This window comes from Oryctolagus cuniculus, chromosome 12 (genome assembly GCF_051225735.1).
Source record: "Oryctolagus cuniculus isolate XC-2025 breed Fujian yellow rabbit chromosome 12, ASM5122573v1, whole genome shotgun sequence".
Lineage (NCBI taxonomy): Eukaryota > Metazoa > Chordata > Mammalia > Lagomorpha > Leporidae > Oryctolagus > Oryctolagus cuniculus.
In genome coordinates, this window is record NC_142878.1 from 94,320,697 (window position 1) to 94,392,785 (window position 72,089).

The 72,089-nt window shown below is 38.0% G+C and overlaps 1 long non-coding RNA gene across 1 annotated transcript; it reads right to left on the reverse strand.

Annotated features, from left to right (window-relative positions):
* Positions 1-12,804: 12,804 nt before the first annotated feature.
* Positions 12,805-54,700, reverse strand: LOC149123170 (uncharacterized). Its single transcript, XR_016218574.1, has 3 exons — positions 54,299-54,700; positions 16,165-16,221; positions 12,805-12,901 (listed from the first exon to the last, which is right to left on the reverse strand). It is a non-coding gene; the product is annotated as an uncharacterized LOC149123170 (long non-coding RNA).
* Positions 54,701-72,089: the final 17,389 nt, after the last annotated feature.

The following is a 72,089-nucleotide window of genomic DNA, read 5'->3' on the forward strand; positions in this document are numbered from 1 at the left end:
TTGCGTCAGAATAAAAAATTTTGGAAGGAAGAAGGCAAAACAAACTGAGACGCAGAGGCAATTTAAGAAATTGCTGCTAAAGAAACAAAACATCGGCTGTGGCACCGAAAACAATGACAGAAAGCCAGAACTGGAGCAAGCCAAAACCTGTGCCCTGATTGGAAACGACCATTCTTCCCATCCCCTGTACTCCATATTCCAGCCTCAAAACCAAAATTCACACCAGAAAACTCATTAAATACCATGATCAAGAAAGAAATGTGAAAAAATCTAAAGAAATCAAAGAGTCCTTAGTGATAATGGGCTTGATTTAGTCACAAGTAAACCAGCTATTTCCAGATTCATCCACCTCTCCCAGCCGACTGGCTGTGAAATTCTGATTTAATTGACCTGAACATCCCAGTCACATTCGATTTGGAGGGCATTAATATCTGTCCCCTCAGCAAAAGGGTTACATTGCATTTTCCAAAACACAAAAACTCACCTTGGTCATGTTGCTTGTAGATATTTAAGCATGAAACACCAGTTTGTTGTGTTTTTTTTTTTTTTTCATAATGGATACTAGGTCTACTCTTGTTCGTATTACATCAGAATACAAACTTTGGGAAGGAAGAAGGCAAAACAAACCCAGACCCGGACAAAATTTAGGAAATTGCCAATCAAGAAACCAGAAGTTGGCTGAGGCACTCAAAACAATGATTTAAAGCCAGTATTGTAGTTAGCCAAAACCTGTGCCCTGATTAAAAAAAGACCATTCCTCCCATGCCCTGAACTCCATATTCCAGCCTCAAAACCAAAAGTCACATCCGAAAATTCATTACAAACCATGATCAAGAAGAAAAATGTGAAAAAAATCCAAAGAAATCAAACAGTTCTTTGTGATATTGGGATTGATTTAGGCACAAGTAAACGGGATGTTTCTGGATTCACGCACCCCTGCCAGCCAAATGACTGTGGAAATCTGATTGAATTAAGCTGAACATCACAGGCCCACTTGATTTGGAGGGAATTAATATCTGTCCACTCATAAAAAGGGTTACATTGCATTTTCCAAAACACAAAAACTCATCTTAGTCGTGTTGCCTGCAGATGTGTAAGCATGAAATGCCAATTTGTTGTGTTGTTTATTTCATAAGGGATACTCGGTCTGAAATCTTCTTTGTATTGTGTCAGAATACAAAATTTGGGAAGGAAGCAGGCAAAACAAACTCAGACCCAGCCAAAATTTAGGAAATTGCCAATCAAGAAACCAGAAGTTGGCTGAGGCACCCAAAACAATGATTTAAAGCCAGTATTGTAGTTAGCCAAAACCTGTGCCCTGATTAAAAAAAGACCATTCCTCCCATGCCCTGAATTCCATATTCCAGCCTCAAAACCAAAAGTCACATCCGAAAATTCATTACAAACCATGATCAAGAAGAAAAATGTGAAAAAAAATCCAAAGAAATCAAAGAGTCCTTAATGATATTGTGCTTGATTTAGCCACAAGTACATGGGATGTTTCTGGATTCATCCACCCCTTCCAGCTGACTGGCTGTGAAATTCTCATGTAATTAACCACAAAATCCCAGTCACACTCGATATGGAAGGAATTAATATCTGTCCACTCATAAAAAGGGTTAAATTGCATTTTCCAAAACACACTCATCTTAGTCGTGTTGCCTGCAGATGTGTAAGCATGAAACGCCAATTTGTTGTGTTGTTTATTTCATAAGGGATACTCGGTCTGAACTCTTCTTTGTATTGTGTCAGAATACAAAATTTGGGAAGGAAGAAGGCAAAACAAACTCAGACCCAGACAAAATTTAGGAAATTGATGACCCAGAAACCAGAAATCAGCCGAGGCACCCAAAACAATGACAGAAAGCCAGAATGGGAGCAAGCCAAAACCTGTGACCTGAATGACAAAGACAATTCCTCCCGTGCCCTGAACTCCATATTACAGCATCATAACCAAAAGTCACATCAGAAAATTCATTACAAACCATGATCAAGAAGAAAAATGTGAAAAATCTAAAGAAATCAGAGTCCTTAGTGATATGGGCTTGATTTAGTTACAAGTCAACGGGATGTTTCTGGATTCACGCACCCCTCCTAGCCAAATTGCTGTGAAATTCTGATGTGATTACCTGAACATCCAAGTCACACTCGATTTGAAAGGAAGTAATATCTGTCCCTTCAGCAAAAGGGTTACATTGCACTTTCCAAAATGCAAAATCTCATCTTGGTGGTGTTGCCTGTACATTTCCCAGGATGAAACACCAATTTGTTGTGTTTTTGTTTCATAATGGATACTCTGTGTAATAAGCATGTATTGAGTCAGAATACAAAATATGGGAAGGAAAAAGGGAAAACAAACTTAGACCCAGACAAAATTTAGGAAATTGCTGATCAAGAAACCAGAAATTGCCTGAGGCACCCAAAACAATGACAGAAAGCCAGAATTGGAGCAAGCCAAAACCTGTGCCCTGTGTGACAAAGACCATTCCTCCCATGCCCTGAACTCCATATTCCAGCCTCAAAACCAAAAGTCACATCAGAAAATTCAATACAACCCATGATCAAGAAGAAAATTGTGAAAAAATCTCAAGAAATCAAACAGCTCTTTGTGATATTGGGCTTGATTTAGGCACAAGTAAACGGGATGTTTCTGGATTCACGCACCCCTCCCAGCCAAATGATTGTGGAAATCTGATTGAATTAAGCTGAACATCCCAGGCCCACTTGATTTGGAGGGAATTAATATCTGTCCCCTCAGCAAAAGGGTTACATTGCATTTTCCAAAACGCAAAATCTAATCTTATTGGTGTTGCCTGTAGATTTCTAAGCATGAAAAACCAATGTGTTTTGTTTTTTGTTTCATAATGGATACTCAGTCTAATCAGCATGTATTGCGTCAGAATACAAAATATGGGAAGGAAGAAGGCAAAACAAACTCAGACCCAGACAAAAATTAGGAAATTGCCAACCAAGAAACCAAAAATCAGCTGAGGCACCCAAAGCAATGAAAGAAATCCAAAATTGGAGCAAGCCAAAACCTGTGACCTGATTGAAAAATGTGAAAAAATCTAAAGAAATCAAAGATTCCTTATTGATATTGGGCTTGATTTAGTCACAAGTCAACCAGCTATTTCCGGATTCATCCACCCCTCCCAGCAGACGGGCTGTGAAATTCTGATTTAATTGACCTGAACATCCCAGTCACATTCGATTTGGAGGGCATTAATATCTGTCCCCTCAGCAAAAGGGTTACATTGCATTTTCCAAAACGCAAAATCTAATCTTATTGGTGTTGCCTGTAGATTTCTAAGCATGAAAAACCAATGTGCTTTGTTTTTTGTTTCATAATGGATACTCAGTCTAATCAGCATGTATTGCGTCAGAATACAAAATATGGGAAGGAAGAAGGCAAAACAAACTCAGACCCAGACAAAAATTAGGAAATTGCCAACCAAGAAACCAAAAATCAGCTGAGGCACCCAAAACAATGAAAGAAATCCAAAATTGGAGCAAGCCAAAACCTGTGACCTGATTGAAAAATGTGAAAAAATCTAAAGAAATCAAAGATTCCTTATTGATATTGGGCTTGATTTAGTCACAAGTCAACCAGCTATTTCCGGATTCATCCACCCCTCCCAGCAGACGGGCTGTGAAATTCTGATTTAATTGACCTGAACATCCCAGTCACATTCGATTTGGAGGGCATTAATATCTGTCCCCTCAGCAAAAGGGGGACATTTTCCAAAACACAAAAACTCACCTTGGTCGTGTTGCTTGTAGATATTTAAGCATGAAACACCAGTTTGTTGGTTTTTTTTTTTTTTCATAAGGGTTACTCGGTCTAATCTGTTTGTATTGCGTCAGAATACAAACCTTGGGAAGGAAGAAGGCAAAACAAACCCAGACCCAGACAAAATTTAGGAAATTGCCAATCAAGAAACCAGAAGTTGGCTGAGGCACCCAAAACAATGATAGAAATCCAGTATTGTAGTTAACCAAAACCTGTGCCCTGATTAAAAAAAGACCATTCCTCCCATGCCGTGAACTCCATATTCCAGCCTCAAAACCAAAAGTCACATCCGAAAATTCATTACAAACCATGATCAACAAGAAAAATGTGAAAAAAATCCAAAGAAATCAAAGAGTCCTTAATGATGTTGTGCTTGATTTAGCCACAAGTACATGGGATGTTTCTGGATTCATCCACCCCTTCCAGCTGACTGGCTGTGAAATTCTCATGTAATTAACCACAAAATCCCAGTCACACTCGATATGGAAGGAATTAATATCTGTCCACTCATAAAAAGGGTTAAATTGCATTTTCCAAAACACACTCATCTTAGTCGTGTTGCCTGCAGATGTGTAAGCATGAAACGCCAATTTGTTGTGTTGTTTATTTCATAAGGGATACTCGGTCTGAACTCTTCTTTGTATTGTGTCAGAATACAAAATTTGGGAAGGAAGAAGGCAAAACAAACTCAGACCCAGACAAAATTTAGGAAATTGATGACCCAGAAACCAGAAATCAGCCGAGGCACCCAAAACAATGACAGAAAGCCAGAATGGGAGCAAGCCAAAACCTGTGACCTGAATGACAAAGACAATTCCTCCCGTGCCCTGAACTCCATATTACAGCATCATAACCAAAAGTCACATCAGAAAATTCATTACAAACCATGATCAAGAAGAAAATGTGAAAAAATGCAAAGAAATCATAGAGTCCATAGTGATATTGGGCTTGATTTACTCACAAGTAAATGGGATGTTTCATGATTCAACAACCCCTCCCAGCTGACTGGCTGTGAAATTCTGATTAATTAAACTAAACATCCCAGTCACAATCCATTTTGAGGGAATTAAAATCTGTCCCTTCAGCAAAAGGGTTGCATTTCTTTTTTCAAAACACAAAAAATCCTCTTGGTCGTGTTGCCTGTAGATTTCTAAGCATGAAATGCCAATTTGTTGTGTTTTTTACTTACTAATGGATACTCTGTCTGAACTCTTCTTTGTATTGAACCAGAATAAAAAATTTGGGAAGGAAGAAGGGAAAATACACTCAGTCGGAGAAGCAATTTAAGTAACTGCCGCTCAAGAAACAAAAAATCAGCTGAGGCACCCAGAACTATGACGGAAAGCAGAATTGAGCAAGCCAAAACCCGTGCCCTGATTAAAAAAGACCATTCCTCCCATGCTCTGCACTCCATAACGCAGACTCAAAACCAAAAGTTGCATCAGAAAACTCATTAAATACCATGATCAATAAGAAATATGTGAAAAAATCTAAAGAAATCAAAGATTCCTTATTGATATTGGGCTTGATTTAGTCACAAGTAAATCAGCTGTTTCCGGTTCATCCACCCCTCCCAGCCGACTGGATGTGGAATTCCAATTTAATAAGCCTGAACTTCCCAGTAACACTCGATTTGGAGGGAATTAATATCTGTCCCCTCAGCAAAAGTTTACATTGCATTTTCCAAAACACAAAAACTCATCTTGGTCATGTTTCCTCTAGATTTCTAAGCATGAAATACCAGTTTGTTGTTTGTTTCATTTCATAAGGGTTACTCAGTTTAATCTGTTTGTATTGCATCAGAATACAAATTTGGGAAGGAAGAAGGCAAAACAAACCCAGACCCAGACAAAATTTAGAAAATTGCCGGTCCAGAAACCAGAAATTGGCTGAGGCACCCAAAACAATGATAGAAAGCCAGTATTGTAGTTAGCCAAAATCTGTGCCCTGATTTAAAAAGATCATTACTACCGTGCCCTGAATTCCATATTCCAGCCTCAAAACCAAAAGTCACATCAGAAAATTCATTACAAACCATGATCAAGAAGAAAAATGTGAAAAAAGAAATCAAAAGTCCTTAGTGATAATGTGCTTGATTTAGTCAAAAGTAAGCAGCTCTTTTGGAATCATCCACCATCCCAGCTGATGGCTGTGGAATTCTCATGGAATCAACCTGAACATCTCAGTCACACTCGATTTGGACGGCATTAATATCTGTCCCTTCAGCAAAAGGGTTACCTTGCATTTTCCAAAACAGAAAAGCTCACCTTGGTCGTGTTGCCTGTAGATTTCTGAGCATGAAACACCAGTTTGTTGTGTTTTTTTTTTTTATTTCATAAGGGATACTTGGTCTAATCCGTTTGTATTGCATCAGAATACAAACTTTGTGATGCAAGAAAGCAAAACAAACCCTGACCCAGACAAAATTTAGGAAATTGCTGATCCAGAAACCAGAAATTGGCTGAGGCACCCAAAATAATGAAAGAAAGCCAGAATTGGAGTAAGCCAAAACCTGTGACCTGAATGAAAAAGACCATTTCTCCCATGCCCTGAACTCCATATTCCAGTCTCAAAACCAAAGCTCACATCAGAAAATACATTGCAAACCATGATCAAGAAGAAAAATGTGAAAAAACCCAGAGAAAACAAAGAGTCCTTAGTGATATTTGACTTGATGTAGTCACAAGGAAACCAGCTGTTTCCAGATTCATCCACATCTCCTAGCCGAGTGGCTGTGAAATTCTGACGTAATTAACCACAAATCCCAGTCACACTTGATTTGGAGGGTATTAATATCTATACGCTCAGCAAAAGGGTTACATTGCATTTTCCAAAACACAAAAACTCATCTTACTCAGGTTGCCTTTAGATTTCTAAGCATGTATCACCAATTTGTTGTGTTTTATGTTTCATAACAGATACTCTGTCTAATCAGCTTGTATTGCGTCAGAATAAAAAATTTGGGAATGAAGAAGGTAAAACAAACTCAGACCCAGACAAAATTTAGGAAACTTCCGATCAAGAAACCAGAAATCAGCTGAGGCACCCAAACAATGACAGAAAGCCAGAATTGTAGCAAGGCAAAACCTGTTCCCTGATTGAAAAAGACCATTCCTCCCGTGCCTTGAACTCCATATTCCAGCCTCAAAACCAAAAGTCACATCAGAAAATTCATTACAAACCATGATCAAGAAGAAAAATGTGAAAAAATAAACAAAGAAATCAGAGTCCTTAGTGATATTGGGCTTGATTTAGTCACAAGTAAACCAGATGTTTTCGGATTCATCCACCCCTCCCAGCCGACTGGTTGTGAAATTCTGATTGAATTTACCTGAACATCCCAGTCACACTCTATTTGGAGGGAATTAATATCTGTCCCCTCAACAAAAGCGTTGTATTTCATTTTCCAATACACAAAAACTCATCTTGGTGGTGTTGCCCTAGATTTCTAAGCAAGAAACTCCATTATGTTGAGTTTTTTATTTCATAATGGATACTGAATCTGAACTCTTGTTCGTATTGCGTCAGAATACAAACTTTGGGAAGGAAGAAGGCAAAACAAACTGAGACCCAGACAAAATTTAGGAAATTGCTGATCCCGAAACCAGAATTCGGCTGAGGCACCCAAAGTAAGGACAGAAACCAGAATTGCAGCAAGCCAAAACCTGTGCCCTTACTGAAAAAGACCATTCCTTCCGTGCCCTGAACTCCATATTCCAGCATCAAAACCAAAAACACATCAGAAAATTAATTACAAACCATGATCAATTAGAAAAATATGAAAAAAATCCAAAGAAATCAATGAGTCCTTAGTCATATTGGACTTGATTTAGTCACAAGTAAATGGGATGTTTCCAGATTCATCCACCCTTCCCAGCCGACTGGCTGTGAAATCTGATGTCATTAACCTAAACATCCCAGTCACACTCGATTTGGAGGGAATTAATATCTGTCCCCTCAGCAAAAGGGTTGCATTTAATTTTCCAAAACACAAAAACTCATCTTGGTCACTTTGCCTGTAGATTTCTAAGTATGAAATGCCAATTTGTTGTGTTTTTTATTTTATAAAGGATACTCTGTTTAATCAGCTTGTATTGTGTCAGAATACAAAATTTGGGAAGGAAGAAGACAAAACAATCTCAGACCCAGAAACAATTTAGGAAACTTCTGATCAAGAAACCAGAAATCAGCTGAGGCTCCCAAAACAAGGACAGAAAGCAGAATTTTAGCAATGCAAAACCTGTGCCCTGATTGACAAAGACCATTCCTCCCGAGCCCTGAACTCCATATTCCAGCCTCAAAACCAAAATTCACATCAGAAAACTCATTAAATACCATGATCAAGAAAAAAATGTGAAAAAACCCAGAGAAAACAAAGAGTCCTTAGTGATATTGGACTTGATTTAGTCACAAATAAACCAGCTGTTTCCAGATTAATGCACCCCTTCAGGGGGCTTGCTGTGCAATTCTAATGTAATTAACCTGAACATCCCAGTCACACTCGATTTGGAAGGAATTAATATCTGTCCTCTCAGCAAAAGGGTTACATTGCATTTTCCAAAACACAAAAACTCATCTTGGTCCTGTTGCCTGTAGATTTCTAAGCATGAAAAACCATTATGTTGAGGTTGTTTTTCATAATGGATAGTACCTGCGAACTCTTGTTCCTATTGTGTTAGAATACAAACTTTTGGAAGGAAGAAGGTAATACAAACTCCGACCCAGACAAAATTTAGGAAACTGCCCCTCAAGAAAGCAGAAATAGGCTGAGGCACCCAAAACAGTGACAGAAAGCCAGAATTGGAGGAAGCCTAAACCTGTGCCCTGATTGACAAAGACAATTCCTCCCGAGCCCTGAACTCCATATTCCAGCATCAAAACCAAAGCTCACATCAGCAAATTCATTACAAACCATGATCAAGAAGAAAAATGTGAAAAAATCTAAAGAAATCAATGAGTCCTTAGTCATATTGGACTTGATTTAGTCACAAGTAAATGGGATGTTTCAGGATTCATCCACAACTCACAGGCGACTGGCTGTGAAATTCTGATATAATTAACCATACAATCCCAGTCACACTCGATTTGGAGGGAATTAATATCTGTCCCCTCAGCAAAAGGGTTACATTGCATTTTCCAAAACACAAAAACTCATCTTGGTCGTGTTGTCTGTAGATTTCTAAGCATGAAACGCCAATTTGTTGTGTTTTTTTTTTTTTTATTTCACAATGGATACTCTGTCTAAACTCTTGTTTGTATTGCATCAGAATACAATGTTATGGAAGGAAGAAGGCAAAACAAACTCAGACCCAGAAAAAATTCAGGAAATTGCTGATCAAGAAACCAAAACTCGGCTGAGGCACCCAAAACAATGACAGAAAGCAAGAATAGGAACAAGTCAAAATCTGTGGCCTTATTGGAAAAGACCATTCCTCCCGTGCCCTGAACTCCATATTCCAGCCTCAAAACCAAAGCTCATATCAGAAAATTCATTATAAACCATGATAAGGAGGAAAGATGTGAAAAAAACCCAAGGAAATCAAAGAGTCCTGTTAGATTTCCTTGACTCCCTCATTTGCAGGAATGAATCATTATCATTAAAAATGGTAATCACATATATAGGTAAATATAAAGAACTATAAACACTTTTATTTTCTTAGTTTATTCAAGGTATATGACTTTTTGAAGCAAGACTTATCACACTATGTGAGAAATGCATACATTCAATCATTATTTAAATGTAAGTTTATAACAGTACAGTGTAGAGGAATCATATATAGGACTATCAATTGAAAAATCCCAATAATGTATATGAAACAGTGCAGTGATGTTATACAGACAGCAAGTTTTTCTAGCAATTAGAAATGAAATAAGCACATCATTGTTTGTAAATCAAAGGAAATTAATGGAAAAATGCAGTATAATTGTTTGATGGAGATGCAATGCTATAGATAGGACAATTTAAACATAAACCTATTTTCTCATAATTCTGCAGAATGAAAGTTCAAGAACTGCTTGGAGGTTTAGTTTTTCCTGTGATCTTTTGTTTGTGTTTTAGGATGGCCAATTTCTCACCATGTCCTCACATGGCCTTTATTCTCTGTGCTCCCATCCCAGTGTGTCTCTTAAGGATACCAGTTGAACTGGGAAGGGGCATACATATAGGACCTCAATTAAACTTAATTACCCATGAGAGGATCCTAGCCCACATACAGTCAATTGGGATTTAGTGTCCACATATGTATTTTGGGGAGAACATATTTAGTCTATGACATTGAGTTAAGCAGGCAATAGAAAAGCCACTATTCAATACTTAAAATATTTTATTCATTTACTATAGTACTTAAGATATCAGTTAAGATACCTGTGTACTACAATTTTGTACCTAAATTTGATGCCCATGTCTGCATCCTGACACAAGCTTCCTGTAAGAATGGACCCTGGTAGGCAGTGATGATGGCTCAGGAAACCAGATTTCAGCTACCTATGATAAAGACTTGGATTGAGCTCTGAGTTCTTAGCTCCAGTAAGGCTCAGGCTACACCCAGCCATTGCAAACATTTGGAAAGTAAACCAATTGTTGGAGGTTCATTTTATCTGTATTCCAATGAACAAATAAAATAATAGCTTAATGGTCATTAATAATCTTTCATGAATGAAAACTAAAGTAATTAATGAGAAACAGAGGAACAAATCTGATGAAACAAACAAAAAATAAGTCAGCAATTGGCATAAATAAATTCAGCTATATCAACAGTTTGTTTCTAAGTAAACTGACTAAAAATAAAGGCTGCCGTTCTTAAACTTGATCACAAAACAAGAGATCTCAGTGTGCTATCTGAAAGTGCCACATATAAAAAACAAGACAAAAACAGACAAAGTAAAAGACGTAAAAAGATACCTACAAAGAGTTGTGTATACAGCTTAGATTATACATCAGAATGATACAATTAGTGTTAATGTACCTTAAAAAAGTCTCAAAAGATAATAAGCAAAGTGCACAGAACTAAAAAAGGCACTTAAAAGAAATTACAAATAATGTTAGACTATTTATACTCATTTTATAGTAATTGATGAAATGAATTGATAAAAATCAGTCAATTATAAGCATATATTTCAGTATAATAATCTAAATAATATATGTACACCACTCTATAGAACTAAGTTAGAACACCTGCTGATCCATCATCCAAGACTAAAGTCAGGGGGCTGGAAATTTTGCTTAGTTTGTCAATCAATTGCCTGCATCACCAGCCTCCCATATGGGCTCTGGTATATGCTGTGGATGTTCCGCATTGATCCAGCTCCCTGGTAATGGCTTGAAAAGGCAAAACAAGATAGACCAAGGGCTTGAGACACTGATAGCCACATGGAGGAATGGATAAAAAATTCTGGCTCCTGGCTTCAGTTTGGTCCAACCCTGGCCATTAAAGGCATCTGGGAAGTAAATTGGTGGTTGGAATAATTCTCTCTATCCCTCTCTTTCTGAAACTCTTCCAAAAATATATAAATATATAGAAAAAAGAGTAATGTTTCAAGAGATAACATAAAAACAACAATATGTTTTTAAAGAGACTAAAATCATAATGTAGTCTCTGAACACATGGAATTAAGTACAGACTTTTTTAAATTAACAAAAGAGCTTTCAATATTTAAAAATGAGATAACTATTCTCCTAAAGAATCCATGAAGGAAAAAAAAAAGATCAAGAGAAATTAAAAATATATTTGATAAATTGTACCATAACAATGGCATTTTAGATAGTTTGTCATCATCCAAACTTCTCTCCTGTTCCCACCTTTGAGGTAGAATCTAAAGGCAAGTTCAGTTTAGTATGGTCCTAGGAACTTATCCAAGAACATTTGGCACTTTTATGAATATTAAAAAGTCATTACACTCAAAGGATAGTAAGTTACCAGACATCCTACATTTAATTTCTGTATCAGTTTTTAAATAAATAGCCACTGATATTTTGTGTTCTAAAGGTAGATTGTGAATTTAAGATAGCATGGGTAACAAAAGACAGTGTTAAGAGTAACTATGAAATTAAAACCTTGTGTATATCAAAAGACTCACAAAAAGAGAAAAAAGGAAATCAACATAATAAAAAAGATTTATATTGCTTGGAAAGTATTATTGGCAATATATGATATGAAAGAAAATCCTACAAATAAAAAGTAATAAAACCATATTCCAAAATGGAGAAAGAAATAGACATTCTTACAAAGAAGATTTACAAATGGCTAATTACCACACAAGATTGCCAACATTGCTTATCATTAGGCGAATGTTAGTAGTAATAATAAGCCATTACAAAATGATAATTATTTTGTGATTGAACTTCTATGAGGTTACTAGAGGAGACAAATTCATAGATATATAGAGAATTGACTTCCATGGTCTGTGGTGGAGGGGCATAGGGATTTAGTTTCTGAGGCACAAAGTTTGACCTGGGGAGATCAAAGAAAGATAGATGGATGGTGTTGATTATTGCAGAAGAATGTGTATGGGCTTACTGACATAGACATTCACACTTTAAAATGTCAAATGATAGGTTATACTTTTATCATACATAATACTTGATTTTAACAAACTAATAACCAAGTCCTCTTCCATAATCTTTTGCAATTATACATACATACATCTATTTTAATGCTAATTTAGATGTAAATTTAGATGTAACCAATGAAATATGATGATATAACATTTAACAGTGCTTGAAAACATGGCAAGCCATTTTATCAGGAGAGGGTAGAAATATACAATTTTGTATTATATCAAATTACAGAAAGAATCATATATATACATGTGTGTATGCAAAATGTACAAGGCATATCTGAAAGTGTATCCTTATTCATTTACTTTTATTTGAAACACACACATGCACAGAGAGAGAGAGAGAGAGGGAAAGAGAGAGAAAGAGCGAGGGAGAGATAAAGAAAGAGAAAGAGAGAAGGAGAGAGAGAGAGAGAAATAGACAAGAAGCATAGAAATCCCATAATCTTCTTTACTCCACAAATGCCTAAACAATGAAGGCTGTGTCAGGCTGAGTATCTTCAGGTGATGACAGAGACTCACCTGCAGTCTTCTAACATCTGTATTAGCAGGAAGCTGGAATTAGGAGCAGATTCATGACATAAACACACACTATCTATATGGAATTCAGGTGATGACAGAGGTATATTTTCTAAAATTTTATTGATTTGTTTTCATTTTGATTCAAATGGAGAGAGAGAAGAGGGAGAGTGGGAATATTTCATTTTCCAATTAATTCCCCCAAAAATCACTTCATCCAAAAATATACCAGGATACTGAAATTTAATTTGGTCACCCATTTGGCAGGGAGGGAGTCAAATATTTTAGCCATCAACTACTGCCTCTCAGGACACATATTCACAGGAAATGGAGAAAAAGGAGAGTAGTGAAACTTGAAATCAAGCAGTCTGATAGGGTATGTGGGTATTCAAAATGGCAACTTAAGTTAGTGACAAGCACTCACCATCTTAGTAACCAGGAAATTATTCATGTTCTATGTCTCCTTTATTTATGTACTTGATTTTGAGTCTGGTTCACTTGCATGTCCTAACTACTGATTGTATTCCCCTACTGACTCCTAAGCCTGTCATCCCATCTGAGGAGAGATAAAAGCTCAGCACTGAGCTAATGCATTCTTCAAGATGTTTGCCAAATTAATAATTCTCAATTTTTAAACTGAAAGCAGTAGTTATTATTTATATTCTATTTTATAAATATCAAGAAAATAGATTTACTGTAATTCAAAAACAATTCTAAGAATACAAGGATATATATATGATTACTTCCATTTTTAGAGAGTATATTCAGATATAAAATAAATATTTCAAAACAAAACAGCAAAAGTACTAGGATTTTAAACCAGATGACTTTAAAAATGAGAAAGTGGGAGGAGTTCAGGAAAAAAACCATTTTGATGTATTGGCCAAGGCTAGCTCATAGTAATACCTTATACATGTAAATGAGGAAATGAATAACGAGGTTTTCATTTTAGATGTGTTCAGCATAAATTCACATTGGATAGCTACAAATAAGTATTCAATGGGGAATAGCAGCTATGTTCTGAAACCTGTGGGAGAGGCTACCATGGGAAGGAAGCAGGAATGTCATATCCAAGAGGGTCAAATCTGTAAACAAGATGTTGTGAATGGGAGAGTGTATGGAATACTTGGATGTGTAATACTGAGAAGAAAGTAGAATTATATTAGCAAGAAACTGGTTTGGAAGCAAAGCAGAAAGAACTTGAACCAGCCTAAATATGGAGTGTCCACATTGTAGGCAGTGGTATAACGCATTATACCACAGTGCTGTCCCCACTATTGTCTTTCTTAGCTTACTTTACTCCCTTTGTGTCTTTCTACCTGCCAAATACATAATTTACTTCATTGCATAAAAAATTCAAGTACAGGGGCCAGCACTGAGGCTCACTTGGTTAATCCTCCACCTGCAGCACTGGCATCCCATATGGGCACTGGGTTCTAATCCCAGTTGCTCCTCTTCCAGTCCAGCTCTCTGCTCTGGCCCAGGAGGGCAGTGGAGGGTTGCCCAAGTGCTTTGGCCCCTGCACCTGCATGGGAGACCAGGAGGAAGTACCTGGCCCCTGGCTTCAGATGAGCGCAGCGTCGGCCGTGGCAGCCACTTGGGGAGTGAACCAAGGGAAGGAAGACCTTTCTCTCTGTCTCTCTCTCACTCTCTAACTCTGTCAAATAAACAATAAAACAAGACAAAACAAATTCAACTACAGAAAACACTTTCAATAGTATAAAGCGATAGTGAAGAAAGGAATGATTTGCCTTAAGATATTTTTTTGGAAAGGCAGCAATGCAACATGAATCTATAGACAGGCTGGGAGAATTGTATGGAGAGCTCTTTAAGGACTTGCCATGGGAGCTGGCATTGGGAAATAACAGGTTTAGCTACCACCCGCAAGGCTGGCATCTCATATGGATGGAGCTTTCAGTCCTAGCAACTCCACTTACAATCCAAGCTTTAGAAAATGTGCCAGGGAAAGCATTGGGAGATGGGCCATTGCATTGGGTGGGAGACCCAGATGAATCTCTTGCCTCCTGGCTTTAATATTGCTAAACTTTGGCCATTGTGACTCTTAGGGGAGTGAACCACCAGATGTAAGATTCTCAGATTCATTCTACCCTTCTTTTATTTTTGTAACTCTGTCCCCTTCAAAATAAAGCAATAAATCCTAAAAAAAACCACCTAACTGCTGCAGATTCTGTTTCCTACACATTCCTATTCCTGCCCATGAATTCCATTCAACCTCCAAGAAACTACTAGGAACCACACTATTCAAGAAATTCACCCACAAAAAAATAATATTCAGTCATTTGTTTTCTTAACACTAGGTAACTTTTTCCTAGTTTTTTTTTTTATTTTTAAAAATATTTATTTATGTGAAAGTGAGAGTTACACAGAGTGAGGAGAGATAGAGAGAGAGAGAGAGAGAGAGAGAGAGAGAGAGAGAGAAAGGTCTTCCATCCATTGGTTCGCTTCCCAATTGGCCACAATGGCTGGAGCTGTGCCAATCCCAAGCCAAGAGCCAGGAGATTCTTCCAGGTCTCCCACGCAGGTGCTGGGGCCCTAGAACTTGGGCCATACTCTACTGATTTCCCAGCACAAAGTAGAGAACTGGATCAGAAGTGGAACAGCCAAGGCTGGTGCCACGACTCAATAGGCTAATCCTCTGCCTGTGGCGCTGGCACTCTGGGTTCTAGTCCCAGTCAGGGTGCCAGATTCTGTTTAGCTCTCTGCTGTGGCTGGAGAGTGCAATGGAGGACAGCCCATGTCCTTGGGCCCTGCACCTGCATGGGAAACCAGGAGAGGCACCTGGCTCCTGGCTTTGGAGCAGCCGTTCTCACTGTCTAACTCTGCCTGTCAAACAAACAAATAAACAAACAAACAAAAAAAGAAGTGGAACAGCCAGGTCTCAAACAGGCACCCATTTGAGATGCCAGCACTTCAGGCCAGGGCATTAACCCACTGTGCCACAGTGCTGGTCCCAATTTTTTACTAGTTCAGTATATATTACTATGTTGGTACTAAACCACTTCTACTATATCATCGATAAGACCAATAAATACAAATTCAGACTTTATATTTTACAATAATTTAGGAAATTCTATGTTCCAATTTGAATAACATGATAAGCATGTTACTGTTATAGCATCACAGAGATTGGAAACAAATTTGATATCAGGTTTGATATTTCTAATGCTTTATAATCATGACAATTTTATGTTGTCAAATATTTATTTCATGATTTTAATAAAATACACTCATAAAGCTGCTATATCACAATATAATGCAAACAAAAATAAACAACTTACTGGTGTGTGTTCATTTTCTTTGGCCTTGGAAACATGTAGTGGGCATTAGGACTGTACCTGGATGAGAAGAAAAATGGAAATGTGAGAGAACCTGTATGATTTGCTCCTATACTCATAACAATATCATGAATACAAAATACCAAATTCATTAGCTGTAGAAAAAAAGTCAGCTTCCCTCAGTAGTAACAGTGCTTTACACATGACAAGGGCCAAGGAAGACCTCCTTCAAAGAGCACCAACAATTATACTGATTGGCAGTGATAAGGCACAAGTAATCCTTATCTTAAAAGAAACATGTACTTGCTACTTAATTTGTTTAAAATGCTACTGCCAAGAAGCAATTGGTTATTTTAAGAATGCTTATGAGTCAAGTTGCAAAATACCACAGAAAGAAACAAATGCTGTCACTAAACTAAAATCTACCCTATAGAAAAATGCTTGGGTGATGTTAACTATTGTTCTATTACTACAAATATACTTCATGGTACTTCATATTGTTAGTTTCACTAGAATATATTTTCATTTTATACACTGCTGTTCTATAGAATATATTATTCTTGCAACCAGGGTATTTTTGTCCACAGCTGTGTAGAAAAATGAATATAATACACATTTATTATACTATATCTTTATAGTAATTATTGCAAAAGACACCTCCCAGTTTCCAAATATTCATGTAGTTCTTCCCTAAAATGCTTCTTGGCATTCAGTGAATATAACACCAGCATGATTTGAAAAGTTATATTATGAAGAAGCCTCAGAACTTCCTGTTGGAGATACAGGACCCAGGCAAAATTTCATAGCAAACCATCAGACTTGGGAATGTTAAATGTTGTGATGCAAGTTAGTCTGCTGCTTGGGAAATACCATATCTAATACCAACATGCCCAGTTGCGTGATTGATATTCTGCATATTCAAGGAAGCATCCTGGTAAGATGTCTATGAGGCAGTAGTTGGTGTGTAAGCACTTGGGTTCCTACAACCCACACATTAATAAAGGATGGAGTACTGTACCTGAACATATATGTTAATTTCTTCTGATTTAACTTTGCATGCAATTAAATTCTCCCCTACTCATCAAGGTTATTAACATTTGATGTTGAACAAATCCACAGATACGTGTAAGCTCTCCTCCATTAGAAAACAATAATAGGGATCAGGGGCAAGATTGCAGAGTAGGGAGGGAGCTTGCTGCTCTATTCTTGGGGAAGATAGTTTTTAAAAAATGGAAAGAGTGCAGATTCAGGCAAGAGTTTTGGATAAAAAAGCAGAGGAAACTCTACACATTGGAGGGACAAAGTGGACCTACATGGAGGGATTCACAACTCAGAACTCCAGCAGCCAAGAGCCTCCACATCAGAGAGGAGAGTGTGGTGAGACCAGACTGCATAAGCCAAATCCATGGGTGAAAAAGCTGCAGGAAGAGCCTAGAGAGAATCTGACTTGGAGCCAATTGGGGGATAATGTACCTGCCAAACTAGAGGAGAAAAAAAAGAGGGGGCATATTTTCTCTGTCCATAGCACCCTGCAACTGCAACATGTAAGAAAGTGATATAGAACAAGTGCCATTTTGACACATATGACAGCTGTGCTACCTTGTGTCAGCATCTTGAAAGCAGCCAAGCAGAGAATCCTGATCTGGTGGGGAGAGCTGCTTGAGACTGTGTGAGGCTTCTGTGCTAGGACTGTGTAAATACTGAGGTTGTGTGGGAGCACTCAGGGTGTCACTGGGACTTTGAGTAGTCACTGTGGGAGGCTCCACACAATCAGCATTCCCTGGTTACCAGGCAAGGGTCATTGCTGGAGAATCCAAACTTATACTGAAAATGGCACAGATCCTTTGTGTGGTCCTTGTGGCAGTGCCAACAAATAATATACCCTCCGGGGCTAGCACCCAGGCACTGGTCTCATTTGAGGAGAGGAGCTCAGATGAATCTACACCAACAGACAAGAAGAAACCTCCCCTCTAATAAAAAAAGAGATTTAAGATGCCAAAATTGGTGTGTCACTTCAGACACACCCTTCACTCTGAAGCAATGAACAGAGCTCCCTGGCTACAATCACCACATGCCTTTAGGTATTTCCTGAAAGCAGACAATCTGATAATGAACACAGACATTGTCCACAGATAAAAGCTCTCACAGCAAAAAACAAACAAAAACAACGAGTATCTCCACAAATATTAAATAACAAATGCACCAAACAAGAATAAGGAAGACAAAATGATGCCCCCCCCAAAGAACACAATACCACAATAATAGACTGTGAAGATGATGAGATTAAAAAATATCCGGATATAGAATTCAAAATATTGATCACAGGATTGCCTAAAAGTAATCAGTAGAAAATACATGAACTAATAAAATCTACACATGACATGAAAGAAATTTTCTCCCATGAAATGGAGAACTTAAGGAGAAATCAAAATGAAATCTTGGAAATGAAGAAGTCAATAGAGCAAATTAGAAAATGCAGTGGAAAGCCTTAACAAAAGAATCTGTGAATCAAAAGAAAGAATATCTGACTTAGAAGACAAAAAAAGGAAAGAGATCAAACATAAGAAGAAATTAGAATTTAAAACACACTGTTGGTAAATTTTAGATACTCTCAAATGACCCAACATAAAAGTTCTAGGAATTTCTGAAGTTTTGGAAAGATGGGATGGATTACAAGGCCTTTTCAGTGAAATAATAACAGAAAACTTCCCTAATTTGGAGAAATAAAGGGACATTTAAGTACTAGGAGCACATAGAACTCCTAAAATATATGACCAGAAACTGTATTCAACATGATAGATTATAATCAAACTTTCCACAGTAAAACATAAAGAAAAGATTCTAAAATCTTCACAAGAAAAACACTAGATTTATTTCAGGGATCTCCAGTTAGACTCAGAGTGGACTTCTCATCAGAAATCCTACAGGCTAGGAGGGTATATCACTATTATAAATGCATATGCACCTAATAACAGGGCACCTGACTATTTAACACAAATGTTAAAGGAACAAAAGGGAGACATAGATTCAAACATAATAGTAATGGGTGACTTCAATACCCCACATTCAGGAATGGACAGATCCACCAGACAGAAATTCAGCAAGGAAACAGCAGAGGTAATCAACACTATAGACCAAATGGATCTAATAGATATCTACAGAAATTTTCATCTTACAGTTCCAGAATACATATTATTCTCAGGAGTGTATGGAACTTTTTCTAGGATTGACCACATACTAGGCCATAAAACAAACATCAGCAAATTATAAAAAAAAAATCAAAATCATACTACACTTATTCTCACATCACAGTGGAATGATGCTGGAAATCAGCAACTTAATCTCTGAAACATAAGCAAACATTGGAGACTGAACAATATGCTCCTGAATAAACAGTGGGTCATAGAAGAAATTAAAATTGAAATTAAACTTTCCTCTTAACACTGCTTTTGCTGTATCCCATAAGTTTTGGTATGTTGTGCTGTTATTCTCATTTACTTCCAGAAAAAAATTTGATTTCTCTTTTAATTTCTTCTATGACCCATTGTTCATTCAGGAGCATGTTGTTCAATCTCCATGTGTTTGTGTATGCTCAAGGGATTTCTGAGTTGCTAATTTCCACTGTGGTCTGAGAAGCTGCATGGTATGATTCTAATTCTTTTGAATTTGCTGAGACTTGCTTTATGACCTAGTATGTGGTCAATCCTAGAGAAGGTTCCATGTACCTCTGAGAAGAATGTAAAATCTTTAGCTGTAGGATTGAAAGTTCTGTAGATATCTGTTAGATCCATTTGGGCCATAGTGTCATTTAAATCTACTGTATCCTTGTTGATCTTCTGTCCTGTTGATCTGTCTATTTCTGAGAGTGGAGTATTGAAGTCCCCCAGTACTATTGTATTGGGGTCTAAGTCTCCCTTTAAGTCCCTTAACAAATCTTGTAGATAAACTGGTGCCCAGTAGTTAGGTGCATATACATTGATAATTGTTATATCTTCCTGTTGAATTGATCCCTTAATCATCATACAGTGTCCCTCTTTGTCTCTCTTAACAGTTTTTGTGGTAAAGTTTATGGTGTCTGATATTAAGATGGCTACGCCCGCTCTTTTTTCACTTCTGTTGGCATGGTATATCTTTTTCCAGCCTTTCACTTTCAGTCTGTATGCATCTTTGTTGGAAAGCTGTGTTTCTTGTAAGCAGCAAATAGATGTGTTTAATTAAAAAATTTCTGGAAACAAATGAAGCAAGAACAAAATATGAAAACTTATGGTGTACAGCAAAAGCAATGTTAAGAGGAAAGTTTGTAACAATTGGTGCCTATATCAAGAAACTGGAAATACACCAAATAAATGAGCTATCAATGTATCTCAAGGATCTAGAAAATGAGCAAACCAAACCCAAAACTAATAGGAGAAAAGAAATATGAAAATTAGAGAGGAAATTTAAAAAATGAATCCAAAAAACAATATAAAATGTCAGCAAAATAAAGAGCTGTGGCCGGCACCGTGGCTCAATAGGCTAATCCTCAGCCTTGCAGTGCCAGCACACCAGGTTCTAGTCCCGGTCGGGGTGCTGGATACTGTCCCAATTACCCCTCTTCCAGGCCAGCTCTCTGCTGTGGCGAGGGAGTGCAGTGGAGGATGGCCCAAGTGCTTGGGCCCTGCACCCCATGGGAGACCAAGATAAGCACCTGGCTCCTGCCTTTGGATCAGCGCAGTGCGCCAGCTGCAGCACGCTGGCCATGGCGGCCATTGGAGGGCAAACCAACGGCAAAGGAAGACCTTTCTTTCTGTCTCTCTCTCTCACTGTCCACTCTACCTGTAACAAAAAAGAGTTGATTTTTTAAAACATAAAATTGACACATAATTGGGCAACTAACCAAAAAAAAAGATGCAAATTAATAAAACTAGAGATGAAAAAGGAAATGTAACAAAAGACATCATAAAGTGAATAACAAGAAATTAATACAAAGAGCTGCATGTCAGCAAACATAAATGAAATGGACTGGTTCCTGGAAACAAACAACCTAGCTACATTGAGCAATGAATATATAGAAAACCTAGACAGACAAATTTCCAAGGTGAAAATTGAATCAGTAATAAAGACCCTCTCAATAAAGAAGATCTGAAGTCCCGATGGCTTCACTGCTGAATTTTAACAGAAATTTAAAGAGAACTAATATCAATTCTTCTCAAGTTATTCAAAACAATTGAAAGAGAGGGAATTTTCACAAAATCTTTCCATGAAGCCAGCATCACCTTAATTTCTACACACGGAAAAAGACACAATAGAGAAAGAGAACTACACACCAATTTCCCTAAATCAAATAGATGCAAAAATCCTTAATAAAATTCTAGTCAATGGAATCCAACAACACATCTAAAGATCATTCACCCAGACCAAGTGGAATTTATCCTTGGTATGCATGGATGGTTCAATATTTGCAAATCAATCAATGTGATACATCACATTAACAAATTTAAGAACAAAAACCAAATGATTATCTCTATATGCAGAGAAAGCATTTGATAAAATACAACACCCTTTCATGATGAAAACTGAGCAAATTGAGTATAGAGGAAAAACTCTTGACACAATCAAGGAAATTTATGACAAAAATATAGTCAGCATCCCATTGAATGAGGAAAAGTTAGAAGCATTCCCACTAAGATCTGGAACTAGACAAGGATGCCCACGCTCAACATTGCTATTCAGTATAATCCTGGAAGATTTAACCAGAGACATTAGCCAGAAAAAGAAATCAAGGGACACAAATTGGTAAAGAGAAAGTCAAACTATCTCTATTTGCAGATGACATCTCTATTTGCAGATGGATCCAAAAGACTCCTCCAAGAGATTATGTGAACTCATGGAAGAGTTTGGTAATGCAGGAGGATATACAACCAATACACAGACATTAAAACAGCCTTTGTATACACAGATTGTATACACAATGGCATGTTTAAGGAAGAAATTCTCAGATGATTCCCATTCACAATAACATGGAGTAAATTTAACCAACAATGCCAAAGATCTTTATGATGTGAATTATAAAACATTAAAAATAAAATAGAAGATAAAAATGGAAAAAAATCCATGTTCATGAATTATAAGAAGTAATATCATCAAAATGTCCATTATTCTAAAAGCAATTTACAAATTCAATGTGATACCAATCAAAATAGCAAAGACATTCTTCTAAGATCTAGAAAAATGATGAAGAAACACAGGAGACCTTGCATAGCTAAAGCAATATTATAGAGCAAAAACAAAGTCAGAGGCATCACAATACAAGGTCTCAAGACATGCTTCAAGGCAGTTATAATAAAAGCAGCCTAGTAATGGTGAAAAAAAGATGGATAGACAAAATGAACAAACAAACCAAAAAAAACCACCAGAAGTTAATCCAAGCATCTTCAACCAACTTATATTCAACCAAAGAGCATAAACACATCCCTGGAGTAAGGACAGTCTCTTCAGCAAGTGATGCTGGGAAAACTAGATTTCCACATGCAAAAATATGAAGCAAAACCCCTACTTTACACCATACACAAAAATCCATTCAAAATGATCAAAGACATAAATCTATGAGCTGATAACACCATATTATTAAAGAACATTGGGAAAAGTCAGCAAGATAATTGGCTCAGGCAAAGAGTCCTTAGAAAAGAAACCAGGAGCACTGGCAATCAAAGCCATAATTAACAATGGGATTACACTCAGAAAGTGAAGAGACAACTTATAGAATGGGAGAAATTATTTGTAAACTATGCAGCTGATGAAAGATTTATAACCAGGATATATAAAGAGATCAAGAAACTCCACAACAATGAAAGAAACAACCCAGTGAAAAATGGGCCAAGCATTTAAATAGATATTTTTCAAAATAGGAAATACAGATGGCCAAGAGACAAATAAAAAAATATCTGGAATCACTAGCCATCAAGGAAATGCAAATTAAAACCACAGTGATGTGGCTGGCACTGTGGTGCAGTGGGTTAAATCCCTGGCCTGAAGTGCAGGCATCCCATGTGGGTGCCAGTTCTAGTCCCAGCTGCTCCTCTTCCTATACAGCTCTCTGCTATGGCCTGGGAAAAAATAGAATATGGCCTAAGTCCTTGGGAACCTGCACCCATGTGGGAGACCATGAAGAAGTTCCTGGCTTCGGATCAGCACTGCTCTAGGCATAGCAGCCATCTGGGAAGTGAACCATCAGGTGGAAGACCTCTATCTCTCTCTCTAACTCTCTCTGTAACTCTTTCAAATAAATTCAATAAATCTTTAAAAAACACAGTGAGGTTTCACCTCATTCCATTTAGAATTGCTTTCATACATAAATCAACAAGCAGCAAATGCTGATGTGAATGTGAGGCAAAAGGTACCCCAACCCATTGCTGGTGGGAATGTAAACTTGTAAAGCCACTATGAAAGACTGTTTGGAGATACCTCAGAAATCTGAATATAGACCTACCATAGGACCTAGCCATTTCACTCCTGGAAATTTACCGAACGGAAATGAAATCAGCAAATGAAAAATGTTATCTGTACCTCAATGTTTATTAAAGCTGCATTCACAATAGCTAAGACATGGAATTGACGTAAATGCCCTTCAACTAAAGACTGGATAAGGAAATTATGGGATATATACTCTATTGTATACTACACAATGGACAAAAACAATGAAATCCATTCATTTGCAACAAAATGAATGAATCTGGAAAACATACTGAGTGGAATAAGACAGTCCCAATATACTAATACCATATTTTTCCTTGATCTGTGATAACTAACAGAGCACCTAAAAGAAAATGCGTAAAACTGAGATTGACACTTTGAGAAGCAATGACTTGAACAGCTTTGGTCTTGACTGTTGAGAGAGAGTTTTTTTTTTTCTATGCATCATACTATTTGTTGAACTCTTTCTTAACGTTGAGTTAATCATGTGCTTTTTTATTTAATAAATGTGAATTTACAAAGTGCAACTTTTGTATTGTTGTGGCTTCCCCCCAAACTTCCCTCCCTCCTGTGACCCTCCCCTCTCCCACTTCCTCTCCCATCCTGCTCTTCATCGAGTTTCACTTTCAATTACCTTCATATAGAGAAATCAACTTAGTATATACTAAGCAAGGATTTCAACAGACTGCCTTCACACAATCGCACAAAGTAGAGGGTATTGTTCAACTAGTAATGTTGTCTTTAATTTTCATAGTAAAACACATTAAGGACAGAGATCCTACATGGGGGGCTTGTACCCAGTGACTCCCATTGTTGATTTAATAACTGGCACTCTTATTTATGATGTCAGCAATCACCTGAGGATCTTGCCATGAGCTGTCTAGGCTATGGGAGCCCCTTGAGTTCACCAACTCTGAACTTGTTTAGTCAAGGCTATATCACAGTGGAGGTTTATAAAGTCAATTGAAAATAGATCTCATTAAGCATAATGTTTGGAATAACACAGGAAGGAGGAATTTTGTAACTGTGAAGCTCTATTGTCCAGTATACTTTCCTACAGATTACTTCTAAGGGTACAGTTTAAAATCTTGGTATGGGACCTCAAATCCCATCAAACTGGATAGTAAAAAATGTCATCTTAATTGTTAAAGTGAACATATTAAGTGTTAAATTGATAATATAGATAGGATTACATGTTAAATGGATCATATAAATAATATGAAATGTCTGGTAATAATAAACAGAATTAAAAAGGAGAGAATATTCCAACATGGGAAGCAGTACACAGAGCAGACACATAGAATGAGAATCACATTAAATAACATTCTGTCCTCAGAATCAGCCCATAAGGCATTCTGGTCAGGTTAAAGTCACATGAGAGAAATTCAAGCATCAAAAGCCAAGACAATGTGGTAAAAAATTCTCTACATGAAGGATCTCTGTGAGAGAGACCCCAGTGGAAAGAAGTGGCCATAAAAGAAGGATGTACTTTTGTCTGACAGGTGAAGAGTACTTCAACTTTGCTTGTGGACTTGTCTAGATACTGATACAGATTTTGGATACAACTATAGCCTTTGTAGCTTCTATAACGTAGACAGCTCATGACAAGAGTTTTGGGTGATCACTGATATCATACATAAGAGTGGTATTTGCTAAATTAACAACAGGAGTCACTGTGCACATACTCTCCATAAAGGACTTCTGTCTGCAATGAATTGTATTATGAGAATTAACTGTAAAACTAGTTCTCGGTTTGTGTGTGTGTTTGTCTGTGCTTGTTCGTATGTGTAAATTGTTGAAATCTACTTTGTAAAAGTTGGTCTTCTATGTATAAAGTTCAATAAAATGTATCTTAAAGGATAATGGAACTTGGAATGAGCAAGGGAGGAGGAGTGGGGTGAGAGTGGAGGAGGGAGGGCAGCATAGTGAGAAGAATCACTATATTCCTAAAGTTGTACTGATGAGATTTGTACTCATTAAATAAAATGTTTCTTTGAGATACAAAAAGAAACAAGAAGAGTGATTTGTATGTTTCCTGAGTAATCGCTTCACTCGCAAGACAAAATGCTTGATGCAAAAGAATTCATCTTCAACCACACACTAATGAAGTGGAACTCTAGTGGTTAAATATTAGGGTTTCAAACTCATATTTGAAGGCATGTGTTAAAAATAGATGAATTCTTATTTCAGCTCAATTCAGAATAGCTAGAACCTGGAATCAACCCAAATGCCCATCAACAGCAGACTGGATAAAGAAATTATGGGGCATGTACTCCATAGAATACTATACAGCAGTAAAAAACAATGAACTGTTGTGATTTGCAACAAAATGGAGGAATCTGGAAAACATCATGTTCAGTGAATTAAGCAAGTCCCAAAGGGACAAATATCATATGTTCTCCCTGATTGGTGACAACTAACCGAGCACCAAAAGGGAAACATGGTGAAGTGAAATGGATACTATAAGAAACAGTGACTTGATAAGCCCTTGTCCTTACTGTTGATCTATAAGTTAAAACTTTATCACTTTTAGTATTTTTTTGTTCTACTTAAAACTATTGGTTGAACTCTGTAATTGACACACAATTATTCTTAGGTATTTAAATTCAACTGAAAAGTAATCTCTGTTAAATGTAAGAGTGGGAATAAGAGAGGTAGGAGATGTACAAATTGGGACATCCTCAATTGGATTTGCCTCAAATGGTGGAGTTAGAAACATTCCACAGGATTCCAATTCAATCCCATCAAGGTGACATGTACGAATGCCATCTCACTAGTCCAAGTAATCAACTTCAGTTTAAAATTGATCATACTGATAGGCCTACGAGTCAAAGGGATCACAGAAACAAGACTAGAGTCTGCTAATAATAACAGATAGAATTAAAAAGGGAGAGAACGATCCAACATGAGAAGCGGGATACACAGCAGAATCATAGAAAGGCAGATGTCCTAAACAGCACCCTGGCCTCAGAATTAGCCCTTAAGGCATTCAGACCTGGCTGAAGAGCCCATGAGAGTATTTCAGGCATGGAAAGCCAAGACACTCTGGCAAAAAAAAAAAAAAAAAAACCCTAAAGGAAAGATCTCTGTGAGTGAGATCCCAGTGGAAAGAACGGGGCCATCAAAGAAGGAGGTACCTTTCTCTGAAGGGAGGAGAGAACTTCCACTTTGACTATGACCTTGTTGACATAAGATCGAAGTCAGTGAACTCAAAATGCTTCCATAGCCTTGGTAACTCATGACTAGAGCCTAGGGAGATTACTGATGCCTTACACAAGAGTGTCCATTTGTTAAGTTAACAACAGGAGTCACTGTGTACTTACTCCTCATGTAGATCTCTGTCCTTTATGTGTTGTTCAATGTGAATTAATGCTATAATTAGTACTCAAACAGTATTTTACACTTAATTGGTCTGTGTGGGTGCAAATTGTTGAAATCTTTACTTAATATAGACTAAATTGATCTGTACATAAAGATAATTGAAAATGAATCTTGATGTGAATGGAATGGGAGAGGCAGCAGGAGATGGGAGGGTTGTGGGTGGGTGGGAATTTATTGGGGGGGGAGCCATTGTGATCCATAAACTGTACTTTAGAAATTTATATTTACTAAATAAAAGTTAAAAATGGATAAATTCAAATGTGGGAACAGGTTTTATGATGATTATTATTTGCTTTCCCTTCTGATAATTATACTGTATTTCTAAACACACATCTGCTTGTTATAGATACATGTATAAATATGGAAAACATGATGCTGTTCTACTTTAAGATACTTAAACAAGAAGCTAATATTCCTATGGCAACTTATATCTAATCCATCAAAAGATATTTGCTGTGACCTAATCAAATAATTAGTGTGTTATTCATGGGTAATATTCCAGAATTCAGAAAACTACTATAGTACATTTACCAGAATAAAATAATGAGTCTTACTGTGGGTGCATTTAAATTCATTGCACAAAACAAAAGTTCCAGTCTCTGGGAATTAATTCAAAACTCTTGAAATTCATTTCTCTATACATTCATTTGATGATCTATCAAATCTTTATTTATAGGTCTGAGAGTCAGATCTTAACTTTCTCTGTTCGCTAGTTTCTTCTATAACTCATGCAAGATATCAACACAAGAATTACATAGAGCCTCTACTGCCACTGTTGTTCTTGTCTAACAGGGAATGGCCATGGCTAATGTGAACTTCAGTGGGAGTAAGACAGTGTACTGGTTTTAGGCCCACAGCCTCTCCCTGGTTTCCTTTATTGCACAGATATGATTTTCCCTGTTCAAATTCCTGTGTTTTTTCTATACTGCCATTGTCATAAGTGATATTCTACAAATGTGGGAACCTTAAACTTGAGCTTCCAAGCCTAGGTTCCCTCATCTCAGAGCTCAGAAACTAGTACATGATGAAAAAATAGGTCCCAATTTCATATTGCTTGAGATAAAAATGAAATTTCAGGGATGAATGAGCTAGCTCAGCACCATGGACTTTGTGAGTTTATATGTCCTTTTCCTGGAATTGCTCTCTTTGTTCATCACACACCTCTGCCAATAGGAGTTGTTCCTTCTGGGAATGGACATATAGTTTCCAAGGGATACTCCAAAATGAGAAAAATTGTGAACATCATACTCACCAAAAAATTGGCTAATCATAAGCCACTCCTTTGTCTGACTCTTGAGTCAATAAGGAAGCTATAGTGATTAATTTGTCCTGAGTACAGAAGATTATATAGTCCAAGTGGTATAAATAAAGGGAGTGATGAGCAAAGAGTGAGTCTAGCTAATTAAAATAACCTCAAGGATTATTAACTGAATTCAGCCTTTTCTTTTTAAATATTTAATTATTTGAAAGGCAGAGAAATGAAAGACAAAAAAAGAGACACAGACACATGAAGCATCTTTTTCTTGGCTCACTTCCCAAGATGCTAAAATAAACAGGTTTTGGCGAGGACAGAGCCAGGAGCAAATAATTTTATTTACATCTGCTATATGGGCACATTCCAAAGCATTTGGGTCATGTTCCATTGCCTTCCCAGGTTCATTAATAGAATATACACAAAGTAACACTACAACATAGGAGGCCAGCATTGCAAGCAGTGGCCAATCCCATTGCAAAATAATGTGTGCCACAAACACTAGTCATTTCAGATCCATCATTAAAAATATTTAGTCATATACCTCTGTTGCCTCATCATGTATTTTTCTATTAATTCAGTTTTTTTGTTTTTTATTTTATTGTTTAAAAAGACAAACAATATACACCTTGAAGTTTTAGACATAACCATTTGATAAGAAGAGGAAATCAAAGGGATACAAATTAAAAAGTGGGAATTCAGATTATTCCTATTTGAAAATGACATGGTTCTCAACGTAGGGAAGCCAAAAGAGTCCACTAGTAGATGATTAGAACGCATAAAAAAAACTTTGTTAAAGTAGCAGAATATAATATTAACACACAAAAGTCAATAGCCTTTCTATACACAGACATTGCCATGGCCAAACATCTAAACAGAAAGATTTCCAATCAACAACCTAAGTATCCATCTCAAGAGTCCTAGAAAACAAGAATAAGCCAAATACAAGATGAAATGAATAGCATAGGTCATAAATGGAATGTTAACATTAAAGATAAGCAAAATAAAGATTTTATTTTTAATAGAAGAAACAATCCTTTCGCTAGGTTTTAAAAACTAGGTTCAAGTAAATAAAATCAAAGAAGGGGAAACTACAATGCATATCACAGATATAATAGGCATCACTAATTTATATTAACAAAGATAAATGAAAAAATGTAAAAAATTGTTTATCTGTGGATACATATAACCTACCAAAACTGATCCAAGTAGATATAACATATCTGAGAATCCAGGTCTCCCATGGGGTTGCGGCTTTGGGTGATGATCATTGTGAATGTTGTTCTTTAGCCACAGCCAACATGCTCTCCATGCAGGATGTTGGTCATAGAGGAAGCCACCTGCTAGCAGGAGGTAGGAAGTACACAGTGACCTTACTTTCTGCTTGCTGTCGCTGCCAATCTACAAATGCCCTTTAGAAGAAGCCTATTGGCAAGCCAGTGGTGGTTACAAGATAGCAGAATAGGGAGGGAGCTTATTTCTCTAGCCCAGGGGAAAATAGTTTTAAAAAGGTGGTAGTCTTGGGGAAGAGTTATGAAAAAAAGGCAGAGGAAACTCTACTACTTGGAGGGCATGGGCACCCATGGCTCAGGACTCCAATATCCAAGAGCCTATGCACCATCGCTGCAAAGTGAGGTGAAACAAGATGGCAGAAGCCTGAGACTCTGGTGAAAAAGCAGAAGGAAGACCCTAGAGGAAGTGAGGTTTGAAGCTACGTGAGGGAAAGTGCACCAGCCTAACTAGAGGAGAGAAAAAAAAGAGGGTATGAACACATTTCTCTCTGATCACCTTACAAAGCCATACAAGCCAATAGAGCAGGCCAATTTGGACATACATAACAGCTGCACCAGCTCATTTCTGTGCCTGGCAATCAGCCGACTGGAGATTCCTGACTCCAGTGGGGAGAAATAACAGGAGGTTAGAAGCTTGTGAATGTGTGAAGCTTCAGAACCAGGACTGTGGAAAAAATGAGTGTGTGTGTGGAAGAACTCATGGTGTGGATGAGACTTTGAGCAGTCTCAGTGGGACACCACAAGCTCCAGAAGTCCTGGACACCTGGTGAGAGACATTGCTGAAAATCTTAACTTATACTGAGGATTGCACAGATCCTTTGTGTGGTCCTTGGGACAGAGCAGAGGAATATTATATCCACTTTGGCTAGTGCTCAGGCACTGGACTCCATCAAGGAGAAGAGCTCGGCTGAGCAGAAATAATTCCCTTCTGATTAAAAAAGAGAGTGAAGATTTACCATGTCAAACCGGAGAGTATCAACTTAGGCATGCCCTTAACTCTAGAGAACTGAACAGAGCTCTCTGGCTACATCCACTACAAGCCTCTAGACATTCACTGAAAGCAGACATTCCACTTATCTATAGAGTCATAGTACAATGATAAAAGCTGCCAAAGTGGGGGGGGGGAGAAGAAACCAACGAGTACCTCCACAAATGCTGAACAAGAAATGCAACAACCCAAGAGACAAGAATAAGGAAGACAACATCATGCTCCCAAGAAAACAGAACACTTGAATACAAGATTATGAAGATGATGAGACAGAAGAAATGCAAGAAATAGAATTCCAAATATTGATGATAAGATTGTACAGAAGTAATCAAAAGCAAAAGCATGGACTATAAAAGTAATCCATGGAGAACATGAAAGAAAATCTCTCATGAAATTAAAATCCTTTTTTTATTTTTTATTTAGTAAATATAAATTACCAAAGTACAGATAATGGATTACATAGGCTTCCCCCCATAATTTCCCACCCACTCACACCCCTCCCATCTCCCGCTCCCTCTCCCATTCCATTCACATCAAGATTCATTTTCTTTTTTTTTTTTTTTTTTTTTTTTGACAGGCAGAGTGGACAGTGAGAGAGAGAGAGACAGAGAGAAAGGTCTTCCTTTGCCGTTGGTTCACCCTCCAATGGCCGCCGCGGCCGGCGCGCTGCGGCCGGCGCACCGCGCTGATCCGATGGCAGGAGCCAGGAGCCAGGTGCTTTTCCTGGTCTCCCATGGGGTGCAGGGCCCAAGCACCTGGGCCATCCTCCACTGCACTCCCTGGCCACAGCAGAAGGCTGGCCTGGAAGAGGGGCAACCGGGACAGAATCCGGCGCCCCGACCGGGACTAGAACCCGGTGTGCCGGCGCCGCTAGGCGGAGGATTAGCCTAGTGAGCCGCGGCGCCGGCCAAGATTCATTTTCAATTATCTTTATATACAGAAGATCGATTCAGTATATATTAAGTAAAGATTTCATCAGTTTACACCCACACAGAAACACAAAGTGTAAAAATACAGTTTCAGTACTAGCTATAGCATTACTTCACATTGGACAACACACTAAGGACAGATCCCACATGAGAAGTAAGTACACAGTGACTCCTGTTGTTGACTTAACAATTTGACACTCTTGTTTATGGCGTCAGTAATCTCCCTAGGCTCTAGTCATGAGTTACCAAGGCTATGGAAGCATTTTGGGTTCACCGACTTCGATCTTATTCTGACAGGGTCATAGTCAAAGTGGAAGTTCTCTCCTCACTTCAGAGAAAGGTACCTCCTTCTTTGATGGCCCCAATCTTTCCACTGGGATCTCACTCGAGCAGATCTTTCATTTCGGTCTTCTTTTTTTCCCAGAGTGTCTTGGCTTTCCATGCCTAAAATACTCTCATGGGCTCTTCAGCCAGGTCCGAATGCCTTAAGGGTTGATTTTGAGGCCAGAGTGCTGTTTAGGACATCTGCCATTCTATGCATCTGCTGTGTATCCCGCTTCTCATGTTGGATCGTTCTCTCCCTTTTTGATTCTGTCAGCTAGTATTAGCAGACACTACTCTTGTTTATGTGATCCCTTTGATTCTTAGTCCTTTCACTATGATCAATTGTGAACTGAAGTTGATCATTTGGACTAGTGAGATGGCATTGGTACATGCCACCTTGATGGGATTGTATTGGAATCCCGTGGCATGTTTCTAACTCCACCATTTGGGGCAAATCCGATTGAGCATGTCCCAAATTGTACATCTCCTCCCTCTCTTATTCCCACTCTTATATTTAACAGAGATCACTTTTCAGTTAAAATTTAAACACCTAAGAATAGTTGTGTGTTAATTACAGAGTTCAACCAGTAGTACTAGAACAAAAAAATACTAAAATGGATAAAGTATTACATTGTACATCAACAGGACAACAGCTGATCAAGTCACTGTTTCTCTGAGTGTCCATTTCACTTCAAGAGGTTTCCCCTTTGCTGCTCAGTTAGTTGTCGCCGATCAGGGAGAACATATGGTATTAGTCCCTTTGGGCCTGGCTTAATTCACTCAGCATAATATTTTCCAGATTCCTCCGTTTTGTTGCAAATGACTGGATTTCATTGTTTTTGACTGCTGTATAGTATTCAATAGAGTACATGACCCTTAATTTCTTTATCCAGTCTACTCTTGATGGGCATTTGGGTTGGTTCCAGGTCTTGGCTATTGTGAATTGAGCTGCAATAAACATTAAGGTGCAGACAGCTTTTTTGTTTGCCTATTTACTTTATAAGGAGGAATAAAAATGAAATTAAAAAACTCAATAGAACACGAAATCGAGATATTGAAGAGAAAACAAAATGAAAATGAAGAATTCAACAGAACAAATAAAAAATGCATTTGAGAACCTTAAAATCCAAATCAGGCAGAAGAGAGAATATCAGACTTAGAAGACAGAGCACAGAAAAGTATACAGTCTAGCTAAAGTCTGCAAGAGAAAATTAGAAATCTAAAACATATTGTTGAGAACCTATAGGGTACAATATATAAAAAACAAGATCTTGTGTTCTACTAGTTTCTGAAGTTATGGAGAGGGAGAAAGTGTTAGAAGGCCTTTTATTAAGCAAAATATTAGCGAACTTCCAACAGACATGACCAGAAAAGATCATCAACACAACACATTGTAATCAAACTCACCACAGCGAAGTATAGGAAAAAGGTTCTAAAATGTGCAAAAGAGAAATGCCTGATTACTTTCAAGGATCTCCAATTAGATTCACATCAGACTTCTAATCAGAAACCCTGCAAGCTGGGAGAGAATGGTGAGATATAGCCCAAGACTTAGAGAAAATACAGTCATCCTATTCTATTATACCCTGCAAAGGTCTCATTTGGGAATAAAGAAGAAACAAAAGCCTTTCATCACAAACAGAATGAATTTGTCACCACTCATCCATCCCTGCAAAGGATGCTGAAGATGTTTTACAAACAGAAACACAGAAACACAATCATCAACAGAAAGAGGGTAAAGGAAGAAAACCTTGCAGTAAGGGATCACAGGAAGTTCAAACCATATATTAGAAATATCTTTGGGAACATGGCAGGGCAAAGTCACTACTTATCAGTAGCTGCACTGAAAGTAAATGGCCTCAACTCTAGAGATCCCAGTGGAAAGAACAGGTCATCAAAGAAGGAGGTACCTTTCTCTGAAGGGAGGAGAGAACTTCCACCTTGACTATGACCTTGTCTAAATATGATCAGAGTCGGAAAACTGAAAAGGCCTCCAGAGCCTTGCCAACTCATGACAAGAGCCTAGGGTGATTACTAATGCCATGAACAACAATTGCAATTTGTTAAGTCAACAACAGAAGTCACTGTGCACTTACTCATCATGTAGGATTTCTGTCCTAAATGTGCTGTACATTTTGATTTAATACTATAACTAGTGCTCAAACAGTATTTTACACATTGTATTTCTGTGTGGGTGTAAACTGTTGAAATCTTTATTTAATATATGCTAAATTGATCTTCTGCATATAAAGATAATTGAAAATGAATCTTGATGTGAATGGAAGGGGAGAGGGAGTAGGGGAGAGGAGGGTTGCCGGTGGGAGGAAAGTTATGGGGGGTACCATTGTAATCCATAAGCTGTACTTCAGCAATTTATATTCGTTAAATAAAAGTTTAAAATAAAAGACACAGACTGGCTGAATGGATTAAAAAACAAAACCCATCTATTTGCTGCTTAGAAGAAACACATCTTTCCAACAAAGATTCATGCAGACTGAAAGTGAAAGGTTGGAAAAAGATATTCCATGCCAAAAGAAACCAAAAAAGAGCTGATGTAGCCACCTTAATATCAGAAAAATAGAGTTTAACACAAAAAATGTTAAGAGAGATAAAGAGAGGCACTATATAATGATTCAACAGGAAGATGTAACTATTATAAATGTATATGCACCTAATTACAGGGCACCAGTTTATTTAAAAGATATGTTAAGGAACTTAAAGGGAGACTTAGACTCCAATACAATAATATTGGGGGGCTTCAATGCTCCACTTTTAGCAATGGACAGATCAACCAGACAGAAATCAACAAGGAAACAGCAGATTTACTTGACACTAGAGAACAAACAGATCTAAGAGATATGTACAGAAATATTCATCCTAATGATACAGAATACACATTCTTCTCACTAGTGCATGGGACTTTCTCTAGGATAGACCACATATTAGGCCATAAAGCAAGTCTCAGCAAATTTAAAACAAATCAAAATCAAACCATACATCTCAGACCACAATGGAATGAAGCTGGAAATCAGCAACTCAAGGATTCTCTAGAGCATAAGTAAACACATGGAGAATGTCAGCATGCTCCTGAATGAACACTGGGTCATAGAAGAAATCAAAACAGAAATCAAAAACCCTCAGGAAGCAAATGCAGATAACAACACAACATATCAAAACGTATGGGATACAGCAAAAGCAGTGTTACGAGGAAAGTTTATAGCAATAGGTGCCTACATCAAGAAATTGGAAAGGCACCAAATAAATGAGCTATCAATGCATCTCAAAGATCTAGAAAAACTACAGCAAACCAAACCCAAAACTAGTAGGACAAAAGAAATAATTAAGATTAGAGAGAAAATCAACAAAATTGAATCCAAAAAATTACAAAAGAGAAGCAAAATGTTGAAAGGATTTTTTGAAAAAAAAAAAAAACAAAATTGACTCACCATTGGCCCAACTAACCAAATAAAGGAGAGAGCAGACACAAATCAATAAAATTAGACATGAAAAGGAAATGTAACAACAGACACCACAGAAATAACAAGAGTCATTATGAATTACTACAAAGAGTTGTATGCCAGCAATCATGCAAATCTGTCAGGAATTGATAGATTCCTGGACATATACAACCTACAAAAATTGAAGCAAGAAACATAGAAAACCAACAAAGACCCATATCAAAGTCAGAAATTGAATCAGTAATAAAGGCCCTCCCAACAGAGAAAAGCCCAGGACAAGAGAGATTCACTGCTGAATTCTATCAGACATTTACAGAAGAAATAACTCCAATTCTTCTCAAGCTATTCAAAACAATTGAAAGAGAGGGAATCCTCCCAAATTCTTTCTACAAAGCCAGTATCACTTAATTCCTAAACCTGAAAAAGATGTAGCAGAGAAAGAGAATTACACACCAATTTCTCTAAAGAACATACAACAAATACTCAACAAAATTCAAGCCAAAATAATCCAACAACAAATTAGAAAGATCATCCAACCCAACCAAGTGGGATTTATCCTTGTATGCAGGGATGGTTCAACATTCACAAATCAATCAATGTGATACACCACATTAACAAACTGTCGCTCCCCCTCTTCGTGGAGGAACGACACAGGACCCTGCGCTGTTCTTTCTGTCTGCTCGGCCCTCCCCGGGTTTGCTGCTGGTTCTTCCCGGGTTGGCTACTATCCCTTCCACCTCCGTGGAAGGGCAGTTCCCCCTGGCCACATTTCCCACTTCCGCAGGGGAGCAGCACACCGCCGGCCGGCTCTCTGGGGGGCTGCACAGGTGTTCCTTCAGATGTTCCCCTTAGATGTTCCCCATAGATGTTCCTGGTGCATGCCGTCTCTCTCCTCCTTTATAGTCCTCCTCCGCCAATCCTAACTCGGCTGCCCACACGCCGAGTACGCTGCTCTCCTCCAATCAGTAGCAAGTCCTACAGTTTATTAGTTGAACTGGAGGCAGCTGTGCGGAAGCTGTTTACTTCTCTCCCAGTGCCATATTGTGGGAGAGCAGATGCATACAATAAATCTTAATTCCAGTAACTCAGTCTAGTCCGGTTGCTCCCCACACAAACTGCAGAAGAAACATCATATATCCTCCCAATAGATGCAGAAAATGCATTTGATAAATTACAAAACCATTTCATGGTGAAAACTCTAACCAAATTGTGTATAGAAGGAAAATTCCTCAACACAATTAAGGCAATTTATGAAAAACCCGCGGCCAGCAACCTATTGAATGGGGAATAGTTGGAAGCATTTCCGCTGAGATCCAGTTCCAGACAGGGATGCCAAATCTCACCATTGCTATTCAATATAGCACTAGAAGTTCTGGCCAAGCCATTAGTCAAGAAAAAGAAATTAAAAGGGGTACAAAAAGGGAAGGAAAATGTCAAACTATCCATCTTTGCAGACAACATGACTCTTTATTTAAGGGATCCAAAGAACTCCACTAAGAGACTGTTGGAACTCATAGACGAGTTTGGCAAAGTAGCAGGATATAAAATCAATACATAAAAATCAACAGTCTTTGTATACAGACACTGCCAGAACTGAGAAATAACTTCTAAGGTCAATCCCATTCACAACAGCTACCAGAAAAAACCAAATACCTTGGAAAAAACTTAACCAAGGATGTCAAATATTTCTATAATGAGAATTACAAAATCTTAAAGAACTAGAAGAGGATACCAAAAAATGGAAAAATATTCCATGCTCACTGATTGGAAGAATCAATATCATCAAAATGTCCATTCTTCTTCCAAAAGCAATTTACAGATTCAGTGTGATACCAATGAAAATATCAAACACATTCTTATCAGACCTAGAAAAAATGATGCTGATATTCATATAGAAACATATATTTAGGTGCAGAAGACCTCAAATAGATAAACAAGTCTTATACAACAAATACAGAGCTGGAGGCATCAGAATACCAGATTTCAAGACTTACTACAGGGCAATTATAATCGAAACAGCATGGTACTGTACACAAACAGATGGATAGGCAATAGAACAGAATAGGAACACCAGGAATCAATCCAAACATCTACAACCAATTTATATTTGATCAAGGAGCTAAAACCAAGTCCTGGAGCAAGGAGAGTCTTTTAAACAAATATTGTTGGGGAAACAGGATTTTCACATGCAGAAGTATGAAGCAAGATACCTATGTTACACCTTACACAAAAATCCACCCAACATAGATCTAAATCTATGACTCAACATCATAAAATTATTACAGAACATTGGAGAAAGTCTGCAAGATATAGGCACAGGCAAGACTTCTTGGAAAAATCTCCAGTGGCATAGGCAGTCAAAGCCAAAATTAACAACAGGGATTACATCAAATTGAAAAGTTTCTGTACTGCAGAAAAAGTCATCAAAGTGAAGAGGCAACTGAAAAATGGGAGAAAATCTTTGCAAATTATGCAACTGATAAAGGATTAATAACCAAAATCTGGCAGGTACCACAGCTCACTTGGCTAATCTTCTGCCTGTGGAGCTGGCATCCTGGGTTATAGTCCCTGTTGGGGTGCCGGGTACTGTCCCAGTTGCTCCTCTTCCAGTCCAGCTCCCTGCTGTGGCCTGGGAAGGCAGTGAAGGATGTCCCAAGTGGTTGGGCCCTGCACCCGCATGGGGGACCAGGAGGAAGCATCTGGCTCCTTGCTTTGGATCAGCACAGTGCACCAGTGTAGCAGCCATTTGGGGGGTGAACCGAAGGAAAAGGAAGACTTTTCTCTCTGTCTCTCTCTCTCTCACTGTCTAACTCTGCCCGTAAAAAAAAAAACCCAGAATCTACGAAGAGATCAAGAAACTTCACAACAGCAAAACAAACAACCCACTTAAGAGATGGGCCAAGAGCCTAAAAGACATTTTTCAAGAGGAAATCCAAATGGCCAACAGGCACATGAAAAAATGTTCAGGATCACTAGCCATCAGGGAAATGCAAATCAAAACCACAATGAGGTTTCACCTCACTCCTGTTAGAATGGCTTTCATACAGAAATCAACTAACAACAGATGATGGTGAGGATGTGGGGGCAAAGGCGCAATAACCCACTGTTGGTGGGAATGCAGACTGGTAAAGCCACTGTGGATACAGTTTGGAGATACCTCAGAAATCTGAATGTATCCCTACCACATGACCCAGCAATTCCATTCTTTGGAATTTACCCAAGGAGAATTAAATTGGCAAATAAAAGAGCTGTCTACACCTCAATGTTTATTGCAGCACAATTCAGAATGGCTAAGACATGGAATCAACCTAAATGCCCATCAACAGAAGACTGGATAAAGAAGTTAAGTGATATGTATTCTACAGAATACTACACAGTGGTAAAAGAAATGAAATCTGGTCATTTGCAACAAAATGGAGGAATCTGGAAAACATCATACTGAGTGAAATAAGCCAGTTCCAAAGGGACAACTATCATATGTTCTCCCTGATATGTGACAACTGAGCATCTAAAAGGAAAACTGTAGAAGTGAAACTGACACTATGAGAAGCAATGACTTGATCAGCCCTTGTGATGACTGTCAAGGAACAGCTTACTATTTTATTCATTGTAGTATTTTCTTCTTCTACTTAATACCATTGGTTGAGCTTTTTACTTAACACAGAATTATTCTTAGGTGCTTAAATCAAATTGAAATAAAAAAATAAGAGTTGGAATAAGAGATGGAGGGGATATACAGTTTGGCACATGCTCCCAGGTATTTACCCCTAAGGGTAAAGCTTAAAACTTGCCATGGGACTCGAAATACTAAGAATTGGCATGTACCAATGTCACCTTACTAATTAAAGTGATCAGTTTAAGTCCATAACTGATCATAAAGAGGATTAAGTGTCAAGGGAGCACACAAATAAGACCAGTGTCTGCTAATAATTGCAGAATTAAAAAGGAGAGAACAATCCAGGATGGGAAGCAGGTCACAGAGCAGACTCTTAGAATGACAAATGCCGTAAACAGAACTCTGGCCTCAGAATCACACCTTAAGGCATTTGGATCTGGCTACAAAGCACATGAGAGTAGTTCAGGCATGGAAACACAGGACATTGTGGCGAAAATGACCTTAAAGAAAGACATCTGTGAGTGAGATTCCAGCAGAAAGAAGCGGACATTAAAGAATGAGGTACCTTTCTCTGAAGGGAGGAGAGAACTTCCAGTTTGATTATGACTTGTATAAATAATGTTGGACTTTGTGAACTCAAGAGGCTTCCATAGCCTTGGCAGCTCATGAAAAGAGCCTCAGGTGATTACTGACATCATGAATAAAAGTCTGAACTGTTAAATCATCAACAGGATTCACTGTGCACTTGCTCCCTATATTGGGACCTGTGTACTTAATGTTTTTTACTATGAGAATTAACACTATAACTAGTTCTCAAACCATGCTTTATACTTTGTCTTTCTGTGTGGGTGCAACCTGTTGAAATCTTTACTTAGTATAGAGTTGATCTTCTGTATATAAAGATATTTAAAATGAACCTTAATGAAGAATGGGATAGGAGAGGGTGTAGGAGATGGGATGGTTTGTGGGTGGAAGGGTGGTTATAGAGCAAAGAATCACTATAATCCAAAAGCTGTACTTTTTAAATTTACATTTATTAAATAAGTTTTCTATAATTATAACATATCTGAATAGAGCAATACTGAGTAAGAACACTAAATCAGGAATAATGTGTTCAAATGAAAGATCAGCAAAAATATCTTCATTAATAAAATCTACAAGATTAAAAAAATAACACCAATCTTTTGAAAAGTTAGACAGGTAACTTTTCCAAACTCATCATATGAGGCCAGCTGGTAAAGCCATTATGGAAGTCTGTTTGGAGATTCCTCAGAAACCTGAATAATAACCCTACCATAAAACCCAGCCATCCCATCCCTTGGAATTTACCCAAAGGAAATTAAGTTGGCAAATAAAAGAGCTGTCTATATCTAATGTGTATTGCAGCTCAATTCACAATAGCTAAGACCTGGAATCAACCTAAATGCTCATCAACAAAAGACTGGATAAAGAAATTATGGGATATGCACTCTATAGAATACTATACAGCATTAAAAAATGAAATCTGTTCATTTGAAACAAAATGGAGGAATCTGGAATACATCATGCTGAGTGAAATAAGCCAGTCCCAAAGGGACAAATATCATACGTTCTTGAATGGTGACAACTGACTGAGCACCTAAGAGGAAACCTGTTGAAGTGAAATGTACACTATGAGAAAAAATGACTTGATCAGCCCTTGTCCTGACTGTTGAAGAACAACTTACTATTTTGTTCCTTTTAGTATTTTTGTTCTACTTAATGCCAGTGGTTGAACTCGTTAATTAACATGCAATCATTCTTAGGTGTTTAAATTTAACTGAAAAGTGATCTCTGTTAAATATAAGAGTGGAAATAAGAGGGTGGGGGGATGTACAGTATGGCCCATGCTCATCAGACATACCCCTAGTGGTAGAGTTAGAAACATGCCAGGGGATTCCAATTCAATCCCATTAAGGTGGCAGGTACCAATGCCAGCTCACTAGTCAAAGTGATCAGTTTCAATTCATAATTGATCATAATGATAGGATTGAGAGTCAAAGGGATCACCTAAACAAGACTAGTATCTGTTAATACTAACTGATAGAATTAAAAAGGAGAGAACACCTAAGAATAATTGTGTGTTAATTACAGAGTTCAACCAATGGTACTAGAACAAAAAAATACTAAAATGGATAAAGTATTACATTGTACATCAACCGTGTGGACAAGAGCTGATCAAGTCACTGTTTCTCATAGTGTCCATTTCACTTCAAGAGGTTTCCCCTTTGCTGCTCAGTTGGTTGTCACCAATCAGGGAGAACATATGATATTTGTCCCTTTGGGACTGGCTTAATTCACTCAGCATGATGTTTTCCAAATTCCTCCATCTTGTTGCAAATGACCGAGGTCTTAGCTATTGTGAATTGAGCTGCAATAAACATTAATGTGCAGACAGCTTGTTTGTTTGCCAATTTCATTTCCTTTGGATAAATTCCAAGGAGTGGGATGGCTGGGTTGAATGGTAGGGTTATATTCAGGTTTCTGAGGAATCTCCAGACTGAATTCCATAGTGGCTTAACCAATTTGCATTCCCACCAACAGTGGGTTAGTGTCCCTTTTTCCCCACAGCCTCTTCAGCATCTATTGTTGGTAGATTTCTGAATGTGAGCCATTCTATCTGGCGTGAGGTGAAACCTCATTGTGGTTTTGATTTGCATTTCCCTGATTGCTAGGGATCTTGAACATTTTTTCATGTGCCTGTTGGCCCTTTGGATTTCCTCTTTTGAAAAAATGCCTATTGAGGTCCTTGGCCCATCTCTTAAGTGGGTTGTTTGTTTTGATGTTGTGGAGTTTCTTGATTTCTTTGTAGATTCTGGTGATCAACCCTTTATGAGTTGCATAGTTTGCAAATATATTTTCCCATTCTGTTGGTTGCCTCTTCACTCTCCTGACTGTTTCTTTTGCAGTACAGAAACTTCTCAATTTGATGCAATCCCAAATGTTAATTTTGGCTTTGACTGGCTGTGCTTCTGGGGTGTTTTCCAAGAAGTCATTGCCGGTACCTATATCTTGCAGGGTTTTTCCAATGCTCTCTAATAATTTGATGGTGTCAGGTTGTAGATTTAAGTCTTTAATCCATGTTGAGTGAATTTTTGTGTATGGTGCAAGGTAGGGGTCTTGCTTCATGATTCTGCACATGGAAATCCAATTTTCCCAACACCATTTATTGAATAGACTGTCCTTACTCCAGGGATTGGTTTTGGATCCTTGATCAAATATAAGTTGGCTGTAGATGTTTGGATTGATTTCTGGTGTTTCAATTCTGTTCCATTGGTCTATCCATCTGTTTCTGTACCAGTACCATGCTGTTTTGATAACAACTGCCCTGTAGTATGTCCTGAAATGTGGTATTGTCGTGCCTCCAGCTTTGTTTTTGTTGTACAAGATTGCTTTAGCTATTCGAGCTGACTTACTTCAAACGGTAGAGTTAGAAACATACCAGGGGATTCCAATTCAATCCCACCAAGGTGGCATATACCAATGCCATCTCACTAGTACCAGTGATCAATTTCTGTTCACAATTGATCATAATGATAGGACTAATAACCAAAGGGATCACATAAACAAGAATAGTGTCTGCAAATACTAGCTGATAGAATCAAAAAGGGAGAGAATGATCCAACATGGGAAGTGAGATACACAGCAGACCCACAGAATGGAAGATGTCCTAAACAGCACTCTGACCTCAGAATCAGCCCTTAAGGCATGTGGATCCGGCTGAAAAGCCCATGAGAGTATTTCAGGCATGGAAAGACAAGACACTCTGGGCGGGGGGGACCTAAAAAAAGATCTCCGCAAGTGAGATCCCAGTGGAAAGAACAGGTCATCAAAGAAGGAGGTACCTTTCTCTGAAGGGAGGAGAGAACTTCCACTTTGACCATGGCCTTTCTAAATATGATCAGAGTCGGTGAACTCAGGGGGCTTCCATAGCCTTGGCAGCTCATGACAAGAGCCTAGGGTGATTACTGAGGCCATAAAAAGAGTGTCAATTTGTTAAGTCAACAACAGGAGTGCACTTACTCCTCATGTAGGATCTCTGTCCTTAGTGTGCTGTACATTGAGATTGAATTCTATAACTAGTACTCAAACAGTATTTTTCACTTTATGTTTCTGTGTGGGAGCAAACTGTTGAAATCTTTACTTAATGTAGGCTAAACTGATCTTCTGTATATAAAGAGAATCGAAATGAATCTTGATGTGAATGGAAGGGGAGAGGGAGTGGGTAAGGGGAGGGATGCGGGTGGGAGGGACATTATGGGGGTAAGCCATTGTAATCTATAAGCTGTCCTTTGGAAATTTATATTCATTAAACAAAAGTTAAAAAAATAAAAATAAAATAAAAAGGAGAGAACAACCCAAGATGGGAAGTGGGATACACAGCAGACTCATAGAATGGCAGATGTCCTAAACAGCACTCTGGCCTCAGACTCAGCCCTTAAGGTTTTAGATATGGCTAAAAAGCCCATGAGAGTATTTCAGACATGGAAAGCCAAGACACTCTGGCAAAAAAAAAGACCTAAATGAAAGATCTCTGTGAATGAGATCCCAGTGGAAAGAATGGGGTCATCAAAGAAGGAGGTACCTTTCTCTGAAGGGAGGAGAGAACTTCCACTTTCACTATGGCCTTGTCTAAATAAAATCAGAGGTGGTGAACTCAAGAGGCTTCCATAGCCTTGACAGCTCATGGCAAGAGCCTCGGGTGATTACTGACGTCATAAATTAGACTGTCAATTGTTAAGTCAACAACAGGATTCACTGTGCACTACTCTGCATGTGGGATCTCTGTCCTTAATGTGTTGTACTATGTGAATTCATGGTAAAACTACTACTAAAACAGTACTCTATACTTTGTGTTTCTGTGTATGTGCAAATTGTTGAAATCTCTCCTTAGCATATACTAAATTGATCTTCTGTATATAAAAATAATTGAAAAAATGAATCTTGATGTGAATGGAATGGGAGAGGGAGTGGGAGATGGGATGGTTGTGGGTGGGAGGGAGGTTATGGGTGGGAGGGAAAGCCTCTATAATCCAAAAGTTGTACTTTGGACATTTATATTTATGAAATAAAAGTTAAAAATAAATAAATAAAGTTTAATTAAGGAAATTATAAAAAGTTTTCTATAATAATAATATCTCTGAATAGAGCAATACTGAGGAAGAACATTAAATGAGGAATAATGTGTTCAAACGAAAGATCAACAACAAACATCTTCATTGCTAAAATCTACAAAATAAAAAAAACACCAATTTTTTGAAAAGTATTATACAAATTGTTAGGAAGGTAACTTTTCCAAACTCATTATATGAGGCCAGTTTTTCCTAAAGTGACCTGATAGATTCAAGATCTCTGTTTATCTCTGATTCTCTTTTTTCAAATAAAAACTTACAAAGCAGAGTCCCTGCTGAATATAATGCAACACTGTCATCCTAATAGAATTTATATTAGAATATCTGTGCAAAATTTGATAGTAATTGAATCCAGTTTGGAATCCAAAAAAATCCAATTTTTTGAAAAGTATTATACAAATCATTAGGGAGCAACTTTTCCAAACTCATTATATGAGGCCGGTTTTTTCTAAAGTGACCTGATAGATGCAAGATCTCTGTTTATCTCTGATTCTCTTTTTTCAAATAAAAACTTACAAAGCAGAGTTCCTGCTGAATATAATGCAACACTGTCATCCTAATAGAATTTATATTAGAATATCTGTGCAAAATTTGATAGTAATTGAATCCAGTTTGGAATCCCCCCCCCAAAAAATAAAATAAAATGGTCAGATATCATAATCAAGCCAGATGTAATATAGAAACAGGGAAAATATGAATGTAATTCATAATTCCAATAATTCACATCAATCAAAAATAAACATCAGTATAATAAACTAGATGCAGAAAACATTTTGTATAAAATTATACATTCACTTATGAGAAGTAAATTGAGCAGAACACTTAGAGATTGCATATACTTCAATTACAAAACCCTTGCATTTGAGGAACCTGAGCCAGATTCTATTGAATGCCAACAAAATGAAAGCATTTACCCTATAATTGGAACCATAAAATGATGCACATTTTTTACTTCTATATTCAATACTGCAATGTAAGGTCTAGGCAAAACAAAAAGAAAAGGGAAGGAAATAAAAGACACAGATATAGAAAAGAAGAAATTGAAATTATTTATTTTTCCAGATGATTTTATTCTATTTATATGGAAATGCAACGAGTTCAACAACAGGCCACCTGAACTGGTAAATGGACTGGTAGATTTGTAGGATATAAAGTAAGCACAAAAAATCAGAATAAGTTTTATATACCTATACTATTGTGAACCCACTGAAAAAATAAATTAAAAAAGAAATTAAATTCACAATAAGAAATAAAATACCCTGGATAAATTTGACTTGTGATGTAAAATGCCTCTACAGCCACAATTCTAAAGCCATGATAAAGAATCTGAGATCAAAAGACCGCTCATATTCACAGATTGAAATACTTTCTAATATTTCCATATTATCCAAGTTAATTTACAGACACAATATGTTTTCCATCAAAATCAATGGAATTCATCATGTATCTAGAAAAATAAACCTAAACCTCATATCTTCACATATATTAAAAAATGTTCCACATAGAAAAGTAACTCTTGAGAAACAGAACATGTCTGGAGTTACAACAAATGAGTTCAATACATACCATAGAAGTATGGTAAACCCTGGCATAAAAACTGATGAATAGACCAGTGTAAGAGGATAGAGGCTCCCAAAAAGAAATACAGATACATACAGACAATGGATCTTTTACAAAGCTAACAAAAATACACTGGAAAAGGTATAGTCTATTCAGTAAATTGTCCAGAGGCAACGGGATATCCATATGGACATGACTAAACCCAGATGACCACCCCTCTTTTCCTATACAAAGTCAACTGAAAGTGAGTCATGGATGTAAATGTAAGAACTCAAACTTACAAAATATAGAGAAAACTATTAAGACATTGACATAAGCAATGGCTTCTTGATAAGATACCCTAAGAACAGGCAATAAAAAACTAATAGAGAAACCTTATATCAAACTAAGAAGATAATTCACAACAAAGAAGACAAAGAAGACAAACAAAGAAGACATCAGAGTGAAGATAAAACCCCTCTTAACTCCTATAAAACCAGCATCACTTTAATTCTAAAACCAGGTATATGCACAAAGCAAACTAAGACCAATATATTTGATAAATACAGATGCAAAAAATCCTCAAAATACTTGCTAATCAAACATAACAACACATTAGAAATATAACTCACCCAGACCAAGTGGGAATGCACTAGATAAAATATGTCCTTGATAAAAACCTTGAACTGGGAATAGAAGGAATATTCATGAACACATTCAAGGTAGTTTATGACAAACACAGAGCCACCATCAAATTGTGTGGGTAAATTGGAAGCATTTCCACTAAGATCTCCAAGGATGCTCACCCCCATAATTGCTATTCAATATAGTTCTAGAAGGCTTACTGAGAGCCACCAGCAAGCAAAATCCAAGCAAAGGGATACAAACTGGAAAGGTTGAAGTCAAATTATTATTGTTGACAGAAGATATGATTTTATATATAGGGAAGCCAAAAGACTCCACCAAGAGACTATTGGAACTCAAGAGAGGTTGGTAAATTTGCAAGATAAAATCAATACACAAAATCCAATAGCATTTGTATAAAAAGACAATGCTATGGCTGAGAAAGGACATGCAAGATCAGTTCAATTCACAATAGCCAAACAAATGGGAATAAATTTAAATAAAGAGGTCAAATATCTCTACAATGATAATTACAAAACATTTTTTAAATAAATAGGAGAACATAAAAACGGAAATATCTGTCATGTTCATGGATTAGAAGAATTAATAGAATCAAAATGTCCATACTACTGAAAGCAATTTACATGTTCAATATGATCCCAATCAAAATAGCAATGACATTCTTCTGAAAAAAAATGATAGAAAAAATGATGCTAAAATTCATATGGAAGCCCAAGAGATCCTGAATAGCTAAAGCAAACTTAAAGAATAAAACAAAGCCAGAGGCATTGCAATATCAAATTTCATGACAACTACAGGTCAGTTAGAATCAAAAAAAGCCTAATACTGGCACAAAAATAGACATGTAGACCAATGGACTGGAGTAGAAATTCCAGAATGTAATACACTCGTGTACAACCAACCGATCTTTGACAAAGGAGCCAAAATCAATGCCTGAAAAAAAGGTACTCTTCAACAAATGTTACTGGAAAACTTGGATTCTGCATGTAGAAGTATGAAACAAGACCACCACCTTACAATTTATACAGAAATGAATTATAGATGGATCAATGAAATAAAACAATAACCTGATAACATCAAATTACTAGATGAAAATATTGGGAAACTCAGGAAGACATTGGCATACACACGGAACTCTTGTTAAATACCCCAGAATGATAGGCAATCAAAGCAAAAATAAACAAATAGGATTGCATTAAGCTAAGATGCTTATGCACTGCAAAGGAATTGCTCAACATATTGTAGAGGCATCCAAGAGAACAGGAGAAAATATTTGCAAATCTTGCAATGGTTAAAGGTCTAATATCCAGAATCTACAAAGAGTTCAAGTAATCCAGAACAGCAAAAACAACAAAAATCCTGTCAAGCAATGGGCAAAGGACAAAACAGACATTTTTGAAGGATGACATTCAAATGGTCAACAGAAACATTTAAAAATACTCAGGATCATTAGCCATCAGGAAATGCAAATCAAAAGGATGATGAGGGTGAAACCTCACCCCAATTAGAGTGGCTATCTTTCAAAAATTATAAAACAATAAATGTTAGCAAATACATGGGTGATAAAATACTATAATCCACTGCTGCTTAAATTGTAAAAGAGTACAACCATTATGGAACACAGTCTGGTAATTTTTCAGTAATCTGAAAATTGTTCTACCGTATACACAGCCATCCCACTCCTAAAAATTTACCCAAATGGAATGAAATCAGCATAAGGAAGACTAGTCTGCACCTTATGGTTATTGCAGATCAATAGCTAACATCTGACATCAACCTAGAGATTCATCAACTGAATAATGGTTAAAGAAAATGTGGTATATATACACTATGCAAAACTACTCAGCTATATAAATTAATAAGATCTTGTCTTTTACAACAAAGTATATGCATGTGGAAGCCATTATTCTCAGTCAAATAAACCAGCACAAAATAAACAAATAAACAAAGCACAAAGAAACAAAGCACAAAAATGCAATGTTGAGTTTTGGTTATTGCTTACAATCCTTGTCTATACTCTTGATAAACAGTGATTTTTCTACTTGTTCCATTCAATTCTTTATTTGGTGCAGAGTTAAGCTTGTGATTATAAAATAAATTGAAATTATGCAATTATGGATATAAAAAGAAACAATAAGAGAGGAAGGAGGACAGAGGGTCAGAGCATGGGCAGGAGGGAGGTTAGGGTGGGAAATATTATGCTCTTAAGTCTGTGTATATGAAATACATGAAATTTGTTCACCTTATATGAATAAAATTATTTTAATACCCCAGTAGACTGGGATAACGTATTTGCCAATTCTGCATTTCATGAAGAACTGAAATTCAGAATACATATGAAACTGCTGAAATTATGCACAAATACATCTAAGAATTGGGAAAGGATCTGAACAGGCATTTCTGTAAAGAAGAAATACCCATGGTCAACAAAAATGGGAAAACATGCCATATAATTATTATATAGGAAAATGCAAATCAAAAGACACTAGGTGTCACCTCACTAACAAATGCTAGTGGGGTATGAAGAAAATTAAACTTTAATAAGTTATTGGAGCCTGCACTGTTGTGTAGCAATTAAAGCCGCCACCTGCAGTGCCAAAATCCTGTATGGGGACTTGAGTCCCAGTTGCTCCACTTCTGATCCAGCTCTCTTCTGTGGCCTGGGAAATCAGTGGAAGGTGGCCCAAGTCTTTAGGCCTCTGCTCCCACATGGGAGACACAGGAAGAAGCTTCTGGTTCCTGGCTTTGTTTTGGCCCAGCTCTAGCCATTGCAGCCATTTGGGGAGTGAACCAGTGGATGGAAGATCTCTCTCTCTCTCTTTCTATCTGTAACTATGACTTTCAAATAAATAAATATTTTAAAATATAAGATATTGATAAGAATGCAAGTTAGCCTGAGCATTATGAAGACTTAGTATGGCCATCCCTCAAAAAATGAGAAGGGATAAACCTCTCCAACCATTGTGTATGTATCAGAAGGAAATTCAATCTGCATGCAAAAGAGATTTCTGCTTTCTGTTTTGACTACAGCAGTATTCATAGTAGTAAATATTTGGAACCAACCTAGGAATCTATCAATGTGTTACAGGTTTTCCAATCCTAATTCAGTGATTAAAAAGGATTGAAATATTATTTGCTTCAAAATGGGTGGAACTGGAGATCCTTAAGTGAAGTAAGACTGGCATAGGAAGAAATAAATTTCACATGTTCTCTGATCTATGGGTTTCTAAAAAATGGTGGATATAAATATAAATGTTTTTAATTAGGATGGGAAGATTCATTACTGGAGATACTGGGTGGTATGATAACAGATATAGAAACAGAGTTAGAAAGGACGAACCAGTTGCAGTGTTCCATAATACAGTGTTGTGACTTTAGTTCATGATAAGATACACTGTATAAGAAATTGGAATGGGGGAGCTTGTAGGCCTTAAACACAAAATAAGCAAGGAAAATCCTCATTTTCTAGATTGATTAAATTATGTTGTGTATGTACTCAAATGCTTCACTGTATCCTGTAATAATATACAAGTAGTGTTAATCAAAGACTGAGCAAAATTTTAAAAATCAGAAATGTCTCTATATTCTATCAATGAACTATCTGTAATATGTGATTAACAAATGACATCATTTACAAAGCATAAGGAAGTAATAAGGCAATAATCTCCAGTCCTGCTAAGGATTATTTAAATAATCTTAAAATCTAAAAATCAAGGTTGCCTTTCCCATTGAACTTTCTGCTCATCCCTTGCATGACTTTCTGATATTCTATGAATGCCATTGTTGCAAAGCTAAACTTGAACCTAAATGGAAGAATCGTTGTAAGGTTTTAATATGTATTTATTTACTTGAAAGGAGGAGGGACAGTAGTGGATAGATCTTCCATCCACTAGTTCACTTGTCAATGTTTGCAAAACCTGGGGCTGGTTCCAGTTTAATCTAGGAGCCAGGAACACCTTTTGTATCTCCAATGTAGGCAGAAGGTACATGAGTACTGAAGACATCATCAAATGCCCCTCAGATACATTGTAGCAAGAATCTGGATTGGAAGTGGGGAATGGCCAGGACCTGAATGAGGACGATAAATATGAGATGAGGGCATCCCAAGTCGTGGCTTAACTCACTGCTCATGACCCCATCCCTTTATACTGTTTCATTCATTCTTAATACTGTTGTCAAATTACAGGCATGATGTTCAAACTTGGATCCACGTATTTCAGTTTAAAAAAAGGCTTAGGGTAACTGTTAAGATTAATAAAACTGTATTCCACAATTGAGAACCCGGGTGCATTTCCTGATTCTGATCCTAACTCCGGCTTCCAATTAAAGCAGACCCTGGGAAGTCATGATGATGTCTCAAGACATGTGGTTTGTGCCACCCACATGGAAAACCTGAAGTGAGTTACCTGCTCTCAGGTTTAGATCTGATCCCTCCCTGGAAGATGTGAACATTTGCAAAGTGAACTTGTGAATAGGAGCTCTTTCTCTCATTCATTGTCTCTTGTTTTCTATCAAGTCAATTTTAGAAAATAATTCATTAGACATAAAGAGCAACATAGTCTTGGAAGTCATCCAAGTAAAGACTGAAAGCAAATGGAGGTATAGCAAAATATTTATATTCTTTATTCCAATGTAGCCTAACAGATAATATTATCATTTTAATAAAAGCTTAACAATAAACAGTGTTGTTACAGTTTCTGATCATTAAAAATAATGACAGAAATTATATAAACAATAGGAGTAAAGAGTTGAGAGCATTCTTTTATAAGATATCTGAGCTTCCAAAGAAATAGTGTTCCAAACCAATTTTATGTGCTAAATACATTACATTTTTGTGAACTTAAGATACATATGTGCAGGTTTCAAAAGTAAAATAGAATGAAGATATAAAATGATTAAATAGAAAATATGCAGAAACATGGTCCATTATAACACCATTACATTGAAGCCTGGAAAAGCAATATGCACTTCAGGTTAATCAGGATTTGTGTCAGAAAATTTAAAAGGGTTACACAGTGAGATGAGCAGATCATTTTCTATGAGGATAGTACAGTGTTTCATATCAGTGTTCATAGATAGAGCATCAGAATATTTAAGAAAAATGCTTACAAAACTGCAAGGATTGCCCAGTGTTTATCAGAACAAATAAATACAATGGCATAAATACCCAACCAGGGGTAATTAATAGTTATCCATATGTCATTGTGCAGGTACATCAGCTAACACTAGATGGAGAAAATAAATAAATGAGGTCACTTCAAGTGTTGAAAAAGCACAAAAATCAGTACAAATGGAAGAAAAGATAGACAATCCATTTTAACTATCAATGTTTCCTACAGAAGCACAGTCTATACACAATCTATAACATGACAGCATTTTGCCATAATGTAACAAAAAAGGCCAAGAATTAGCAGATGAGGAACAAAAATCAAGAAAGATATTGTCACAAATACCAAACAAAGCTAGCAAAACTCATGGTTTAGAGAAACAGAAAGTAAGGAAACAAAAACATCAAAGAACCAGGACTTCCCTCTTGGGGGCAGAAGTAGAAGAGATTGGGAAAATACCTGAACTGACCAAGGCCCCTATATTTTCCTGAATATTAGTTCTATGGATGTTAACATTCTTATTCAAATTTAGCAGAAAACAAAGATGTCAACAATTGTCTTCCTTTCAGGTTTTATTACTGTATATTAGGGATCTATGCAAGAGTATATATGTCTCACATGAAATCATGGCACATAATTTCTAAACTGGTGTACTAAGTGCAATTGAAAGGAAACAGCCTATTTATCCCACAGTATCAAGGGACACCAAACTCAGGTTCCCAGACTTTGGGGATCACTCTCAGGAGATGCAGACTAAGGGGATTAACTCTCAGGAACTAAGACAATCCTCAGCAGCCAGAACATTTAATTCCGAGAGTTCTACACTTTTTACTTTTCCCTCCCAACAGTTTGCATTGGCTTCCTCCTCCAAGGTCTTAATTCTCACCAGAAGCCAAACACTTAAAATCAGTTTAAGTCTGTGACCTGTGCAGTCATTTTCGTGATCACTAACACCAAATGTGTGTTGTTTGCTTAATATCAAACAACACATCTATAACACCTATGACTTACCAACGTTCAATTCTGACATTATATAGAGTTAGTAGACATAATGGATGAAGATTTTAGCGTCAACACATCCCAGGCATATACCAATGAAAAGCATGTATTTGTACATGTACCAATGCCATCTCACTAGTACCAGTGATCAATTTCTGTTCACAATTGATCGTAATGATAGGACTAAGAACCAAAGGGATCACATAAACAAGAATAGTGTCTGCAAATACTAGCTGATAGAATCAAAAAGGGAGAGAATGATCCAACATGGGAAGTGAGATACACAGCAGACCCATAGAATGGCAAATGTCCTAACAGCACTCTGGCCTCATAATCAGCCCTAAGGCATGCGGATCTGGCTGAAATGCCCATGAGAGTATTTCAGGCATGGAAAGCCAAGACACTCTGGGGGAAAAAAAAACCTAAATGAAAGATCTCCACGAGTGAGATCCCAGTGGAAAGAATGGGTCATCAAAGAAGGAGGTACCTTTCTCTGAAGGGAGGAGAGAACTTCCACTTTGACCATGGCCTTTTCTAAATATGATCAGAGTCGGTGAACTCAGGGGGCTTCCATAGCCTTGGCAACTCATGACTAGAGCCTAGGGTGATTACTGATGCCATAAACAAGAGTGTCAATTTGTTAAATCAACAACAGGAGTCACTGTGCACTTACTCCTCATGTAGGATCTCTGTCCTTAGTGTGCTGTACATTGAGATTGAATGCATTAGTACTCAAACAGTATTTTTCACTTTATGTTTCTGTGTGGGAGCAAACTGTTGAAATCTTTACTTAATGTATGCTAAACTGATCTTCTGTATATAAAGAAAATCGAAAATGAATCTTGATGTGAATGGAAGGGGAGAGGGAGTGGATAGGGGAGGGTTGTGGGTGGGAGGGACGTTATGGGGGGGAAGCCATTGTAATCCATAAGCTGTACTTTGGAAATTTATATTCATTAAATAAAAGTTAAAAAAAAGAAAAGCATGTATTTGATTTTCTGGCTCCAGTCAAAAGTATGAAGTTATCCAGAGATCCCCTTTAAAGCTATCTTATTTGCATGAGCTTAGCTATGGCCTGAAATTTGTGTATTAGACAGAATCATAGCCACTCATATTGCCCATGAAATATCTGAGTCTTAAAATCAAAGGTACAGGAATTGAGGAGAAAAGAATTTTTTTCTTTTACCAGTCACAAATGAACTCTCAAATTTATAAACCATTTTATAGCCAGCAGAATCTGATATTCTGAGATATTCTCAAATGCTACAAGCTATCATTTGACTAAACCAAATTTGGATGCATAATGAAACTACTGTGTGTTCAACAGTTTATTTGATTCTCAGTTCTCACACCAGTTAGCTTGGGGTTGGGGAGTGAAGAATGATTGGCCTTTACAAAGATTTTACTCTCCACACAAGGGTGTGAAGGCATTTAATCCCAATTAAGAGAGATTAATCATTGGGAACAGGTGGGACCCTAATGACGTGATTAGGCTAAATCAATTCATGTGATTATTGAGTGACTGCTTATTCCCAGGTGTGTGCTATAGAAACTACTTCATATTTGAACCTCCTGCAATTTCATTATTTGGTCATATGGTCTCTGTGCCACCCAAACCTCTGCCAACAAGATGACCATCAACAGATACTGCCCTCCGACCTTGGACCCAACCCATGAGACAAATATCATTTCTTTCTAAATTACTGAGCCTGCACTATTCTGTTATTAGCATCAAACAAAACCTGACTCAGAACCTAGGAAGAGCCGTGCTGACAGGACTGAATTGTAAACTAGTGACCTCGTTTCTCAACCAAAGGATATCAGATCACATGTGGAAGTTCATTTCTCCATGTGGATTCTGTAATCACCATCAATTTGGAAAGCTGTGCGGCCCCACGGTTCACACAAACCCTTTTCCTTTAGACACAGGACAGGACACCAAGGTCCTGGCTACTGGCCCAGCTCACCTCCTGTGACCATAGAATACTGGTCTCTGACACTCACCACTTTCCAGCTTCCAACGAGTCCCAGCATCCTCCTGAGGGCTCCTGAGTGTGGTGAGGGAAGTTCACAGAGCAGCAATGGGTGAAACACCTGAGACCTCTCTCAGGAACAAACCCAGAAAGCCTAACATTGGGATGCCAGGAAAGAAGATGCTGTGTGGTTCAGCGGTGTTGCCTTTGAACACCTGATTTTAAAGTCTTCCCTAACAATGAACATGCATAACATCAGAGAACACACAGCCAATCCAAATGCTCCTAGCATGAGGGCCGTAGCTTGGGGTTGTGGCAGGTGGGGGCAGAGAGGAACTCTGCTTGGTCTCAGGTCTGAAACTGCCTCATCTTTGCAGCTTGATCCTCCCAACAGCAGGGGCCGCTCTCACCTCCCTGATGATCATGACATCAGAGCACTATCCCTCCCTCCTTTTGCCAGGACCCTATTAAAATCTTGTGACCCTTGGACTTTCAATAATGGTCTCATGTGTAACAGAATGCTGAATCTTTCCGGTATTCTGGGTCTTTATCTGGGTCTTTATATTATTTATATTCTTGGCTCTTTTTTAAGGTCATTTGACTTTTAAAAAAAATTGACTCCAGGACTATTTTAAGATACTAAAAAATACATTACATAGATTGACCTCTCTTCCTCTTGTTTCCATTACAGATATTCACTTGTAGTTCTGTATTCTGTAATTTAATATTGTTGTCTGTTTCACTCTTACTGGCATGTCATAACACATTGGGTTTATATATTGATCTTATACACAGTAATCCTGCATAATTCTCTCGTCAGTTTTTATTTGTTTTGAATTTTATGGGATTATCTCCATATATAATAGTTTAATTAACATTTATTGATGGTTTTGCTGCTTAAAAGCATATCCTTATACATAAAATTTTCTCTTTTTTAAATTTCCTAACTGCACATCTAGGACATTATTGAAGACAGAAAATAAAAGGAGAGCGTCTTGTACAGCTGTGTTCCGAGGGAAATAGCTTTCAGTGTTCTATGACAATTATGCTTTATATTATAGGTGCATTGCAGTCCATCTTAGTTATAACATGTAATAACTATTTTTACTGCTTTGCTCACAGTTTATTTTTGTGATTAGATGCTTAATTTTATTCGAAACTTTTCATCTTTTAATTGCAGTTACCATGTGATTTTTTTGTGTTTCTCTTCCACATGAATTATTTACATGTTTTATTTTGAAATGTTAAACACCTTGGCATCTTTGACTCTATCTTGCTTTTTTATTGATCTCTTGTGATTTCATATTTTGCCCTTTATTAACATTTTGCTTAAAATATTTGTACCTCTTTTTATAAAGATATGTTCTTTTTTTGAGGGTCTTAAACAACAAAAATTTATTGTCTCACTGCTCTGGAAGCTGAAAGTTCAAAATTGAAGTGTAGGCAGAGTTGGATTCCTCTGAGGCCTCTCTCTCCTTAGCTTGCAGAGGATGCCTCTCTCACTGCCTTCTTTTTTTAACTTTTATTTAATGCGAGGAGTGCCTGTGGGGTTTCAGACCCAGTATGCCAGTGGGCCTATCACTGGTGACTATCTGGTGACTATATGGGTGGATGAGCCTCATCAGTGTCAAGGAAGGTCCAGAGGAACCCATGAGATTTCCCTGAAATCCATCAACTTAGGAGCCCCCTCAGCACAGCATCAAGTACAGAGTATTCTGCTTTTGTTGTGGATGGCCAGATTGGGTACCAGCCGGTGGATAATGGATAAAGGGAAGTCAGGGAGAATTCACATGGTGGTACACTCAGTAGTGTGTCAGGAAGCTGCTGCTGTGCACGCTTCTTGGATGTTTGTGCTTGGGGATTTTCCAGGTCAGTTTGATAGTGAGAGCCTAATTTCAGGGGCTATTAGACATCAGAGCCAGGAGATTTGGTTTGACCTGAGGGTCAAATATATACTTATATTCAAAATCCAGTATTTAAATAGGTTATATTTTGAATATCTATTCTGCACAGTTGTCTCATTCAATAATAAGTGGTTTCTGTTTCCTTGTTGCAGGGCAGGCATTGTTTGTGGTTACGCCATTTGTGTGTAACATTAGCATTTTGTTTTGAAAAATCTGAAAGGACACTGCAGCTGTACTGATAGCGAATATCTGTGTGATTTCTCAACTGATTGTCCACCAACCAACTTTCAGGCCAGGCAGTAATTCTCAATATATTTGCAACAGTGAGACAAATATTGCAAACCAATTGGGAATTTTAGCCTTCTTTAGAGGAATGCAGCAATAACCAGGAATTAGGAGTGAAGTCAATGTGTACAAAGGAATGGAGACACAGGTGTCCTGACATGGGCTGTATGAATCAGAGAGGTCAGCATGTGAGGGGAAGATAATGGCTACATGTAGAGGAGCTGGAGACTCATGAGGATTGGTGTAAGATACAAGCACAGTAGGAGCCACTTGAGGAAAGAGGTGGTGTAAACAAAAGGGATGGAGACCCTGAAGCCAGCCCTTGCTGCAGGCACAAGGATAGGCTACTAAGAGCAGGCTTGAATGTCAAAGATTTTTAAATGCAAGATTACAAGGATGAACATCAGATCCAGCCACAGAAAATGGTAAAATTGCTGATAATATATGGTTTCAGGAGCAAGATCAGAGATACTAGTCTGGCATAGCTGGAAGGCACATAGGGCAAATAGTTGGCAGAGTGATGGAGGATTGGCAAACACAGAAAGAAATAGAGGAGATGTCATATAAATCAGTGCACAGATAAATTTATAGGCTCAAGATATTATGTGAGAAGACAGAGACCTAATCATCCTGACATCCTTCTTAAGATCTAAGATGAACTATACAGCAATATAGGATAGTGAAAATGGAGAATATCATCAATATAATGCCTTTAGTAAGACTGTACCACAGAAACAAATAATAAAGGAAAAGTGTTTTTAAACATAGGAGCAGACGGTTGGCACTGTGGTGTATCAGGTAAAACTGCCGTCTGCAGTGTTGGCATCCAATATGCGTGCCAGTTCAAGTCCCAACTGCTCCACTTCCAATACAGCTCTCTTCTATGGCCTGGAAAAGCAGTAGAAGATGGAACACATCCTTGGGCCCCTGCACCCACATGTGAGTGCCAGAAGAGTCTCCTGACTCCTGGTTTCAGGTTTGCCCAGCTCTGGTCATTTCAGCCATTTGGGGAGTAAATCTTGGATAGAATACATCTCTCTCTCTCTGCCTCTGCTTCTCAGTATCTCTTCCTTTCAAATAAATTAATATTTTTTTATAAAATGAGTAGAATTAATAAAGACTAGTATAATCTTAAGAAAAAGTAAAAATATGCAACACAGATAACCAGTGACAGAAATCCAAACAGCATTGTTCTTGACCAAATTAATAAAGTTTAGCAACACAGTTAAAGAATATTCTGAAATGCATAGAAATAAGTTTTTTTAAAAAAACTTAAACCCAGGGCCACCACCTTATGAAATAAAATTATCAAAAATATTCAATAACATAGGAATCTGCTATATAAACAAAATAAGTTGACTCACTGTTTGAAAAATCAAAATAACCAATGAACAAATTCGAAAAGCAAAATTTCTGGCCTATATTTGTAGAATTTCCCTCATATTCAAGGCAGTAAAACACTCTTCAATTTCCCAGATTCATAAAAAGTGGTAATAAATATGGAATATGATTTAATTTCTTTTCTGAATGCAGTATTGCATTGATGCCACAGTCAGATCAAGACATGAACTAAAAAGGAACTTAAAGAACAGTTTATGTTGTCCGATATTAAGATGTCTATGCCCACTCTTTTTCATTTCTGCTAGCATGGTATATTTTTTTCAGCCTTTCCTTTTCACTCCGTATGCATCTTTGCTGCAAAGATGCGTTTCTTGTAAGCAGCAAATAGATGGGTTTTGTTCCTTTACCCAGTCAGCCAATCGGTGTCTTTTCACTGGACAGTTCAAGCCATTAACATTCAATGTGACTGTTGCTAAGTAGTAACGGTGCCCTGCCATTTGCCAAAGATTATTTTCTAATATGTTTTGAACTTCCTGTGATCTTTTGCTGTGAGGTTTCCTTCGTTTGCCTTCTTTCATATTGATGACCATGTTTCTGTGTTTCTGTGTGTAACACATCTTTAAGCATCTTTTGCAGGGCTGGATGAGTGGCAACAAATTCTTTCAACTTCTGTTTGCTGTGAAAGGTCTTTATTTCACCTTCATTCATGAATGAGAGCTTTGTAGGGTATAATATTCTGGGCTGGCAGTTTTTCTCTCTTAGTACCTGGGCTACATCTCGCCAATCCCTCCTAGCTTGTAGGGTTTCTGATGAGAAGTCAGCTGTGAGTCTGATTGGAGATCCTCTGAGAGTAATCTGACGTTTCTCTCTTGCACATTTTACGATCTTTTCTTTATGTTTCACTGCAGTGAGTTTAATTACAATGTGACGTGGTGAGGATCTCTTTTGGTCACGTTTATTAGGGGTTCTGTGAGCTTCCTGTACTAGGATGTCTCTGTCCTTCTACAAACCTGGGAAATTTTCTGCTAGTATCTCACTAAAAAGGCCTTCTAATCCTTTCTCCCTCTCCATGCCTTCAGGAACTCCTAGAACCCGAATGTTGGGTTTTTTAATAGTATCCTGAAGATTCCTGACAATATGTTTTAGATTTCTAATTTCCTCTTCTTTTCTTTCGTTTGACTGTATATTTTCCTGTGCTCTGTCTTCTAAGTCCAATATTCTCTCTTCTGCTCCACCCATTCTGTTTTTAAGGCTCTCTAATGTGTTTGTCATTTGATCAATTGAATTCTTCATTTCATTATGATTTCTCATCAGTATCGCAGTTTCATGTTCTGCTACATGTTTCATTTCATTTTGATTCCTCCTTAATATTTCATTTTCGCAAGAGAGATTTTCTATCTTGTCCATTAAGGATTTCTGTAGTTCAAGAATTTGTTTTTGAGAACTTCTTAATGTTCTTATCAATTTTTTGAGATCCACTTCTTGCATTTCTTCTAGCTCATCATCTTCATAATCTTGAATTGGGGTGTCTATTTCATTTGGGGGTGTCATAGTGTCTTCCTTGTTCTTGTTACCTCAGTTTCTGCATTTGTTGTTTGGCATATTGGAGATATTCTTTGTTTTCTTCTTGTTATACTGTGACTCTAGATGAAGTGGACTGTCTGCTTTTGATGGATCCTTAGAGGCTGTGATGGGTGTGGCCAGAGAGCTCTGTTTGGTTCTTTGGGGATAAGCGTGTGCCAAAGGTGACTCACCCAGATTGTTCTCTCGCTTGCTCGCTCGCTCTCTCTCTCTCTTTTTTTTCTGACTCAGTTGGGAAGTAATTCCACACAGTTGAGTGGAATTGAGGGTAGTTGATATATGAAATCTGGCCCCTGTGGGTATTTGTCTGGTTACCCCTGGGACCACACAAAGAGTTTATGCAGCCCTCAGTGTGGTCTCAAATTTCTCAATAGTCTCTCCCCCGTTTGCCCAAGTTACCGAGTTTGTGTACTCGGTGAGTTCTCTCACCCTCCCCTCAGATTTTCACAGTCTCAGTTCGTTAGCTCTTCACTTTCACGAACTAGTTCTTAAACTCCTGTTATTTCTCCCCACCAGAGTCAGGTTTTTCTGCTTGGCTAATGGCCGGCGCCTCTTTACATACATAAAATGGTGCTGGCTCTTTGTCTTGCTCAGCTTTGTAAGGTGAGTGGAGAGAGAGGTTAATGTCCATGCCGGTTCCCCTTGTTTGTTCATTTTTTCTCTCCTCCAGTCCACCTGGTGAGCTTTCCCCAGTGGGGCTTTCATTCCCTGTAGGCTTTTTCTGCCTTTCCCCGCCAATGTCTTGGGTTACCGAGGTTTTCATCTCACCTCCCCTTCCAGTGCTGGCACGCAGACTCTGTGGTGCAGCTTCTGCAGCAGCGTGGCTTCTGGGGTTTGGCTTCTGCTTCTGTGGTGGCGCGGCTCCATCAGCTCGGCTTCCACGTGATGGGTGACCTTGCTCTCCCCGTAGGTCCTCCGTGTCACCTCCACTAGATCCAGGAGAGTTTCCTCTGCAATTTTTTCCTGAGCCTTTTCCTGTGGCTACAGTAACTCCACTTTTATTAAACTTTTTTTTCCCGGACTATTGGTGCATGCCCTCACTATTCTGCCATCTTGGCTCTGCCTGTTTGTTTTTCTTCACAGGAAGAGTTAGACAGTGAGAATGGCTGCTCCAAGGCCAGGAGCCAAGTGCCTCTCCTGGTCTCCCATGCGGGTGCAGGGCCCAAGGACGTGGGCCATCCTCCACTGCACTCCTGAGCCACAGCAGAGAGCTGGACAAAATCCGGCACCCTGACTGGGACTAGAACCCAGGGTGCCAGCGCCACAGGTGGAGGATTAGCCTATTGAGTCATGGCGCCAGCCTTGGCTGTTCCACTTCTGATCCAGTTATCTACATTGTGCTGGGAAATCAGTAGAGTATGGCCCAAGTTCTAGGGCCCCTGCACCTGCGTGGGAGACCCGGAAGAATCTCCTGGCTCTTGGCTTGGGATTGGCACAGCTCCAGCCATTGTGGCCAATTGGGAAGTGAACCAATGGATGGAAGACCTTTCTCTCTCTCTCTCTCTCTCTCTCTCTCTCTATCTCTCCTCACTCTGTGTAACTCTCACTTTCACATAAATAAATATTTTTAAAAATTAAAAAAAACTAGGAAAAAGTTACCTAGTGTTAAGAAAACAAATGACTGAATATTATTTTTTTGTGGGTGAATTTCTTGAATAGTGTGGTTCCTAATAGTTTCTTGGAGGTTGAATGGAATTCATGGGCAGGAATAGGAATGTGTAGGGAACAGAATCTGCAGCAGTTAGGTGTTTTGTTTTTTTTTTTTTAGGATTTATTGCTTTATTTTGAAGGGGGCAGATTTACAAAAATAAAAGAAGGGTAGAATGAATCTGAGAATCTTACATCTGGTGGTTCACTCCCCTAAGAGTCACAATGGCCAAAGTTTAGCAATATTAAAGCCAGGAGGCAAGAGATTCATCTGGATCTCCCACCCAATGCAATGGCCCATCTCCCAATGCTTTCCCTGGCACATTTTCTAAAGCTTGGATTGTAAGTGGAGTTGCTAGGACTGAAAGCTCCATCCATATGAAATACCAGCCTTGCAGGTGGTAGCTAAACCTGTTATTTCTCAATGCCAGCTCCCATGGCAAGTCCTTAAAGAGCTCTCCATACAATTCTCCCAGCCTGTCTATAGATTCATGTTGCATTGCTGCCTTTCCAAAAAAATATCTTAAGGCAAATCATTCCTTTCTTCATTATCGCTTTATACTATTGAAAGTGTTTTCTGTAATTGAATTTGTTTTGTCTTGTTTTATTGTTTATTTGACAGAGTTAGAGAGTGAGAGAGAGACAGAGAGAAAGGTCTTCCTTCCCTTGGTTCACTCCCCAAGTGGCTGCCACGGCCGACGCTGCGCTCATCTGAAGCCAGGGGCCAGGTACTTCCTCCTGGTCTCCCATGCAGGTGCAGGGGCCAAAGCACTTGGGCAACCCTCCACTGCCCTCCTGGGCCAGAGCAGAGAGCTGGACTGGAAGAGGAGCAACTGGGATTAGAACCCAGTGCCCATATGGGATGCCAGTGCTGCAGGTGGAGGATTAACCAAGTGAGCCTCAGTGCTGGCCCCTGTACTTGAATTTTTTATGCAATAAAATAAATTATGTATTTGGCAGGTAGAAAGACACAAAGGGAGTAAAGTAAGCTAAGAAAGACAATAGTGGGGACAGCACTGTGGTATAATGGGTTATACCACTGCCTACAATGTGGACACTCCATATTTAGGCTGGTTCAAGTTCTTTCTGCTTTGCTTCCAAACCAGTTCCTTGCTAATATAATTCTACTTTCTTCTCAGTATTACACATCCAAGTATTCCATACACTCTCCCATTCACAACATCTTGTTTACAGATTTGACCCTCTTGGATATGACATTCCTGCTTCCTTCCCACGGTAGCCTCTCCCACAGTTTTCAGAACATAGTTGCTATTCCCCATTGAATACTTATTTGTAGCTATCCAATGTGAATTTATGCTGAACATATCTAAAGTGAAAGCCTCATTATTCATTTCTCCATTTACTTGTATAAGGTATTACTATGAGCTAGCCTTGGCCAATACATCAAAATGGTTTTTTTTTTCCTAAACTCCTCCCACTTTCTCATTTTTAAAGTCATCTGGTTTAAAATCCTAGTACTTTTGCTGTTTTGTTTTGAAATATTTATTTTATATCTGAATATACTCTCTAAAAATGGAAGTAATCATATATATATCCTTGTATTCTTAGAATTGTTTTTGAATTACAGTAAATCTATTTTCTTGATATTTATAAAATAGAATATAAATAATAACTACTGCTTTCAGTTTAAAAATTGAGAATTATTAATTTGGCAAACATCTTGAAGAATGCATTAGCTCAGTGCTGAGCTTTTATCTCTCCTCAGATGGGATGACAGGCTTAGGAGTCAGTAGGGGAATACAATCAGTAGTTAGGACATGCGAGTGAACCAGACTCAAAATCAAGTACATAAAAAAAGGAGACATAGAACATGAACCCTGGTTACTAAGATGGTGAGTGCTTGTCACTAGCTTAAGTTGCCATTTTGAATACCCACATACCCTATCAGACTGCTTGATTTCAAGTTTCACTACTCTCCTTTTTCTCCATTTCCTGTGAATATGTGTCCTGAGAGGCAGTAGTTGATGGCTAAAATATTTGACTCCCTCCCTGCCAAATGGGTGACCAAATTAAATTTCAGTATCCTGGTATATTTTTGGATGAAGTGATTTTTGGGGGAATTAATTGGAAAATGAAATATTCCCACTCTCCCTCTTCTCTCTCTCCATTCGAATCAAAATGAAAACAAATCAATAAAATTTTAGAAAATATACCTCTGTCATCACCTGAATTCCATATAGATAGTGTGTGTTTATGTCCTGAATCTGCTCCTAATTCCAGCTTCCTGCTAATACAGATGTTAGTAGACTGCAGGTGAGTCTCTGTCATCACCTGAAGATACCCAGCCTGACACAGCCTTCATTGTTTAGGCGTTTGTGGAGTAAAGAAGATTATGGGATTGCTATGCTTCTTGTCTATTTCTCTCTCTCTCTCCTTCTCTCTTTCTCTTTATCTCTCCCTCCCTGTTTCTCTCTCTCTCTGTGCATGTGTGTGTTTCAAATAAAAGTAAATGAATAAGGATACACTTTCAGATATGCCTTGTACATTTTGCATACACACATGTATATATGATTCTTTCTGTAATTTGATATAATACAAAATTGTATATTTCTACCCTCTCCTGATAAAATAGCTTGTCATGTTTTCAAATACTGTTAAATGTTATATCATCATATTTCATTGGTTACATCTAAATTTACATCTAAATTAGCATTAAAATAGATGTATGTATGTATAATTGCAAAAGATTATGGAAGAGGACTTGGTTATTAGTTTGTTAAAATCAAGTATTATGTAAGATAAAAGTATAACCTATCATTTGACATTTTAAAGTGTGAATGTCTATGTCAGTAAGCCCATACACATTCTTCTGCAATAATCAACACCATCCATCTATCTTTCTTTGATCTCCCCAGGTCAAACTTTGTGCCTCAGAAACTAAATCCCTATGCCCCTCCACCACAGACCATGGAAGTCAATTCTCTACTTTATAATCTATGAATTTGTCTCCTCTAGTAACCTCATGGAAGTTCAATCACAAAATAATTATCATTTTGTAATGGCTTATTTCATGTACCGGTATGCCTTTACAATCAGTCCATATTGTACTATATTGTACCATATTATACTTCACTGTATGCTGAAATGGTTTGAATATGATTTACTGTGAATATATCCAACTTGAGACATGAAGAAGGTGGAAATTTAATCATACAATAGTGTTAAGAGTTAGAGCCTTTCTAGATGAGTAAGGATTAATTGGGGGTAATCCCGCTAGGTCTCAGAATTGCTTGGATATGGACATTTTTAAAAGAAGATGGAGGCCATCAAAACAATACCACACTCTTTCTTTCTGATGTCCTGCACTGCTTCTGAACTTTATGAGTGAGAAAGTGAACACCATCAGCAGGTCTTCAGTACTGTGGGCCATATTATCTGCATCACTTTACATTTGCAGCAGTACTGCATGATAATTTCATTTCTCTGATAATACGGGCACTTGTTTTTGTTATTTATTTTTTATTTAGTAAATATAAATTTCCAAAGTACAGTTAATGGATTACAATGGCTTGCCCACCCCATAATACCCTCCCACACACACCCCACCCATCTCTCGCTCCCTCTCCCATTCCATCCACATCAAGATTCATTTTCAATTATCTTTATATATAGAAGATTGATTTAGTATATATTAATTAAAGATTTCATCAGTTTGCACCCACACAGAAACACAAAGTGTAAAATAGTGTTTCAGTACTAGTTATAGCATTACTTCACATTGGACAACACACTAAGGACAGAGATCCTACATGGGGAGTGAGTGCACAGTGATTCCTGTTGTTGACTTAACAAATTGACACACTTGTTTATGGTGTCAGTAATCTCCCTAGGCTCTAGTCGTGAGTTACCAAGGCTATGGAAGCCTTTTGAGTTCACCAATTTTGATCTTATTCCGACAGGTTCATAGTCAAAGTGGAAGTTCTCTCCTCCCTTCAGGGAAAGGTACCTGCTTCTTTGATGGCCCTGTTCTTTCCCCTGGGATCTCACTCACAGAGATCTTTCATTTAGGTCTTTTTTGCCAGAGTGTCTTGGCTTTCCATGCCTAAAATACTCTCATGGGCTCTTCAGCCAGGTCCGAATGCCTTAAGGGCTGATTCTGAGGCCAGAGTGCTACTTAGGACATCTGCCATTCTGTGAGTCTGCTGTGTATCCTGCTTCCCATGATGGATTGTTCTCTCTGTGTTTTTTCTGTCAGCTAGTATTAGCAGACACTAGTCTTGTTTGTGTTGTCCCTTTGACTCTTAGACCTATCAGTGTGATCAATTGTGAACTGAAGTTGATTGCTTGGACTAGTGAGATGGCATTGGTACATGCCACCTTGAAGGGATTGTATTGGGATCCCCTGGGATCCCCTGGCATGATTCTAACTCCACCATTTGGGGTAAGTCCGATTGAGCATGTCCCAAATTGAACAACTCCTCCCTCTCTTATTCCCACTCTTATATTTAAGAGGGATCATTTTTCTGTTAAAATTTAAACACCTAAGAATAGTTGTGTGTTAATCACAGAGTTCAACCGATAGTACTAGAACAAAACAAAGAGAAAATACTGATAAACAGTCAGGACAAGAGCTGATGAAGTCACTGTTTTTCTGAGTTTGCATTTCACTTCAAGAGGTTTCCCCTTTGGTGCTCAGTTAGTTGTCACTCATCAGGGAGAACATATGATATTTGTCCATTTGGGCCTGGCTTAGTTAACTCAGCACAATGTTTTCCAGATTCCTGAATCTTGTTGCAAATGACTGGATTTTATTGAGGATTTTTGCATCTATGTTCATCACGGATATTGGACTGTAATTCTCTTTTTTCTTTTTCATTTTTTTGACAGGCAGAGTGGACAGTGAGTGAGAGAGAGAGACAGAGAGAAAGGTTTTCCTTTTGCCTTTGGTTCACCCTCCAATGGCCGCCGCAGCCACCACACTGCAGCTGGCGCACCGCACTGATCTGAAGGCAGGATCCAGGTCTTATCCTGGTCTCCCATGGGGTGCAGGGCCCAAGCACTCGGGCCATCCTCCACTGCACTCCCTGGCCACAGCAGAGAGCTGGCCTGGAAGAGGGGCAACCGGGACAGAATCCAGTGCCCTGACCGGGAATAGAATCTGGTGTGCTGGCACTTCAAGGTGGAGGATTAGCCTAGTGAGCCGTGGCGCAAGCCTGTAATTCTCTTTCAATACTGCATCTTTTTCCGGCTTAGGAATTAAGGTGATGCAGGCTTCATAGAAAGAATTTGGGAGGATTCCCTCTTTTTTGATTGTTCTGATTAGTTTGAGAAGAATTGAAGTCAGTTCTTCTTTAAATGTCTGGTAGAACTCAGCAGTGAATCCATCTGGTCCTGGGCTTTACTTTTCAGGAGGGCCTTTATTACTGTTTCAATTTCTGTCTCACTTGTGGGTCTGTTTAGGTTTTCTATGTCTTCCTGGTTCAATTTAGGTAGGTTAAATGAGTCCAGGAATCTATCCATTTGTGATAGGATTCCCTGTTTGCTGGCATACAAGTCCTTGTAGTAATTTCTGATGATTCGTTTTATTTCTGTGGTGTCTGTTTTACGTTTACTGTATCATCTCTGGTTTTATTGATTTGGGTCTTTTCTCTTCTTTTTTTAGTTAATTGGGCCAATGGGGTGTCAATTTTGTTTATTTCTTCAAAAAACCAGCTCCTCATTTGGCTGATGTTTTGTAATGCTTTTTTGGATTCAATCCTGTTGATTTCTTCTCTGATTTTAAATATTTCTCTTCTCCTACTAGATTTGGGTCTGGTTTGCTGCAGATTTTCTAGAAGATTGAGATGAACTGAAAGCTCATCCATTTAGCGCCTTTCCAATTTCTTGATGTAGGCACTTACTGATATAAACTTTCCAATTAACACTGCTTTTGTTGTATCCCATAAGTTTCTCTGATCGAATTAACCTGAAAATCACACTCACACTCGATTTGGAAGGAATTAATATCTGTCCCCTCAGTAGAAGGGTTCCGTTTCTTTTTAAAAACACAAAAATTCATGTTGGTCATGTTGCCTGTAGATTTCTAAGCATGAAACGCCAATATGTTGTGTTTTTATTTCATAATGGCCTCTCTATCTAAACTCTTGTTTGTACTGAGTCACAATAAAATATTTGGGATGGAAGAAGGCAAACAAATTCAGACCCAGAAACAATTTAGGAAATTGCTGCTCAAGAAATCAAAAATCGGCTGAGGCACCCAAAACAATGAGAGAAAGCCAGAATTGGAGCAAGCCCAAAGCTGTGCCCTCATTGAAAAAGACCATTACTCCTGTGCCCTGAACTCCATATTGCAGCCTCAAAAAGAAAGCTCACATCAGAAAGTTCATTACAAACGATGAGAAATAAGAAAAATGTGAAAAAAATGCCAAGGAAATACAAAAGTCCTTAGTGATATTGGGCTTGATTTAGTCACAAGGAAACCGGCTGCTTCCAGATTCATCCACCCCTCCCAGCTGACTGGCTGTGGAATTCTGATTGAATTAACCTGAAAACCGCAGTCACACTCGCTTTGGAGGGAATTAGTATCTGTCCCCTCAGAAAAAGTGTTCCATTTCATTTTTCAAATCACAAAAACTTTTGCTCCTGTTGCCTCTAGATTTCCTAGCATGAAATGCCAGTTTGTTGTGTTTTTTATTTCCCAATGAATACTCTTTCTAAACTCTGGTTTGTATTGCGTCAGAATACAAAATTTCGGAAGGAGAAATCAAAACAATCTCAGACCCAGAAACAATTTAGGAAATTGCCACTGAAGAATCCAAAAATCGTTTGAGGCAACGAAAACAACGACAGACAGCCAGAATTGGAGCAAGCCCAAAGCTGTGCCCTCATTGAAAAAGAACATTCCTGCCGTGTTCTGAACTCCATATTCCAGCCTCAAAACCATTGCTCACATCAGAAAGTTCATTACAAACCATGAGATATAAGAAAAATGTGAAAAAAAAAAGAAATCCAAGAGTCCTTAGTGATATTGGGCTTGATTTACTCAAAAGGAAACCAGATATTCCCGGATTCATCCATCCCTCCCAGCAACTAGCTGTGGAATTCTGATTGAATTAACCTGAAATCCTTACTCACATTCAATTTGGAGGGAATTAATAACTGTCCCCTTAGCAAAAGTGTACCATTTCTATTTTCAAAACACAAAAGCTCCTCTAATCGTTTTTGCCTGTAGATTTCTAAGCATGAAATGCCAATTTGTTGTGTTTTTTATTTCCTTATTAATACTCTGTCTAAACTCTTATGTGTATTGCGTCAGAACACAAAATTTGGGAAAGAGCAAGGCAAAACAAACTCAGACCCAGAAACAATTTATGAAATTGCTGATCAAGAAAGCAGAATTCAGCTGAGGTACCCAAAACTATGAGAGAAAGCCAGAATTGGAGCAAGCCAACAGCTGTGCCCTCAATGAAAAAGACCATTCCTCATGTGCCCTGAAGTCCATATTCCAGCCTCAAAAAGAAAGCTCACATCAGAAAGTTCATTACAAACCAGGAGAAATAAGAAAAATGTGAAAAAAATCCCAAAGAAATCCAAAAGTCCATAGTGATATTGGGCTTGATTTAGTCACAAGGAAAGCTGTTGCTTATGGATTCATCCACACCTCCCAGCTGACAGGCTGTGGAATTCTGATTGAATTAACCTGAAAACCGCAGTCACACTCAATTTGGAGGGAATTAATATCTGTGCCCTCAGCAAAAGTATTGCATTTCTTTTTTCAAAACACAAAAACTCCTCTTAGTCATGTTTCCTCTATATTTCCTAGCATGAAATGCCAGTTTGTTGTGTTTTTTAGTTCCTAAGGGATACTCTTTCCAAACTCTGGTTTGTATTGCGGCAGAACACAAAATTTGGGAAGGAGGAAGGCAAAACACACTCAGACCCAGAAACAATTTAGGAAATTGCTGCTCAAGAAACCAAAAATCGGCTGAGGCACCCAAAACAATGACAGACAGCCAGAATTGGAGCAAGCCCAAGGCTGTGCCCTCATTGAAAAAGACCATTCCTCCCGTGCCCTGAACTCCAAATTCCAGCCTCAAAACCATTGCTCACATCAGAAAGTTCATTACAAATGATGAGAAATAAGAAACATGTTAAAAAAAAAACAAAGAAATCCTAGACTCCTTAGTGAACTTGGGCTTTATTTAGTCACAAGGAAACCGTAGGCTTCCTGATGAATCCACCCCTCTCACATGACTGGCTGTGGAATTCTTATTGAATTAACCTGAAAACCACACTCACAGTCGATTTGGAGGGAACTCAGCAATAGTGTTCCATTTCTTTTTTCAAAACACAAAACTCCTCTTAGTCTTGTTGCCTCTAGATTTCCTAGCATGAAATGCCAGTTTGTTGTGTTTTTTATTTCCTAATGGATACTCTGTCTAAACTCTTATTTGTATTGCAGAAGAACACAAAATTTGGGAAGGAAGTAGGAACAGCAATCTCAGATCCAGAAACAATTTAGGAAATTGCCGCTCAAGAAATCAAAAATCAGCTGAGGCACCCAAAACAATGAGAAAAAGCAAGAATTGGAGCAAGCCAAGAGCTGTGCCCTCATTGAGAAAGACCATGCCTCCCATGCCCTGAACTCCATATTCCAGCCTCAAAACTCAGCTCGCATCAAAAAGTTAATTACAAATCCTGAGAAATAAGAAAAATGTGAAAAAAATACCAAAGAAATCCAAGAGTCCTTAGTGATATTGGGCTTGATTTAGTCACAAGGAAAGTGGCTGTTCCTGGATTCATCCACCCTCCCAGCTGACTGGCTGTGGAATTCTCATTTAATTAACTGGAAACTGCACTCACTCTATTTGGAGTGAATTAATATCTGTCCCCTCAGCAAAAGTGTTCCATTTATTTTTTCAAAACACAGAAACTCCTCTTAGTCATGTTGCCTGTAGATTTCTAAGTATGAAATGCCACTTTGTTCTGTTTTTTATTTCCTAATGGATACTCTCTCTAACCTCTGGTTAGTATTTCGTCAGAATAAAAATCTGGGAAGGAAGAGGGCAAAACAAACTCAGACCCAGAAACAATTTAGGAAATTGCCCCTGAAGAAACCAAAATCGGCTGAGGCACCCAAAACAATGACAGACAGCCAGAATTGGAGCAAGCCCAAGGCTGTGCCCTCATTGAAAAATACATTCCTCCCGTGCCCTGAACTCCAAATTCCAGCCTAAAAATCATTGCTCACATCAGAAAGTTCATAACAAACGATGAGAAATAAGAAAAATGTGAAAAAAAAAACAAAGAAATCCTAGAGTCCTTAGTGATATTGGGCTTCATTTAGTCAATACTAAAATAGATGTTCCTGGATACATCCACCCCTCCCAGCAGACTGGCTGTGGAATTCTGATTGAATTAACGTGAAATTCTTACACTCGATTCAGAGGGAATTAATATCTGTCCTCTCAGCAAATGTGTTCCATTTCTTTTTTCAAGACAAAATCTCCTCTTAGTCATTTTGCCTGTAGATTTCTAAGCAGGAAATGCCAATTTGTTGTGTTTTTTATTTCCTTATGAATACTCTGTCTAAACTCTTATTTGTATTGCGTCAGAACACAAAATTTGGGAAGGAAAAAGGTAAAACAAACTCAGACCTAGAGACAATTTAGGAAATTGCTGATCAAGAAACCAAAAACCGTCTGAAGCACCCAAAACAATGACAGAAATCCAGAATTGGAGCAAGCCAACAGCTGTGCCCTCAATGAAAAAGACCATTCCTCCCATGCCCTGAACTCCATATTCCAGTCTCAATACCAGGCTCACAGCAGAAGTTCATTACAAACTATGAGATATAAGAAAAATGTGAAAAAAAAACAATGAAAGCCAAGAGTCCTTAGTAATATTAAGCTTGATTTAGTCAAAAGTAAACCAGGTGTTCCCGGATTCATCCACCCCTCCCAGCAGACTGGCTGTGGAATTCTGATTGAAATAACCTGAAATTCTTACACTCGATTCGGAAGGAATTAATATCTGTTCCCTCAGCAAAAGTGTTCCATTTCTTTTTTCAAAAGACAAAAGCTCCTCTTAGTCGTTTTGCCTGTAGATTTCTAAGCATGAAATGCCAGTTTGTTGTGTTTTTTATTTCCTTATGAATACTCTGTCTAAACTCTTATTTGTATTGCATCAGAACACAAAATTTGGGAAGGAAGAAGGTAAAACAAACTCAGACCTAGACACAATTTAGGAAATTGCTGATCAAGAAACCAAAAACCGTCTGAAGCACCCAAAACAATGACAGAAATCCAGAATTGGAGCAAGCCAACAGCTGTGCCCTCAATGAAAAAGACCATTACTCCCGTGCCCTGAACTCCATATTACAGCCTCAAAACCATTGCTCACATCAGGAAGTTCATTAAAACCATGAGATATAAGAAAAATGTGAAAAAAAAAAAACAATGAAAGGCAAGAGTCCTTAGTAATATTAGGCTTTATTTAGTCACAAGTAAACCAGCTGTTTCCAGATTCATCACCCCTTCCAGCTGACTGGCTGTGGAATTCTGATTGAATTAACCTGAAAACCACACTCACACTCGATTTGAAGGGAAATAATATCTGTCCCCTCAGCAAAAGTGTTCCATTTCTCTGGCCTCAGAATCAACCCTAAACGCATTCAGATCTGGCTGAAAAGCCCATGAGAGTATTTCAGGCATGGAAAGCCAAGACACTCTGGCAAAAGATCTCTGTGAGAGAGATCCCAGTGGAAAGAACAGGTCTTCACAGAAGGAGGTACCTTTCTCTGAAGGGAGGAGAGAACCTCCACTTTGACTGTGACCTTGTCTAAACAAGATAAGAGTCGGAGAACTCAGAGGGCTTCCATAGCCTTGGAAACTCATGACTGGAGCATAGGGAGATTACTGATGCCATAGACAGGAGTGTCAATTGGTAAAGTCAACAACAGGAGTCACTGTGCACTTACTCCTCATGTAGGATCTCTGTCCTTAATGTGCTGTGCATTGAGATTTAATGCTATAACGAGTACTCAAACAATATATTTCACTTTGTGTTTCTATGGGGGTGCAAACTGTTGAAATCTTTACTTAA